The sequence below is a fragment of the Zalophus californianus genome, chromosome 17 (assembly GCF_009762305.2).
Source record: "Zalophus californianus isolate mZalCal1 chromosome 17, mZalCal1.pri.v2, whole genome shotgun sequence".
NCBI classification, from domain to species: domain Eukaryota; kingdom Metazoa; phylum Chordata; class Mammalia; order Carnivora; family Otariidae; genus Zalophus; species Zalophus californianus.
In genome coordinates this window covers 37,753,475-37,825,563 of record NC_045611.1, presented here as the reverse complement: position 1 = coordinate 37,825,563, position 72,089 = coordinate 37,753,475, and positions in this window count along the sequence as shown.

Below are 72,089 nucleotides of genomic sequence, written 5' to 3'. Positions count from 1 at the left end.
TATAGTTAAGTAATGTTTTTTGATCCACTCTGACAATCTCTGTCTTTTAATCAGTGCATCTAGACCACTGATCTTCAAAATGATTATTGATTAGCTGGATTAATGTCTACCATATCTATTGCTGTTTTCTATTTGTTCCCCTTGTTCTTTGTTTCCATTTTTTTTCTACCTTTTGTGGTTGTTTTAACTGAGCATTTTATATAATTCTATTTTTTTCCTTTTTTAGCATACCTGTTGCACTTCTTTTTTAACTTTTTTAGTGTTTGCCCTAGATTTCACAATGCATTTATAACTAATCTATTTTTTTTAACAACTTTATACCATTTCACAGGTAGTGTGGGTATCTTATAATAATGAAGTGATTCTAATTCCCTCCTCCCATCCCTTTTATCATTGTCACTCCTTTCACTTAGACATATGTAAGCACACATACACACACATGATATGTACATAAGCATACATAATTGAATACAGTTTTGCTATTATTATTTTGAACAAACTGTTATGTGTTGGATCAATTAGAGATAAGAAAAATAAAAGTTTTTATTTTACTTTATTTCATTCTGATATTCTTTTTATGTAGATTCAAGTTTCTCATCTATATTAGTTTTCTTCTCTTTAAAGAACTTTTAACATTCTTTGCAAAGCAGGTCTAGTGTCAACAAATCTCCATTTTTATCTGTCTGAGAAAGCCTTTACTTCACTTTCACTTTTGAAGGATAATTTCACAAGGTACGGAATTCTAATTTAGTAGTTTTTTTTTCTCAACACTTTAAATACTTATTCACTCTCCTTGTTTGCATGGTTTCTGCATAGAAGTTAGATGTGACCTTTACTACTTTGTAGATAGGTAAGGTGTTTCTTTCCTTTGGTTTCTTTAAGGATTTTTTTCTTTACCCTTGGTTTTTTGTTTGTTTTTTTGTTTTTGGTAACTTCAAAATTATATGCCAAGGTGCAGAGTCTTTTTGAACACTTATTCTGCTTGAACTTCCAGGATCTGTTTGTTGTCTGATATTAATTTGGGGAAATTGTCATTATTATTTCAAATATTTCTTCTTTTTCTTTCTCTCTTTCTCCTCCTGGCATACCCATTATGAATTTGTTATACATTTTGCAGTTGTCTCACATTTCTTGGATGTTCTGTTCTCCCCCCCCATTTTTATTTTCTTTGGTTTTTGTTTTCAAAGAGTCTATTGATATATCCTCTAGCTCAGAGATTCTTTTGTCAGCTATGTCTAATCTACTAATAAACTAATCAAAGGCATACCTCGTTGCTGTTACAGGTTTGCTTTTCTTTAATCTCTAGTATTTCTTTTTGGTTACTTCTTAGGATTTTCATCTCTCTTATTGCACTGCCCATCTGTTTTTACAGCTGTCTGCTTTATCAATTAGATTTCTTAGCTTATCAACCATGGTTGTTTTAAATCCTCAGTCTGATAATTCCAACATCCCTGCCATGTCTGGTTCTGTTGCTTACTTTGCTCAAATTATGTTTCTTGCTTTTTTGGTAATATATATATATATATATATATTCTTGATAACCAGACATGATGTACTGGGGACAAGGAACTGCTGTACATAGGCCATTTAGTAATGTGGCTGTGAAGTATGGTAGGAGAAGGAACATTCTATAGTCTTATGATTAGGTCTCAGTCTTTTAGGGAGCGTGTGCCTCTGGACTGTGACTTCACAAGTTTTCTCAGGTACCCCCCGCCACCTCCCTATAGGTGGGACAGGATGGCTAGAGAGAACTGAAGTTGAGTATTTCCCTTTTCCCAAGTGGAATGCTAGAGCCAGCTGGACCTGGGCATTTTCTTTCATCAGGTCAGTTTGGTTCTGATAATACCTTAATGGTGTTGTTGTTCTTATTGTTATGATTATTATTATGATTTATCATTATTATTTTGTATAGTATGTCCCCTAAAAGCAAGGCAACAATTTCCTCAGGTGTTTAATGGAAGAACACTGGTAATTTTTTTTAAAGATTTTTTAAAATTTATTTATTTGAGAGAGAGAATGAGAGAGCACAAGAAGGGGGAGGGTCAGAGGGAGAAGCAGGCTCCCCGCTGAGCAGGAAGGCCGATGTGGGACTCCATCCTAGGACTCCAGGATCAGACCTGAGCTGAAGGCAGTCGCTTAACCAACTGAGCCACCCAGGCACTGAACACTGGTAATTCTGAGGCTGGAGAAATACTGGGCTGGGCTAGTGGATGGAACAGTGATGGGTGGGTCTTCTCTATGGTACCTTCCTTTGGGGGAATTCTGACTGTGTATGATTCTTGCCTTATGTGCTGACATTAGAATCTAACTCTTTGTCAGATGTGACCCTGCTGAGTTTTGTTTGTTTTCTGCTTCTCATGGGCAAGGATGTGAGAACTTATTGCAAACCTTAGCATTAGAGACACCTGCAAGAGCTTTTCAGTAGGGCAGTTGGCATTATGGGGCTGGAACCCTTCTTCCTTGGATATTGCCTGTCTTTGATTTCACAGAATGTCTGATTGATAGGGAATCTAAACCTCTGGTTGTTCAGGTGGGAAATTCTGAGGCCCAGAGCTGGGAAATGCTTTTTCGTAGCACCCAGGGTGAGTTTCTAAGAGAGATGGGATGAAACACCAATCTTTTATTTTTTAAATTTTTTATTGTTATGTTAATCACCATACATCATTAGTTTTTGATGTAGTGTTCCGTGATTCATTGTTTGTGCATAACACCCAGTGCTCCACGCAGAACGTGCCCTCTTTAATACCCATCACCAGGCTAACCCATCCCCCCAACCCACTCCCCTCTAGAAACCTCAGTTTGTTTTTCAGAGTCCATCGTCTCTCGTGGTTCGTCTCCCCCTCTGACTTACTCCCCTTCATTCTTCCCCTCCTGCTATCTTCTTCTTTTTTTTTTCTTAACATATATTGCATTATTTGAAACACCAATCTTAATTCATCCTTTTCAGCCAAATTCACATTCATTTTCCCTCTGACATTTTTGACTGGAGGTTCCTACTAAAAATAGTGACCCAGGTACAAGCAGTCACTGGGAATCTCAACCTCAGGCATTGGTAGCTGTATTTTTTTTTTTGGCCTTACTCTGAAGGTGTCATTAACATATACATCACTCTCCAGCTGCCTCGGCAGTGTCAGGATGATTGAAAACAAAAGAAGATAGCACTGAGGCATGCTAGGCTTTATCAAAGGATTCAAACAGTATTCCTCCAGCCTGGTGGTTAATTGCTAGATTATCAGCAGCTCTGAAGACTTAAGCCTAAGAGCCTTCTCAGGAGTGGACAGCCACTGCCTGAACCAGTCGTGAATGTGAAGGTTCTGAGAGGTGCTCCCACATGTGGGGTCCTGGGTGAAATATAAAGCACAGGAGAAAGGAGGCAAAGTGGGGCATTGTAGTGAACCAGCCTGGTCAAGACTTACTATTTGTTGGACATCTGGCCAGTTTAGAAAAATCACTGGGCACACAGAGCTGGGTTTTTCTTTTTTCTTTTTTTTTTAAGTTTTTATTTTAATTGCAGTTAGTTAACATAAAGTGTTATATTAGTTTGAGGTGTACAATGCAGTGATTCAACAATTCCATATATCACCGGGTGCTTATCACAATAGGTGCACTCCTTAATCTCCATTGCCTATTTAACCCATTCCCCTATCCCCCTCCCCTCTGGTAACCATCAGTTTGTTCTCTATAATTAAAAGTCTGTTTCTTGGTTTCTCTCTTTTTCCCCTTAGCTTGTTTTGTTTGTTAAATGCCACATGTGATCAAAATCATATGGCATTTGCCTTTTCCTGACTGACTTATTTCGCTTAGCATTAAACTCTCTAGCTCTACCCATGTCCTTGCAAATGGCAACATTTCGTTCTTCTCTATGCCTGAATAATATTCAATTACACACACACACACACACACACACACACCCCACATCTTCTTTATCCATACATCTATTTTTTTTTCTTAGAGTTTGCATAAGGTGGTTTATTTTTTATTTTTTATTGTTATGTTAATCACCATATATTACATAATTTGTTTTGGTGTACTGTTCCATGATTCATTGTTTGTTCATAACACCCAGTGCTCCATGCAGAATGTGCCCTCCTCAATACCCATCACCAGGCTAACCCATCCCCCCACCCTCCTCCCCTCCAGAAACCTCAGTTTGTTTTTCAGAGTCCACCATCTCTCCTGGTTCGTCTCCCCCTCTGACTTACTCCCCTTCATTCTTCCTCTCCTGATATCTTCTTCTTTTTCTTTTTTCTTAAAATAAGTTGCGTTATTTCAGAAGTACAGATCTGTGATTCAACAGTCTTACACAATTCACAGTGCTACCATAGCACATATCTTCCCCAATGTCCATCACCCAGCCACCCCATCCCTCCCACCCCCAACCACTCCAGCAACACTCAGTTTGTTCCTGAGATTAAGAATTCCTCATATCAGTGAGGTCATATGATACATGTCTTTCTCTGATTGACTTATTTCACTCAACATAACAGCTTCCAGTTCCATCCACGTCGGTGCAAATGGCAAGATCTCATTCCTTTTGATGGCTGCATAATATTCCATTGTGTATATATACCACCTCTTCTTTATCCATTCATCCATCGGTGGACATCTTGGCTCTTTCCACAGTTTGGCTATTGTGGACATTGCTGCTATAAACATTGGGGTGCACGTACCCCTTCTGGTCCCTACATTTGTATCTTTGGGGTAAATACCCAGTAGTGCAATTGCTGGATCGAATGGTAGCTCTAATTTCAACTGTTTGAGGAACCTCCATACTGTTTTCCAAAGGGGTTGCACCAGCTTGCATTCCCACCAACAGTGGAGGAGGGTGCCCCTTTCTCCACATCCCCGCCAACATCTGTTGTTCCCTGACTTGTTAATTTTAGCCATTCTGACGGGTGTGAGGTGGTATCTCATTGAGGTTTTGATTTGGATTTCCCTGATGCCGAGCGATGTTGAGCACTTTTTCATGTGCCTGTTGGCCATTTGGATGTCTTCTTTGGAAAAATGTCTGTTCATGTCTTCTGCCCATTTCTTGATTGGATTATTTGTTCTTTGGGTGTTGAGTTGGATAAGTTCTTTATAGATTTTGGATACTAGCCCTTTATCTGATATGTCATTTGCAAATATTTTCTCCCATTCTGTCGGTTGTCTTTTGGTTTTGTGGACTGTTTCTTTTGCTGTGCAAAAGCTTTTTATCTTGATGAAATCCCAATAGTTCATTTTTGCTCTGGCTTCCCGTGCCTTTGGCGATGTTTCTAGGAAGAAGTTGCTGCGGCTGAGGTCGAAGAGGTTGCTACCTGTGTTCTCCTTTAGGATTTTGATGGACTCCTGTCTCACGTTTAGGTCTTTCAACCATTTGGAGTCTATTTTTGTGTGTGGTGTAAGGAAATGGTCCAGTTTCATTCTTCTGCATGTGGCTGTCCAATTTTCCCAACACCATTTGTTGAAGAGACTGTCTTTTTTCCACTGGACATTCTTTCCTGCTTTGTCAAAGATAAGTTGACCATAGAGTTGAGGGTCCATTTCTGGGCTCTCGATTCTGTTCTATTGATCTATGTGTCTGTTTTTGTGCCAGTACCATACTGTCTTGATGATGACAGCTTGGTAATAGAGCTGGAAGTCCGGAATTGTGATGCTGCCAGCTTTGCTTTTCTTTTTCAATATTCCTCTGGCTATTCGGGGTCTTTTCTGGTTCCATACAAATTTTAGGATTATTTGTTCCATTTCTTTGAAAAAAGTGGATGGTATTTTGATGGGGATTGCATTGAATGTGTAGATTGCTCTAGGTAGCATTGACATCTTCACAATGTTCGTTCTCCCAATCCATGAGCATGGAACGTTTTTCCATTTCTTTGTGTCTTCTTCAATTTCCTTCCTGAGTATTTTATAGTTTTCTGAGTACAGATCCTTTACCTCTTTGGTTAAATTTATTCCTAGGTATTTTATGGTTTTGGGTGCAATTGTGAATGTGATCGACTCCTTGATTTGTCTCTCTTCTGTCTTGTTGTTGGTGTATAGGAATGCCACTGATTTCTGTGCATTGATTTTATAGCCTGCTACTTTACTGAATTCCTGTATGAGTTCTAGCAGTTTTGGGGTGGAGTCTTTTGGGTTTTCCACATAAAGTATCATATCATCTGCAAAGAGTGAGAGTTTGACTTCCTCTTTGCCGATTTGGATGCGTTTGATTTCTTTTTGTTGTCTGATTGCTGTGGCTAGGACTTCTCATACGATGTTGAATAGGAGTGGTGAGTGGACATCCCTGCCGCGTTCCTGACCTTAGGGGAAAAGCTCTCAGCTTTTCCCCATTGAGAATGATATTCGCTGTAGGTTTTTCATAGATGGCTTTTATGATATTGAGGTATGTACCCTCTATCCCTATACTCTGAAGAGTTTTGATCAAGAAAGGATAGTGTACTTTGTCAAATGCTTTTTCTGCATCTATTGAGAGGATCATATGATTCTTGTTCTTTCTTTTGTTAATGGCTTGTATCACGTTGATTGATTTGCGGATGTTGAACCAGCCTTGGAGCCCAGGGATAAATCCCACTTGGTCCTGGTGAATAATCCTTTTAATGTACTATTGGATCCTATTGGCTAGTATTTTGGTGAGAATTTTTGCATCCATGTTCATCAAGGATATTGGTCTGTAATTCTCCTTTTTGATGGGGTCTTTGTCTGGTTTTGGGATCAAGGTAATGGTGGCCTCATAAAATGAATTTGGAAGTTTTCCTTCCATTTCTATTTTTTGGAACAGTTTCAGAAGAATAGGTATTAATTCTTCTTTAAATGTCTGATAGAAATTCCCTGGGAAGCCATCTTGCCCTGGGCTTTTGTTTCTTGGGAGCTTTTTGATGACTGCTTCAATTTCCTTAGTGGTTATAGGTCTGTTCAGGTTTTCTATTTCTTCCTGGTTCAATTTTGGTAGTTGATACATCTCTAGGAATGCACCCATTTCTTCCAGGTTATCTAATTTGCTGGCATAGAGTTGCTCGTAATATGTTCTTATAATTGTTTGTATTTCTTTGGTGTTGGTTGTGATCTCTCCTCTTTCATTCATGATTTTGTTGATTTGGGTCATTTCTCTTTTCTTTTTGATCAGTCTGGCCAGGGGTTTATCAATCTTGTTAATTCTTTCAAAGAACCAGCTCCTAGTTTCGTTGATCTGTTCTACTGTTCTTTTGGTTTCTAGTTCATTGATTTCTGCTCTGATCTTTATGATTTCTCTTCTCCTGCTGGGTTTAGGCTTGATTTGCTGTTCTTTCTCCAGCTCCTTTAGGTGTAGGGTTAGATCGTGTATTTGAGACCTTTCTTGTTTCTTGAGAAAGGCTTGTATTGCTATATACTTTCCTCTCAGGACTGCCTTTGCTGTATCCCAAAGATTTTGGACAGTTGTGTTTTCATTTTCATTGGTTTCCATGAATTTTTTTAATTCTTCTTTAATTTCCTGGTTGACCCATTCATTCTTTAGTAGGATGCTCTTTAGCCTCCATGTATTTGAGTTCTTTCCGACTTTCCCCTTGTGATTGAGTTCTAGTTTCAAAACATTGTGGTCTGAAAATATGCAGGAAATGATCCCAATCTTTTGGTACCGGTTGAGACCTGATTTGTGACCTAGGATGTGATCAATTCTGGAGAATGTTCCATGGGCACTAGAGAAGAATGTGTATTCCCTTGCTTTGGGATGGAATGTTCTGAATATGTCTGTGAAGTCCATTTGGTCCAGGGTGTCATTTAAAGTCTTTATTTCCTTGTTGATCTTTTGCTTAGATGATCTGTCCATTTCAGTCAGGGGGGTGTCAAAGTCCCCCACTATTATTGTATTGTTGTCAATGTGTTTCTTTGCTTTTGTTATTAATTGCCTTATAGAATTGGCTGCTCCCATGTTCGGGGCATTGATATTTACAATTGTTAGATCTTCTTGTTGGATAGACCCTTTAAGTAGGATATAGTGTCCTTCCTCATCTCTTATTACAGTCTTTGTTTAAAAATCTAGTTTGTCTGATATAAGGATTGCCACCCCAGCTTTCTTTTGGTGTCCATTAGCATGGTAAATTGTTTTCCACCCCCTCACTTTCAATCTGGGGGTGTCTTTCGGTCTAAAATGAATCTCTTGCAGACAGCATATGGATGGGTCTTGTTTTTTAATCCAATCTGATAGCCTGTGTCTTTTGATTGGGGCATTGAGCCCATTTACATTCAGGGTAACTATTGAAAGGTATGAATTTAGTGCCATTGTATTGCCTGTAAGGTGACTGTTACTGTATATTGTCTGTGTTCCTTTCCGATCTTTGCTGCTTTTAGGCTCTCTCTTTGCTTAGAGGACCCCTTTCAATATTTCTTGGAGGGCTGGTTTCGTGTTTGCAAATTCCTTTAGTTTTTGTTTGTTCTGGAAGCTTTTTATCTCTCCTTCTATTTTCAATGACAGCCTAGCTGGATATAGTATTCTTGGCTGCATATTTTTCTCGTTTATTGCGCTGAAGATATCTTGCCAGTCCTTTCTGGCCTGCCAGGTCTCTGTGGATAGGTCTGTTGCCAATCTAATATTTGTACCATTGTAGGTTACATATCTCTTCTCCCGAGCTGCTTTCAGGATTTTCTCTTTGTCTCTGAGACTCGTAAGTTTTAATATTAGATGTCGGGGTATTGACCTATTTTTAGTGATTTTGAAAGGGGTTCTCTGTGTCTCCTGGATTTTGATGCCTGTTTCCTTCCTCACATTAGGGAAGTTCTCTGCTATTATTTGCTCCAATATATCTTCTGCCCCTCTCTCTCTTTCTTCTTCTTCTGGGATCCCAATTATTCTAATGTTGTTTCGTCTTATCAAATCACCTATCTCTAGAATTCTGCCCTCGTGATCCTGTAGTTGTTTCTCCCTCTTTTTCTCAGCCTCTTTACTTTCCATCATTTGGTCTTCTATATCACTGATTCTCTCTTCTGCCTCATTTATCCTAGCATTTAGTGCCCCCATTTTTTATTGCACCTCATCAATAGCCTTTTTGATTTCGACTTGGTTAGATTTTAGTTCTTTTATTTCTCCAGAAAGGGTTTCTCTAATAACTTCCACGCTTTTTTCAAGCCCAGCTAGTATCTTTAAAGTCAAGATTCTGAACTCTAGGTCCGACATCGTACTAATGTCCGTATGGAGTAGGTCCCTGGCTGACGGTACTACCTCTTGTTCTTTTTGCTGAGGTGATTTTTTTCGTCTTGTCATTTTGTCCATAGGAGAATAGATGAATGAGAGAACAAAATGCTAACAGGTTTACAACGTCCCCAGCAAATATACTGTATACAAATCAGAAAAGACCTGAAACCAGGGGAAAAGAAAGGGAAAGAAAGAAAAAGGAAAGAGAAAAAAAATGAAAAAAAAAGAAAAAAGATAAAAACAAAAACAGAATAATACAAAAAAAAGCAGAATGTGATCAAATATGATCAGGCTAGTGCATAGATCAGTGCCACACACTAGATTTTGGGTGTATTTTGGTCTGTTAGAAAAAGTGCCTCCTAAAATTTTAAAGGAAGAAAGACATATATGTACAAAATAAGGGTTGATACAATGAAGGGATAGAAGATGACTGTAAACATGAAAATTATAAAAGATTTTATAAAAGGACTTGATAAGATAAGAAGTTGTTTAAAAAAAAGATTAAAAAAAAAAGAAAAAAAGAAAAAAGGGAGAGAATGTGATCAGGCAGGAAGACTAGAACAGAACCATACACTAGTGATTTAGGGTATATTTTTATCTGTTAGAAGAAACTGTATCTCAAAATTTTAAAGAGAGAACAACATATATATATATATATATATATATATATATATATATATATATATATATATATATATATATATGCCAAAAATAAGGGTAACTACTATGAAGGGATAAAATATGACTCTAAAAATGAAAAAGAAAAAATGTCTTTTTTTTTTTAAAAGAGATTGATGAGATGTTGAAAAAGGGAAAAAGAAAAAGAAAAAAAAAAACAGTTAACAAAAATTAACTTTGATGAACTAATGAATCATGGTAGAAAAAAGCCATGAATTCTATCTGCAGTATTCCCCTAGCGCTGGAGTTCTCCCGTTCTCCTTGATCGGTAAACTTGGTCTTGGCTTGCTGGCTGTTCGTGCTGATCTTCTGGGGGAGAGGCCTGTTGATGTGGTTTCCAAATGTCTTTGCTGGAGGCTGAATTGCCCCACCCTTGTCAGTCCGGGCTAAGCAAGCCGCTCGGGTTTGATCTCAGGAGCTTTTGTTCCCTGCAAGCTCTCCGTACAGCCTTGGAGGACCAGGGCAGAAATGGTGGCCTCCCAATCTCCACCCGGAGGAGCTGAGAACTTGGGGCCCTGCTCCTCAGTGTGCCCCCAGAGAAAAGCAGTCACTCCCTTGTCCCCGGTCTCCGGCCGCACTCCGTGCTCATCCAGCCTGTGACCGAGCGTTTGTATCTCTGGCACCTGACCCCGTGTGGAGTCTCCAAACCCAGCAGATCCCTGCGGTGCGTTCCCGCGCCGCTCCTCCCCGGGAAGGAAGGGGAGTCTCCCCGGATCTGCCGCCTGTTGAGTCCCTGCTGCAGGAGCAGTGGCCCGACTGGGCCGCGGATCACAGTTTATGGCCACCCCGAGCTGAGAGCCCGCGCCTCGGCTCCGTCTCTGCAGCCGGCTTCCCTGCTCCGATACCTGGGAGCTCTGGCGCACTCAGGCTCCCCCAGTCTTTCTGTGACCCCAAGGGTCCTGAGACCCCACTGTCCCGCGAGGGTTCCACCCCCGCTTAGCCACTGGAGCGACGTCCCTCAGCGGAGCCGACTTCTAAAATTTCCGATTTTGTGCTCCGCGGCTCTATCACTTGCCAGAAGCGGCCGGCGGAGGCCCCTCCCCCGCCGTCTATCCTCCCGAATATCGCCTCGGATTCACTTCTCCGCACGCCCTACCTTCCAGTAAGTGGTCGCTTCTCTGTTCAGAGAGTTGTTGCTACTCTCCTCTTTGATCTCCTGTTGAGTTCGTAGGTGTTCAGAATGGTTTGATCCCTATTCAGCTGAATTCCTGAGACCAGATGAAATCTAGGTCTCCTACTCCTCCGCCATCTTGCTCCGCCCCCCCATCCATACATCTATTGATGGACACAAGCTGCTTCCCTACTTTGGCTATAATAAGTAGTGCTGCTATAAATATCAGTGTGCATGTATCCTTTTGAATTAGTGCTTTTGCCTTATTTGAATAAATACCTAGTAGTGTCATTACTGGATCATAGAGTAGTTCTATTTTTAGCTTTTTCAGGAACCTCCATTCGTTTTCCAGAGTGTTTGTACCAGTTTGCATTCCCACCAACAGTGCGTGAGTGTTCCTTTTTCTCCACATCCTCGCCAATACCTGTTGTTTCTTGTGTTGTTGATTTTAGTCATTTTGACAGGTGTGAGGTGATATCTCATTGTAGTTTTGATTTGCATTTCCCTGGTGGTAAGTAATAATGAACATCTTTTCATGTGTCTGTTGGCCATCTAAATGTCTCCTTTGGAGAAATGTCTGTTCATGTCTTCTAACCATTTTTAATTGGATTTTTTGGATTTTGGGTATTGAATTTTATAAGTTCTTCGTATATTTTGGATACTAACTCTTTATCAGATATGTCATTTGCAAATATCTTCTCCTTTTCCATAAGTTGCCTTTTAGTTTTGTTGATAAGCTTCTGCACAGCAAAGGAAATATATATATATATTTTTTTATGTAGTCCCAATAGTTTATTTTTGCTTTTGTTTCCCTTGCCTCAGGAGATGTTTCTAAAAAAAAGTTGACGATTGAGGTTACTGCCTGTGTTCTCTTGCAGGATTTTTATGGTTTCAGGTCTCACACTTAGGTCTTTTTTTTTTTAAATTTATTTATTTGACAGAGAGAGAGACAGCGAGAGAGGGAATACAAGCAGGGGTAGTGGGAGAGGGAGAAGCAGGCTTCCTGTGGAGCAGGGAGCCTGATACGGGGCTCGATCCCAGGACCCCGGGATCACAACCCAGGCCAAAAGCAGATCCTCAACAGACTGAGCCACACAGGTGCCTCTCACACTTAGGTCTTTAATCCATTTTGAATTTACTTTTGTGTATGGTGTAAGAAAGTGGTGAGCTGGGAACAAAATGTCCCATTAGGGACCTGGGGCACTCAAAGTATTAGATATTCCCCTGGAAGGAAGCAAGAAGACCTTGCAACCTGTATTCCCTGAGCACATCTGACCAATACCTTTAGGTACACATCTTAGGCGTTCTTGAGGCGCAGGACCTTGGTCCAGTGTTACAGGGCTTGTGTTCCCCCTCTTTTCCCCCAGGGCCAGCACAGGATCTCACATCTAAGCCACATACTTTAGTACATTACAGTTGATTTTTCTATCTTACAGGAGAGGCTGCTGCCCACTTTCCTACTCACATCCTTGAGTACCCTCCTGAGGTCATCCTAGACCTTGCTTAAAATATGGGCCTGAGTAAAAGAAAGGTAAGCAATGAGTGTAGAACTCATTTGCTTGGGAATTCTCTTTGTCCATTTCTTTCGGTGAGTGGAACACTTATTTAAATTTAAATGTTATTTAAAATAACATTTATTATCCTTGTTTAGCAAACATTTGCTTCCTGAAAAGTGCATTTTCCTTGGAGATTTTCATTCCTAGGTTTGGTCACCTGGAAAAGATCTTTCCTCCTTTTTCACCAGTTAAGCAGAAACAAGAATGCATTCTGCAAGGAATAAAGAATTCTCCTGGAGGCTGGAACTCCAGAGGAAGTCAGTCCACGTGTTCATTTGCATATCTGAGCTTTTTGCATTTTCTTCCTCTCCGCATGCTAGAAACTGGAAAGAAGTACTGACTCAGTGTTCTTAGCACTGCCTTTTATGAAACCCAAGCCAAGCTGATTAGTAAATCCATCACCCAAGAATGTTTCCTACCAGAGATTCATCTCTCAATTCTGGGAGCTAACCTTGAGCTAAGAAGAAAGGATGAGAAAGGAGAGTTACTAAATCTGCCTCTGCCATTTGCTAGCTGTTATTCTGAGCAATTTTCTTCTCTGAGTCTTATCTTCCTCATCTGTAAAATGGGTGCACCTTGTTTTCTTGATGTGAAGACACATTTTTAATTTTAGCCGTGTTTTCACCTTTTTGAAGCTGGCCACTTCTCTCCCAGTGTGCCAAGCATTCCCTTAATTTGTTTTTCACGCAAGATTGCTTCTGTGGAAAGAGATAGCTGCGTCTACATTTGGCAGGAGGAGAGCTGGGAGATGGGAGGCTGGAGCAGTGGTTGCTTCCAACTTCTTGCTCTCTGTCTGGTGATGCCAGAATCTGCTGCTTGAGAGTCCCAGGGCATAGTAATATTATCTCCCCACCTATGGGTCCTAGTGTGGATTGTGGGTATACTTCCAGACACTTGGGCATTTCCAGGGCTCTATGATGTTCTATACACTTATGTTAGGGGCATGATCCCCCAACTGTTCTCAGAAATACTTATGTGATTTTTAACATGAAGAATCACTCTATCCTCAAAATTTGTATTCCTAGATTCTAAAGCAGATTCCAATGTAGTTTCCTCCAGATCTTCCCCAATTCTCTCTGCTCCTTCTTATTGTGGGATGTGTGTAAATCACAGTTTCCGAGGCCCTGGGCTCAGGTTCCATGCCAGGGACCTGTTTCTTTAGTTCTTGGGCAGCCTTCTCCATCCCCCAGCCCCTACTCTTCCTTGTATGCTAACAAGGATGAAGTGGGTGAAAGGATATAATATTGGCAATTTGTCTTAACAAATGTATGTGTATGAGACAGATGAAAAAAGAATGGCAAAATGGTAATAATTGTTGAAAATGAGGGCTTATCATACTATTTTCTCTACTTTTGAGAGTGTTTGAACATTTCCCTAATAAAAAGAAAAGAAAGAAAGAAAGAATTGAAGGGTCGAAGGGCTACGCTTAGATGTGCACCCCCACTGACATTAATAAACAGCTCTTGCTCAGAGCCAGGGGTGAGGGGGTGGAGGGGTGGGGAGGGAGGCTGGAAAGTCATTTTACAGGCTTCCTAATTCAATTTACTCATAAACCTAATTGCTTGACTAATTGCAGTGTGCACAAAATTAGGAAAAGTGCTAGGCCAGGGGAGAATTTTACAGGAAGTAAGTTAGCATTCCTGTTTTGCCTTCTCTGATTGGGGTCTCACAGCTCCCTGGGGAGTCCCAGGACAGAGATGTCAAGATAGCTGTGCTGACAGGTGATCTTGTCCACATTCACCTTCTGCAATTTTGGAGCTAGAGCCTCTAAGCCGGGATGGTGATGGTGAAAATGGTGATGCTAATGAGCGTGGCCCACCCACTGTGAACACCTGCTGTGTGCAAACCTCTGGGTATCTTATCTACACAGCAGTCCTGCAAGGTATCACTACCACCAGGGGTTGCAGGGGAGGAGTCTGAGCCTCAGAGGGACGGAGCGGTGGTCCTTGGCAGTGTTTGCATCCAGCTCTTTCCCATCACTCCTCCTGCCTGGGGACCTGCCTGAGGTCATCCAGATGGCTAGAGTCTGAGCTGGAACAAGAACCAGGTTTGGCAGTAGCAGTCTGGGCCTGTGTCTGGAGGGAGGAAGGCCTCGGCCTGAGGGAAGGTGGGGGGACTCTCCAGGAGGCATTGCTCCTCCCTGACAAGGTGACAAATTATCTTAAAAGCTACCCTGAAGCTTAATGGTGCTGGTGAAGGCCTCAGGTGGAGCTCCCTCAGCTCACCAGTGGGTCCCTGGGGAGACAAGCACCTTCTGTATGTACCTGCCTGGGGGGCTGGTGTTCAGAAAGCCCTGACAGCTTAGGTTTGAACATGTGCCAAGAGCCCCTGGTGGTGTCTGCGATGTATGCCTGCCTCGAGCAAGACTGATAAGCTCCCACATTACAGGGTATTACATCTGACCTGACATACATTAAGAGATAGTCATAAAAATCTCTGCACCTTCAACTGTCTAGCCAAGTCCTGATCACCTGCCAATGCCGAGGGCTGTTATTATTCAGCTGTTACAAAGCACTTTATATTTGCATAGCCCAGACAGGAAAGGTTATTGTGTTTTCTCTGTCTTATTAGGCTGTCAGTACCTGCCCTAAAAGAGCGGTCAGCCAGACCTTAAGCTGCAGGGTGGTGGTGTAGAAGGATGCCGAGGTGTGGGGTTGAGCCCACCCAAGTTCAAGTTCTTTTTTTTCTCTTTTGTTAAAGATTTATTTATTTATTTGAGGGGGGGGTGAGAGAGCATGGGGGGTAGAGGCAGAGGGAGGAAATCTCAAGCAGATTCCATTCTGAGTGTGGAACCCCATGTGGGGCTCAATCTCTCAACCCTGAGATCATGACGTGAGCTGAAACCAACAGTCCAACACTCAACCAACTGAGCCACCCAGGTGTCCCCCAAAATCAAGTTCTTTTTTTTTATGTTATGTTAATCACCACACGTTACGTCATTAGTTTTTGATGCAGTGTTCCGTGATTCATTGTTTGCGTATAACACCCAGTGCTCCATGCAGAATGTGCCCTCTTTAATACCCATCGCCAGGCTAACCCATCCTCCCACCCCTCTCCCCTCTAGAACCCTCAGTTTGTTTTTCGGAGTCCATCGTCTCTCATGGTTCTTCTCCCCCCCCCCCCCCGATTTCCCCTCCTTCAATTCTTCCCTTCCTGCTATCTTTTTGTTTGTTTGCTTTTTAACATATATTGTATTATTTGTTTCAGAGGTACAGATCTGTGATTCAACAGTCTTGCACAATTCACAGCGCTCACCATAGCACATACCCTCTGAAGATCAAGTTCTAATTCTCACACTTACTGCCCATGAAATTGTGGCTAGTCACTTTCCTTCTATCCATAGAAGGGAAATGACCCTGGACTCTCCCAGCAGTTTTGTTGTGAAGACCAAATAACCTAACTTTCAAGCAATAATGTCCTAAAATCTTTGTATTATTTTAATGTTAGATCTGTCTAATGCTCTTTGTATAAATGGACTGATGCACACACATGTTCTGTCCTCTGGGTATAGAGTGCTATAGGAGAAATAAGACACAAACGTGATGGTTCCTATTAATTGCAAGGAATTTATATTTCAAGGTAGAATAAATTATCGACCCGAGAGTAATGGACCTCATGAGTCAAGGCTTAAATTACATGGAGGCAAGTGGTATAATTAGGGTGATGGTATAATTTATTATTCAAACTGAGATACTGCTAGGAGTGGAAGGGGGCACTCTTAGTCATCATTGCAGGGGCGAAGTGTTTACACTGGGACTGACCTGGGTGGCTGGGACACAGTGGCATTGTAAGGACAGCACATGTTGCTCCATCTATGCAATAGATGTGTGCATATTTAAACCATCTCCAGAGTGTCTGCCAGGCCAAAACACATACCTCTTCCTGCATGATCTAGGCCTTTATTAACATAAGTGTCCACGGAGAAGCTTGCACCTATATCAGGATTTCAGAAGTTGTTTCCTGGGAACTGTTCTCAGAGTCACAAGCTTCTCCTCTTACTTGGAATACCATCCAAATTCCTGACCATGGCCTACAAGGCCCTACCCTGATCTGGTCTCTGCCTCAAATGTTACATCTGTCTTCTTCCACTAGGCTCCAGCCATAGCATGCTCCCAATCTCAAGCCATTGAACTCGCCCTCCTTCCTGCCTGGGGATACTTTTCCCTCAGGTTTTCACACAGTGTCTTGGCTTCATAATTCATAGCTTGAATATCACTCCTCAGAGAGGGCTCCTATGGCCATCCAATCCCAACCGGCCTCCCCTACCTCTCTCTTACTTTTATCATTGTCTCCAAAACACTCAGCACAGACATTACACATTTAAAGAAAAAATAAAAATAAAATACTCCCTTGCTCGACGAGGCTACAAACAAGATAGAACCATGCTAGTTCTTTCTTCTCATGGCATGTCCATGCCTAAATTGGGCCTGGCCCACCAGAAAGCCTGATGAATAAGTGGTCTAGTGGCATATAGGAGAGACTTTAATTAGAATTATGATTTCATTCTGGAGAATCCATCATCAGTCACATTAGCAAGCCAAGAGAATAGTGACTGGGAGATAAAGGGAAACTGAGGCAGAGTTGTAAAAAGTGCAAGGGGCTCCTGGAAAGAAAGGCACAAGAATCAGAAGCATTGACATAAATTGCTCACTGGCTGAGGCGAGACACTTTCCATCTCAGTCAGTTTCACTATTTATAGAGCGGAAAGGGTGGAGTTGGACGGGAACGGGGCCCTATCAACCTTTACTGCAAGGGCCAGATCACAAATGCTTTGGGCTTGTGGGCCACACGGTCTCTTGGGTCCTGCAGGGCAAAGGTAGCCACAGATAGCCTGTAAATGATGGGTGTGTCTGTGCTCCAGTGAAACTTACTTACACAAATAGGCAGCCCATCGCATTTGGCCCATGGGTCTCAGTTGCCAAACCTGGCTCTAGAATAGCAATTTCCAAACTGTCTTCTTTCAAAAGAAGTTCAAAGAAATTTGGGAAAATTGAGTTAAACAGATTTTCTTATCTCAGGACTTCTCAGAACCTTCACTATGCCAGTGAACCCTAGACTTTCCAAGAAGGGATATAGAAGGTGGCGGGGGAGGGCTGTCCTTTATCTCCTTTGAGATATCTCCCTGAGTTAAGATGCAGTCACAGACACTGTCAGTGTCCTGCACCCAACCCTCAGTACTACCTGTCCCTGTGCATGCTTGGTGTCCCACTTACACATGTTCATGCTCTGCCTGAGGACCCTCCCTCCACCCACACAGAGGCAGACCACATGTGCTGGGCAGTCACTGTCCCTAGGAGCTGCCCTCAGCCAATGATGAAAGGCTGGTGGGTTATGAATACCCCAGCTTCGTGGGGATGGAGGTGGGGAGAAATCTCCAAGTCTGGTCCAGGGACCAGCAGCACAGTGTCACCTGGAAGCCCACTGAGTCAGGAACCCTGAGGCTTCAGCTCAAACTCTGTTCTAACAATCCATCTAGGTGATTCTGATCATGCTACAGTTTGAGGACAGCCTTATACTGTCAGAGGTCCTCAGTGCGTGGAGCCCCACTTGTTCATTAAACACCTTGTTTTGTGATTTCTTCCCTTCCGTCTCACTTCTCTGCTTCCTTACTGGTGCTTCCCAGAATTGTCTTCCTAATAAACCACTTGGCATGCAAATCTTCACCTCAGGATCTGCTTCTGAGAGCCTCCAATAAGATAGACCCTCATAATGTCTCCTGCGAGAGGAGTTGTATAAATTTTGATCTAGGAGCTCTTGGAGGTTCCTCTCAGCCATAGGTGTACAGTGATTATGGCTTTTGCATAGCCTGATCAGTGTGCTTCATCAAACAACCAGTGTGCATTGCTTGTTTAGCATTATAGAGGAAGAATCTGAGTAGATCTACAATTTCCCCTACAGCTGAGGTTTCCAAAGCAGCATTCATGGTGAGCATGTAGTCCTGTGCCACAGACAGCTTATTGGGTTTGTCTGAGTACTCTGTTGAGCGTGTGGCTCTTAATGGGTGAGCAAGTCATTTTGAAATGTTTTATTATCATTCACGTATGGTGAGGCCAACAGATCAGGAGATGACCGCCATTGAAAAGATGATTTGTTAGAGTTTCTGAGGAGGTGGTGCACCACACCCCAGAGGGCCTCACAGGGAAGCGCCAGGGTCAGTCTGGAGGCAGAGTTAGCCAAGGAAAAAAACACAGGCAGGAGCCTTTATTTTGGTTTCCACGGGAAAGGCAAGGCAGGGTAAGCAGATTTAGGATCGGCAGGTTTGAATAATTTTAGAAATCTCTGGGGCATAGGGGCTGTCTCTAGTTGTCTGGTATCTGGCTCTGTAGTGATTAGGGCAAATTAGTGGTCCAGAGTGGCAGAGCCTGATAAAGGAAGAGGCTGGGGGATTAGGGCTCTGGATTAGTTAGTTTGCATATGAAAGCCACCCTAATTTGTTATCTCTAAGAACGGGCTAGGCTTGGAAGGGGCCACAAGGCCCCAGATGTCAAAGCATCAGAAATACAGAAAACAGAAAGGCATGATTAATACATAAAGACATAACAGTTCCAGGAAAAAGGTGTGCTGGGCCCTGGCAGGCAGGCTACATGCAGATTAAAGCCACTAGAATATATAGGTGGGGCCTTTTCTTGGGTGTGAAGGGCACTGTAATACAGAAGATAAGTAATATTTAAAAGTTAGAAATCACTTTAGTTCTCTTTCTAAAATGTAATCCATGCCTAGTAGAGAGAAATCAGGGGATTTAGAGCATGAAATGGAAGTTATAAAACAACATCATGATTTTACCATCCAACGATAATCAGTAGGGAAACTTTGCATTATATAGTCCACTGTATGGATATACAGTTCTTTCAGTTGCAAGAAACAGAAAACCCAACCCAAACTGGCCTAAAAAATCAAACTAATATAAATAATAAATCCAGAAGTTGAGCTAGCTTTAGGTGTAATTTGATCTAGAGATTCAAAATGTTACTGATTTTTCTGAGATTCTCTCCTTTGGGTCCATTTGTCTTCACATCAGTTCCCTTTATGACTACAATAATGATTTTGATAGTCTCAAATTCCCATGGCACAAATGTCAGTGAAAAAGGGATTATGTCCCACCATTTCTGGAAAAAAGTCCTGGATTTCTTCTTACCAGACTAGGTTGGGTCATATGCTCATCTGTGAATCAAGAAGTGATAGCTGTTAGGGACCTCTGACATTGAGGGTGGTTTGTTTAAATCACATGGAAACCATGGTATCCAAATTATCTTTAAATTCTAGTCCTATTTTTTTTTTCCAGTTCTATTTTCTGAACAGGGGAATGGATCCTGGGCAGCCAGCAACAAGTGTGTGTTGCACATTATGATATCGTCTTAGTTATTTTCCTATTGTGAATAAACTTACAGCTAAATCTTCACACCCATGTTTGTTTAGGAACTATTCTATTTTCCCCCCTTTCAGTTCAAGTAGTGGGGTTATAAAGAAGTCTCTTGATGTCCACCAATGATAGAGGAAACCTTAAATGTCAGGTGGAAATTCCAGGAGAGTTCTTCCCACTGACAAACTCATGCTTTGGAGATGACCTAGCTGCAGGGCGTCAGGGAAAAGTGTGGTTTTCTGGGCATTGATGGACTAAGAGAAGCCCGCTTGTCAACTTTCTTTTCTAACATACTCCCTTTGGCATCCTAGTCAGCATGTGCATGGCTCTGCCTGGAAGCGACCAGCTGCTGCTGTCACCTAGTCCTGTGCCTGCAGTAAGAGTGACTGGGCTGGAAGGAGAGATCACAAACCATATGGCTGCCTAAGCAGCACAGGCAGAATGCAGGCCGATTTGTCACAATGATGGCTTTGCTTTCTACTGAATGAGGGACCCTCGTGTAGGTGACAGCCTGCAAGATGTCAGAGTTTTCTGGTGCTGTAGATGCTGCATGGGCCCTGCCAGCTTCCAATTTCTCTGGGCTCTGGCACAAGTGCCTAATACCCTAAAATGCTATCAAGGAAGCTCTGTATGTTAGGAGTCCACGTTGGCCTCAGTTTTAATTTGGGAGTTTGACCATAGAAACAAAGGCTGCTAGTCACAGGGTCTGGTTTAGTAGCCTTTTGACCTTGGATCTTGAGGGCACATAGGAGCAGAACTTCTAGCTAATCTCACTCTACTCTCTTCAGTGTCTGTCCCAGATTGGAAGAAAACACCTGATTTGAGACAGAGGAGCAAACACAGCATATAGCCCTCTTAGATTAGTAGGAGGCTTAGGGATAATTCCTCACTGGGCATTAACAGGAAGTGGCTAAGTACCACAATTTAAGGTAGATGGAAGGGAGGGAGAAGAGCTCTGGCGAAATATGGAGCCAGGTTGGTAAGGAAACTGGTGTAGCATGGCCTCATTCTTTCCTTGTCTTTCCTGGCTTTGAAATTTCTGAAATAAACAAGTAAATGGTTTTATAGAATGTCCATCCAGTTTGGATTTGTCTCATGTTTTTGTCTCATGTTTTCTACTTACTAGATTTAGGTTATGATTCATTGAGGAGGATCCCGTGGCAATGGTGTACCCTTCTCAGTGCATCACACGGAGTTCATGGCGGTGATGTCTATTATAATTGCTTATTTCTTCATCACCTCACTAAGGTGCTATGTTATTACTTCTACATTTATTAATTGGAATTCTACTGTAAGGAAAAGCTGCTGCTTCTCCTTCATTTATTGATTTACTCAGTTACTTTTTTAAGCAGTATAGACTCATGGATATTTATATTATTCTTTGGGTTATAATTCAATACTATAGTTATTTATTTTGCTCAGATTGTTCCAATGATGGCCATTGGGAGCTCTTTCAATTTGGCTCCTGTGTCCTTTGAAGTACACACACACACACACACACACACACACACACATTTATTTTTGTTGTTCTTTTTTGTTTGGTTTTTAACACTCTCTGCTATCTGGCCCTGCAAGATACTTTAGGCTCATCTTGTAATTTCTCTGCCCCATCCCTGAATCAACCAATCCTCCAGGGTCATAACCTTATTTTCATTTCCCTCATCGTATATGGTATCTGTATTGCTTCTTTGGAAGCAGGTCACAGGGTGTTTGGGGAATGGGAGATGCTGGAAGAACACAGACCCTTTGCCTTTGACCCAATATGAGAGATGTCTTGGTAAGGCCTTAGGCATGACCACCAAGGGGTTGTGGCCGAGCATTAGGGGACTGCAATTTCCAAATTCCAGACTTCTAGAAGAGACCTCAGAGAGTCAATCATGTATCTGCAGCTCAAGATCTGTTTTTCCACCTGGAAGATCCATCCAAGGGGACCTGACATGTTAACTCCCAGATAAGAGTGAGGCAGATGGCCTAGTTCCTGAGCTAACTCAACACTCCCACCTGTGACCACTCACAAAGGAGACAGGGCAGTAAAATTCTGGTCTTCCCATGAGTGGGGTAGGATTGCATGGGACAAGACTAGGTTACTGTTGATTGGCAAGTCTTTCTGTCTTAGAACTTTGATTCCTTCCAGAAAGCAAGGCCTGGGACAAGAGATTGTGTGCACTAAGTTGATTTTTGGAAGTGATTTCGGGGAACAGAAGTGGGGTACTGAGAAGAGTAGAAAAGGGAAGAAACATCAATATAAGGATGCCTTCCTGAGATAATTACCACTAATTGGGTTCAGTCCTGCTGGGACCCTTTGGGGAGCCATGTAGAATTCAGTTCAGAATTTCCTGCCCAAAGGGCAGAAGAGAGGCATATTTGTCCACTAGCTCCATCCCTCATTGGTCAAGGGCTGTCCTCATAAGGTGCTAGCTCCCTCACACTTTCAGATTACATGTGCATCACAAAGGCCAAATAGGTTCTTGCAAAAGCCCTGTGAAATGGTGACAGAGTAGCTCTTAAGGAGAGAAAAATGCCCAGCACAACTGATTCTGGGAGCCATCAGATCACACCTTCAGTACATTGGCCAAAACAAAAAAGTGGCCCATGAGTATATGGGGGTATGTGTCACAGAATGTGTCAGGGATAGCCTGCAAGAAGCAGGAGGTGGCAAAAGTCCAAATAGACTCTAGACCACCACATTTACTGCATGCCTGGTGAGAAGTGATAAAACACAGAGCAAGAGAATGACTGGGAGGAGGAACTCAAGGCAGCAGAGTAAGTAAAGAAATGGGCAACATCACAGGTTTGGCTAATTGGTCACTCTTCTTTGCTTCTAAACCATCTTATATCATCTATCAGCATCCCTCCTCAATCTGATATCCTCATCAATTGACATCAGGCTCCATGAACTCAACACGTTCTTCCAGTCCCATGTCAATGGGTACCACTTTCCAACATGGATTAGAGCCCAAACTATTCTCTCTAGGGTTTTACAAAACTTACCTCCACTTTTTTCCCTACTGGGCCCAGAATGTATTTCAGCCATTCTTTGTTACTGAGTCATTGCCAAGCCTTCCCTCCACCCAAATTCCTTGGAAAAGTGATCCTAGGTCTCTAAGACCAGGAGAAAAGTGGAACTCTGCCATTAAAGATTTCGGGTGAAATCTTTACTTCTCAGACTTGGTTTCTCAAGGACTCCTGAATGGTTATAGGGTTCTAAGCCCTGGCAGGTCAGGGGCTTTGATAGTTTAACCCCACTAACAGAAGCCTATAACCAAGGAGGAGGGTGTGGACTGAACGGTTGGGGCTGTCTCAAGTTTGTGCTCCTTGAGCGACCTCAGCTTGTGCACAATGCAGGATGCTTGCTTGCACTTGCTATCTGTCTGCTGTGATGCTCTCTGACCAGGTCTCTCCCAGGGGGCTCCCTCTCCTCCTTTAATTGCCTCTCTGGCCAGTCTTCCTTTATCAGCCAGCCTAAAGTACCTCCACCAGTTCCACCCAAGTCCTTCTCAGTCACTCTCCCTCTTTTGTTTGGTTGTTGTTGTTTTTCTCCAAGGAACTTATCACTCTGTGATGTTTTCTTGTTGATTTGTTTACTTGTTTATTGTTGTCTTCTTCAACTCTAAAGGACACTCCTGGAGGGCAAGGGTCTTTGCCTGTTTTGCTCCCAGTTGTGCAGAGGATGAAGTCTAGCACTTAGAGGATGCTCAGTAACTGTCTGCTACGTGACTGAGCAACCCTAGCATCACACAGGATCTTATTAGAAGCACAGAACCTTGGGCCCACATTAGATCTATTGAATCAGAATCTGCATTTTGGCAAGATACCAGGTGATTTGTAGGCATATTAAAGTTTAGGAAGTGCTATGTTGTGTATCCTTCAAGTCAGCCAAAGCAGCGTGCCCTGCTGTAATCACCATGGGACACATGTTCTATGGTTCTCTTGGGTACTGCACTCTGTCAGACTCCATCACCTTGTCCCTGATTCATCCTGCAACAGCTAGGGAAGTTCTCCATCCTATTCTAGCACCATAGGAGAATGTGTGGAGCATGCATATCGCTAAGCAAGGCCCTTGTCCTGGGTGGAGTCCCTGCACCAAATCTCCAAGAGGCACACATTCACACTGTGCCATCCTCTGAGGCCATTTTTTTCTCTGTTTCAGATGGAAAGGGCTAACCCATCTCAGATATAATCATATGAAGGAGAATTAGAAGAAACAGAGGCAGTTTTCTTGGTGAGTTTTCCAAGATAGCCTATTGGGGACAAAGTATTGTGGCTGGGGGGATGCTCCCAGGGCTCTTAGGAGCTACAGGCACAGTACTGATAATGAAGGGGTTTTTCATGTCCATGGCACGTAGATGTCCAGAGAAGGGCAGGAGCCACCCACTTACTGGGCTTCTGCTTCCTGTTCAGCCCTTCACTGAACTCTTGGGTGGGAAGATTCAGTGCATTTTTCAACTCACTTTCACATTTGACTACTTCCTTTTCCACATCTTCATACCCTCACCTGACTGACACCTACATTTTCTCTATCATTCATCTTAGGGGTCATCTGCTCAAGAAGCCTCAGGCCTCCTTAGCCTGGCTTGGAGGTCTCTGTGATGGCATTTCCAACTCTGTGTTGGGATGATTATTTTGTCTGTTCTGACTTGGTCTCATGCCCCAGTTGAAGCTGGCAGACCCAAATACGACAAGTATGTAAGGGGCTGCAGTTCAAGGGCCCATGATGCTCCTTGGGTCTGAAATGTCTTTTCCAATTGTCCTCATGGAAATCTTACTTATCCTTGAGAGCTGTGCAAAAGCCATCTCCTTTGGAGAGCTCCCTTCCTCTACTTTCTGCCTCTCCTTAATGATCTTGCCACTCTGGCCCATATCTTGTTTTATGATGCTTATCTGGAGGTGTCTTCTCCAGATGTCTCCGAGTTGCTTTTTTTTTTTTTTAAGATTTTATTTATTTATTTGACAGAGACAGACAGCGAGAGAGGGAACACAAGCAGGGGGAGTGGGAGAGGGAGAAGCAGGCTTCCCACAGAGCAGGGAGCTGGATGAGGGGCTCGATCCCAGGACCCTGGGATCATGACCTGAGCTGAAGGCAGATACTTAATGACTGAGCCACCCAGGTGCCCCTGTCTCTGAGTTTCTTGAGTGCTTTTCATCTTTGTATGCTGAGTGCTTCCCATTTACAGAATGTACTCCCAGAGACAGTTTGTATCATCACATTTAATCCCTTCAACCACCTTGCAGTGTAGATATTTTTAACTTCCATTTCACAGAAGAGGAAACTGAGGCTCAGAGAGTTAACAAATTGTCCAAAGTGATGGACCTAGTGGTTCACACTTAGGTCTGTGGGTGCCCTGGTGCCAAACAGGTTCACATAAGTGCTAGTCATATATCCACTCTAGTTCCTAAATGCCTGTAAACTCCAGGTGGTTTCTCCCAGCCTTGGGCTTGCAGAGTGCCATTTGCTCTATCTAGCAAAGTGAGCTTGGATTTCCCCTTCACAGTACACTCTGCAAAAGAGTGGCCCTTGTGCTCAGCACGACTCAGACTTTCAGCTAGCCATCTATCTCAGACCCCTTCAAAAGAAGAATGAAATGGGGTTTGCTGCTTCTAGCAACCTCATATCTACCCAACCCTTCGAAGGAACCACTCTCCCCTGACTCTTCAATGTGAGAAGCATGACAAGTGAGTACCTGACAGCCAAACCAGCCCTGCCTGGCACTCTCCATGGACTTCAGAACACACAGCAATAGATGCTGATATCCACTGGGTCCTGCTGTCTGAGCATTGCCTGAATTTCTTTGGAAAATGTCTGACTGCCCACGTTGACTTAGGAACCCTCCTGCACTGCTCCTTTTGATTGGGATATGGGGCAGCATAAGGAGTCAGATTGGGGAATATTTGTCACTATGGCCTCTCAGGGCTTTGGGCAGGATCATTCCCTGGTGGTGCCATTTGGGTGATCTGCCGAATGCTTGATCATAATCCCATTATTCTTCTCTGTCCCTTTACATCTCCAGGCTCCTCTGCTCAAAAGGCATATAGTTAACCTGGGAAGGGCAACACATACTCATACCTTATCATGCTTGTGTTGGTCAGACCTTACCTTTTTCATGGAAGAAAACTGCAGAAAGCCTGAAGGAGCTGGGCATCAAAGGTGCAGAGGCAGATGCCAAAGGGAAGCTCCATCAAAGTTCTCCCATGGAATTCCCTGCCTGGCTCTGCACTGTGGCCCCCATTTCCAGTGAGAGCTAGAGAGGCTTTCCCCTGTAGGGCTTCTGAATCCCTGCTGACCTGTGCTGAGGGCTTGCTCCTGCTCAGTTTCTGTTCTACTCCGGTGTCCTCCCAGGGGCCTGCAATGTGGGAGCCACCTGTCCTGGTAGCAGAGGCCTTGGCCCTGCAGCAACTGCTGTGTGAACTTAGGCAAGTCACTTCTCCTCTCTGGGCTCTATTTTCTACTCTGAACAAGGTGAAATGGGGCAAGGAACATGGCAGAGTCCAGAGGGCCTCTGTGGGCTTCCCTGGGGCTAAGGACCAGGTGCTAGAGATACAGGAAATGATCCTAACCTTCTATAACTACTGAAGGGAGGCAGAAGGACATCGGGATGAGCTGCCTTCCTACCCGCCTGTTCTGCTCCAATAACCACTGCGGCAATTGTCTCTGGAAAGAGGGCTTTATGCATATTCATGAATTCTATCATTCTGTACATACTACCGGGGGCGGCCTGTTTTTCTACCAAACAGTGTTTCATCAAAACAGCAAGCTCAGCTGTTCGGGTACTTTCCAAAGTCTTAACTGGCTAGCTTGGTGTTTTGGGATAATGACATTTAGGTATGTGACAGAGTACCTTCCAAATGGCCAGTTTCTGTGGCAACACGTGGCCAGGGGCTGCATCAGGGTCTGGAAACCAGAAACTTCACCCATCTATTCACAGACACAAATACCTGAGGCCTGACGGGCTGCACAGCTGTATACTATTCTTGGGCCATGACTTTCCTGGCCCTGCCCTGTCAGATCAGCTTTGGAAGCTTTCTTTACCTTCATAGGCTCTTCCTGTCCCCAGCAGGTGCTTCATCCCCATTTTCCTTCACACCCGTGGGCTGGTGGAGGGTCAGACACTGGCTCTGTAGAGTGGAGTGTGCCTCTATGACCCTCTTTCCTCTCCGTAGCCTGCATATACGTGCATAGCCTCATCTGCAAAGGGGAGTGGGGGAGACCATGTCACCACAGGACTCCAGCCCCACCCTCCCTCCTCCTCCTCATGCTGATGCTCCTCTCTCCTGGGCTTCCTCTCCGCCACTCCTCCTCCCCTCCTTCCCCTAATCCTCCCCCCAACCCTGCTCCTGAAGGTGCCCACCTGGCACAAAAGACCTCTGTGTTTCCAGGCTGAGGCTTATGTGGTTTTTACCTTTCAGCACAGGTCAGGGTCGTTGGTTGCCTGTCTGTGCACTGGATGAGGGCTGCATTTGTGTGGACGGCCAGTCATGAAGCACCGTCCAGCCTCACAGGGAATGGAGGACAGACTTGCGTTTGCTGCTTTCTCCCACTGCTTGTTTTCTGGCTTGTTCATTACAGGCCAGAGCCAATTCACCCATTAGTCTTTCATTCTTTCATTCACAGGTTTATTTGTCAAGTACCCACAGTGTGTTTCCTGTCCCAGTGGAGCAGTTTGAAAGTACCTTCTAGTCTTTAAGGGCTGCGATCCCTAGCGAGAATGCTGGGTAGCCCCTCATGCCAGAGCTGAGGCCAAGACTCCCCTTCCCCTGGGTCCATCTCCTGGTCCATCCTCAGCCCTGGAGCTCTTCCGCCCCCACCCTCCTGCCTCCTGGTCAGAGCTAGGCAGTCAGCAGGCCAGTCCCCTGCTGCCCCCCAGGCAGTAGGCTGCAATTTAAATGGCTTCTTACCTAAAACACATTTCTGGCAGGAATCCTTTTCTTCCTCACGTCATAGCATGTAATTAAAAAAAAAAAAAGTCCATGCAAGTTTCTTTAAATAAAATTTTAACAATTCAAAAGTGTACATAATAAAATAAAAAGTAACCTGTTATTCCACTGCACAGATACAAACAGTGTTACCGTTTTAGTGCATTTCTTTACTTCTAAATACTTTACTGGACAGAGAATTTCACAAAATTGAGACCACCAAAATCTATAATTTTGCATCTGGTTTTTGGTTTTTCACTTTACATTGTCTATATAACAGTGAAACTTTTCCTCTCTTCAGACTTTTTCTGAAAACATGATTTTAATGGCTTCGTAGCGATTTCCATACTTAAAAAGTAAAATGTGCTATTTTGGGACATTAAGGTAGGTTTTATTTTTTCACTACTTCTGTGAGAGCCAGTACCTTGGGCATAGGCAGCAATGGAAGATTGGGGAGGAAGGAACTATATTCAGGATTTACCTGGAAAGGAGCACACACAAGAGGACTCAATGAGACCTTTGGTCTAAAACTATTGGGTAAATGGCAGTACCATTTGCTGAGAAGGTAAGACATGGGAGAGGCAGGTTTGGGAGGGGGACCAGGAGTTTGATTTGGAACCTGTTAGGTTGGAGATGCTTATTAAATATTCAAGTAGAGAAGATTAGTAGGCAGTCAGATAAGGCAGCCTGGAGCTCAGAGGAGAAGCAGGGACTGGATACATAAATTTGGAAGTCATCAGGGTATAGACGGGTTTTGAAACTATGGGACAGTAATAGATCCCTTAGGGAGACAGTGAGGATGAAAAGTAGTGCTACGTTCTGATCCCTGGTCCCCCAGCATTTAGAGATCAGGTAGAGGAGGATGAGTCAGAAGGAGGATGGGAAGGCCCATGAGTTAGGAGGGGAACCTAAAGCTGTGCTAAGGAAGGACAGTTTCTATTCATTTTTTATCATTTCTTTAGAATAGATTCCCAACAGTAAAATTACTAGGTCAAAGAGGGTATAGACACATTTAAAATGCTTGCTAAATGTTGTCATGTCATTTCCAAAAATGTCGAATCAATTTATGTTTCCATCATCAGTGCATGGCTTTGCCCATGGCAGAGAACCATTGACATCTTCACCAATTTAACAGGCAAAAGTATGACATCCTGGGGCGCCTGGGTGGCTCAGTTGGTTAAGCAACTGCCTTCGGCTCAGGTCATGATTCTGGAGTCCCGGGATCGAGTCCCGCGTCGGGCTCCCTGCTCAGCAGGGAGTCTGCTTCTCCCTCTGACTTTCCTTCCTCTCATGCTCTCTCTCTACCATCCTCTCTCTCTCTCTCTCTCAATAAATAAATAAAAATCTTAAAAAAACATATGACATCCTGATTTTAATTTGCAATTCTTGCCTTCTAGTGAGTTTGAACCATGTTTTTAAACCTATGCTTGCTGCTTATTTGTGTTTCTTGTATGTGTTATCTCATAATTCCCCTTTCTATTATGGTTATATAAATATTTTTTAATTGTTAGAAACATTCTTTATATATTAAAAACTACTCCTTTGCTGTATTTTTCACAAATGTATTTTGGTTCGATATTACCCTTTTACTTTCATTATGGTGTTTTCTGATATGTTTTACATTTTTTACTTAAATACACTTATCCATTTTGCTTTTTATGATTCATTGTTTTTTTAAAATTTTTTTCTTGTTATATTAATCACCATACATTACATTATTAGTTCTTGAGGTAGTGTTCCATGATTCATTGTTTGTGCATGACACCCAGTGCTCCACGCAGAATGTGCCCTCTTTAATACCCATCACCAGGCTAACCCATCCCCCCACCCTCCTCTCTAGAACCCTCAGTTTGTTTTTCAGAGTCCATCGTCTCTCATGGTTTGTCTCCCCCTCCGATTTACTCCCCTTCATTCTTCCCCTCTTGCTATCTTCTTCTTTTTCTTTTTTCTTAACATATCTTGCATTATTTGTTTCAGAAGTACAGATCTGTGATTCAACAGTCTTGCACAATTCACAGCACTCACCATGGCACATACCCTCCCCAATGTCCATCACCCAGCCACCCCAGCCCTCCCAACCCCCACCACTCCAGCAACCCTCAGTTTGTTTCCTGAGATTAAGAATTCCTCATATCAGTGAGGTCATATGATACATGTCTTTCTCTGATTGACTTATTTCACTCAGCATAACACCCTCCAGTTCCATCCATGTCCAAGATCTCCCGGGGATTGTTTTTAAAAGCATTTTGCATGTTTACTGTTTTTGAAGGACTATGCTAAGAGCTTTGCATGTCTTCTTTCATTTAACACAGCAGCCTTATGAGGTAACGACTACTGTGAGCCCTATTTCATGCATGAGGGAGCTGTAGCACACAGAGCAGTGGAGTAGAGTAGGAAGATCACATAGCTGGCACACAGTGAAGCCAGGATTTAATCCTACCAGACATTTGGGCTTTGCTTTCAACTCTATGTTTTATTGCCCTTCTTAATAATTACTTTTGGTCTTAATATGCATTTTTCTGATTAATAATTGGTTGAGAATCTGTTCATAAATGTTCATATATTTATGACCCATTATGTGTCCTCTTCTGTGACCTATATTTTAAAACTTTTCCCCCCCTTATTGATTTTTCTTAGGATATTTTGACTAATAATCCTTTCCTTGTTTTGCATGTTACAAATATCTTCTCTAAGTTGATAGCTTGTCTTTCTACCTTATTGTGTCTCTTGATAAACAGAAGTTCTTAATTATAATGTCATAATAGTTATCCTTTTTTATGGTTAGCAGTTTTTGTGTCTTAGTTAAGAAATCCTTCCCTACTCTGAGGTCATAAGTATATTCTCCTAAATATGTCGAGCTTTGGCCTTTTACATTGACATCTTTAAGCCATTAAGAATTGATTTTTGTTTATGGCATGAGGTAGAATCCGATGTAACACTTCTTTCTGTGGTGATCTGTTGCCCCAGTGCTGTATTGGCTTGTCCATCTGTCTTATTTGAATTTCTCCAAAAGCAAAGCCTCATGTTGTTTCTTTGGGAGGTGAACACAGGAAGCAAGAGTAAGGGTGTGAGGGGCGCCTGGGTGGCTCAGTCGTTAGGCTCAGGTCATGATCCCGGGTCCTGGGATGGAGTCCCGCATCAGAGCCTGCTTCTCCCTCTGCCTGCTGCTCCCCCTGCTTGTGCTCTCTCTCTGTCAAATAAATAAATAAAATCTTTTTTTTTTTTTTTTTTTTCTAAAGAGTAAGGGTATGAGGAGAAGACAAGTTAGGGCAGAGTCACAGTTGCTACTATGGACAACAGGGTTCAAATCCATCTCTGCCAGCACGTGCATAGAGTATCTTCCAGAATCTTCCACCTGAAAGACAGGAAGCAGGATAATGTGTCTGCCATCTCCCATTTCTTCTTGTTTGGGGCCTGTCCCCGGGGGTGTTAGGCCCACACTCCTGAGCTGCCCCTTAGTGTGGACTTAGAGGTCTCAACAACTTAAACTGAGCCCTGGAGTGAAGGTAAAATATACCTGTAGTGGGACAACACCAGTGCCAGGGGATCAAGCACACAACCATGGAACTCCAAATGGGGGTGAGCTGAGGGGAGGGTGTGACCCAGGGCACCAGGGTGGTCTGCTATGCCCTCCCCACACTATTTTCTTCACCTTGCAGAGGAGTTTCAAGGGATCCTGCTCAGAGCTGGCCCATAGGAGCTTCTTCCCTTGCTCTGTACCTCAGGAAGCAACCTGAATGGCATTAACTGGCTTCCTATCCCTCTGCTTACTGAGAGCCCTTGGAAGGAGAACAGTGGAAGGGAGCCGGGGACTCAGAGCGTTTAGACCTCCTGCTTCCCTCTGTGGGATTGCCTCTGGCTGACTGGGTCCCTCCTTTCAAGGATGTATGTGTGTAGTATGTCTACAGAACTCCTCCTTCTGCGAACTGGGGATCACTTGTTCACTGTGTCCCTTCAGGCCTGTGGTCACAGCTCCACTCAGACCTTTGTGAAATGTTATATCATTAAACCTTCTGAATGTTGATGTGCTCCTGCTCCTTCAGGGTCTGTGACTGATAATGGCACTGTTGTCTTGTCTCATTGACATGATGGCACAGTGGGTGCCTGATTTCACGCTGCACTTCCTTGTGCCTGAGCAGTGCTCAGGGCTACAGGGGAACTGGGTGATTGACACAGCTCCTGTCCTTGGAAAGCTTCCTGTCTAGTGAGCCAGATGAAGGAAAGGGGAGCCAAGGAGCAAAGGACAGCAGAGAGTGCTCAGAGTAGATTTGGGGCCAAATCTGTCCAACATCAGAGTGAGCCTTGCCTCCCCTCCCATCGAGGTCTTTTAAAGCCAGACCCCTGCCCAGGCCTTTTGGGACAATGTCCCCCATCCAGCCCATCTCCCTGTTCCCTCTCTCCTGGCTCGAGTTGGGCTTTTCCCTTATTCTCTTTCATGGTTGCTGTTCCAGAGGTTTCTGCTGACTGACTGATGTCTCTTTTATAGATATTCATATGACTAAAAAACAGGCTTCAGATGCATAAATATCATATTGACAAGAATGAATGAGGAGAATGGGGAGATTCATGGTCTTTTAACCAAGCACAGGGATTTTGTGGTAGTGCTTTTTTTTTTTTCCTTTTCCTCCTGAAATCTGCAGAAGCTGTTATATACTAATAGCTGTGATTTGCATAATTTCTGGAGTGCAGCAGAATAAGAAACCAGGATGCAGCAGACAGTCTGACTCTGCTGGTATAGGGCAGGGCCTTGTGTTATTAGGAAGAAGCCACATTAATATGTCAGTCCGTCACAGTCCCCTGTGAGGGTGAGGCAAGGTGGATGGAACTAGTACAGTGAGCCAGTGGCTTCTAAGCCACTGCCCATGACAGAGTACCTAAATCAAGGACTAGAAGGGGTGGGGGAGAGACAGCTCCCACCCTGCTCCTTAGGGACTGCTCCTTAGGGACCCCACGGCCAGGCTAGCCCTTTATAAGTAGCTGGTGCTCCGTGTGGAGTTGCACAGACATTGGCTGTTCTGGTTGAGGGCAAGGTTTCTCTGAGTTAGGTTCTACTGATGGAGGACTTTGGAGAAACTGATCATTGTCAAGTCTATGCTGTAAATCATGCCAGGCTCACAGTGCGAAAAAAGTCTTTGCCTTAAATGGGTTAAATGTTTACCTTGTTGCACCACCAAAGGGGATCTCTGTGTGGTATGGAGGAAAATAAATGGGCCTGGAGTGGGAAAGAGCAGGCTCCCCATGCCCTAGGCTAAGCAGGTCACTCTGCTTAAGAATAAAGGTAATGTGGAGTTGTTGAATCGCTATATTGTACACCTGAAACTAATATAACACTGTGTGTTAACTATACTGGAATTAAAGTAAAAACTTAACCAAAAAACCCCCACAAAGCTAATGTGGCTTTGTAAGATTCTTGTGACAATATGAGATCATAAAGGAAATGAATGGGGGCTCAGTGTGTGTGCTCACTAAATAGTGCTATTGTTAAATTTCATTCAAATTAGGCTCCTTTGCCAAACCCTTCATTCAGAGTCTGTGATGAGGGGTCTGGGTTTGGGTAAAATTTATCAGTGTCTTCTGAAAGACAGGAGTCACTGTTACAGATGTTTTTTGACAATCCAAATGTTATGAATTCCCCTCTAGAAAGTCTTATTATTTGCACCACCTGCTGCCTCTCTCTTTTGAAGATTAAAGGCCTCTTATTGGAGGCAGGCTGATTGTAACAGGTTGGTCTGCAGGAGATCTCAAAGCCACAGCCACAGAGGCCCAGAGGAGAAACCTAGGACCTTGCAAGATGCAGTGGCCAGAGAGTTCTCGGGAGTAATTAAGCAGGACAGCAGATGTTGAAGTGTGGGCAGGCTGAGTACTGGTGTCAAAGGACATTCTCCGCTTTCCCTCACCCTCTGTTGGCGTGTCTCTTATTCCTCCCTGGGCTACAACTGTTATCAACGTTCAGATTTTGGAGATAATGGTTTTAATTAAACTACTTTGCTGTTTACTACTGTTTTGGGAATTTGCTAATTAATCTTTATGTAATTGTTTTGCAATGGTTGCACAGCAAAAGTTCTTAAATTATAAGTTGAAGCTCTCACAGAGAATCTAATTTCTAATCAGATTCCCATGTTAATAAGCAACAATGGAGGGGAAAAATTAACTATTTAAAGTCACTCCCTTCATAGAGGTTGTCTGTCTTCAACCTGGCAAGTTGACCACGCTGTGGAGAGTCCCACATTGGTCTCTGCATGTTGATGGTTCTGATGGAACTGCTGATGTCCACGTAGTAAGCTACTAGTCTTCCTTCTCTCTTAATTAACATTAAGATACTAATTCTGGCCCTATATTTGTAGAGAATATTTCTCTGAAAGGGTTACTCCTTAGAGAATAACCTTTCTAAGATAGAGGACTATTTCTCTGAAAGGGTTACTCCTTAGAGAATAACCTTTCTAAGATAGAGGACATGTTAACCGTTATCAAACCCTAGACTCTTCCTCTTTACTAAGGCCACTGCATGTCTGTGGCAATCACATCTATTGAACTTTGGAAATGGGTAATAAAGTGCTGAAGTTATATCTCAGAGTACCCCACAATATGTGAGGTAGAAAGAGTAGAGGAGCATTTCTAATGGATATTGGAGATAATCGTTCTTTAATTTCTAAAATAAGAACAGTCCTCCACAACTCCTATAGCTTGTTTCCCTACCTTGTCAGTTTCTGCCTCTCTGACTCTGAGTTCTGATCCTGAGTCTTCTAAGGGACAAGCTACAGAAAGGGCTAATCTCCCTCCTTGTTATTAGCCTCTGGGAATAGGGATATTATCTCAATGATGCTTGTGTCTGCTTGGGAGTCAAGCCCTCTCTGCTAGCAGAGAGCTCTATTGAGCAGCACAGTGCTCCAGTTAGGGGCATGGACCCTGGACCCAGACTACTTGGGCCCAAAGCCTACCTCTGCCTTCTTAGCTGTGCAACCTTAGACTAGTTGCTTAACCTCTCTGGGTCTGTAATAGGAGGTTTTATGAATCTATGCCTTATAGTACTGAGATGATGACTAAATGAGATGGCGTGTGAAGATCTTACTACTGTGCCTGGCACACAGTAACTGAGTATACTATTATTATCCATCTTTTCCATGGTTTGTTTTTCAGCCTCTACCATAGTGCATGCTGAATGACATGGAGGGATTGCCTAATTTGCTCTTAGCTATGATATTCCCAGGATCACATGTTTCTTTCCTATTTTACTTTTCCAGTTTGGAGGCAAGTTGAATTGTACCTTCTCTGTGTTCCCAAGTGTGTTTAGGGACTGTTGATGTTAAGCAGGTATTAACCATAGAAGGAGCTAGTTAAGGGATAACGGATGCTGTTCACCTCTTCTTTCACCTGTGGTAGACCTTGCTCTTGTTCATTAGATCTAGGCTTAGCTCAGATTCCTCTCAACACAAGAAAGAGAACACTCAGCAAAGCCAGCATGCTAATGCTTTATTAGGAGGTTCAGGTCCAGCAAGCAAAGTGAGGGTAAAGGAAATGGAGCAAGGAAGGAGAGAAAGCAAATACAGGTGACATGTTACCAAGCTGACTAGTTTCTCAAGAACTCCAGCTGGTTGCTCAGTCACATGGGATAGCTTCAGGGAGAACATATGAAAACAGCATATCCAGACAGTCCATCTCAGGGGAAGAGCTCAAGGAGTTTATCTTCTGACTTATTTCCATTTCCTGCCTCTCAATGGTCAAAGTCCACTTTGTGGGTCTTCAATGCCTATTCACCTCCAGGTTGTAATAATTGACCTCCCCTCCCCCAGGTAGCCACCAAGGAAATCAGAGCCTCCATGAATCCATTGGGCTGAACTAGGGCACTAGCACCACAGGTTTCATCACAGCAAGTGTGGTGGGCCCAGGCACAGCCCAGGACATTCCCCACGGGAGGCTGAGCCCATCTGGATGTTAGAAGATGAGGTGGCAGGCAGTGGAAGTTGGAGCTTTACATCTGTGGGAATGGAGATTTGGCAGGTGACCAAAGCTCAGGAAGCTAGAATTGCTGAGTGCATCTGAGTGGCTCATAGACTGGCTCCAGTGCAGTTGGCATGTGACATAAAAACCCATTTGGCATCCAGGGTTTGGTTGAGAAACATCCCAGGGGCTTTGGTCTCAAAGTCTTTGTCCCATTTCTTCCTCATTTTCATTGCCCTCCCCTAGTCCCACAACTATCTGCTGCAGTGCAGAGATCACACTTGACCAGGTACACTATGCACCTTAACCCCTCACCCCAGGCCCTGCACATCCATGATGAGTCCACATGAGAGAAGAACACAGTGTAGCCAGTGGTTCCAGAATTTAGGCACCTGATGTCAGCTTCCATGTTCTGTCTGCTACACCACATTCCTCTTCTCATCTGTCACTACCCTCTGGCTCAGCCACTTTCAGATCTTATCTCAGGTCATCTCCTTGTCACCTCATGGTCTCTGGCCACACTGTCCTCTTTTCAGCTCCCCCCCAAAATCAGTGTGTATAAAAACCCACTTGAAAGACACATCTACCTCTGTTGGCCAGCCAACTCCTGTTCATCCTGCTAGTCTGAGCTTCAAAAAGCCCTTCCTGGGCCCCATGATATAAAATAGATCTTTACTGTACATCACATCTCATTGCTCCATCTGTAGCAGTATATTTACAGTGTAAGTATTTAATTGACTTCTGTGTCTTCCACTAAGCTATAAGCCCCATGAAGGCAGGGAGTAAGATTGTTCTCCACTATGTCTTTAGCTCCTACTCTCTGGCTCATAATAGATTTTACACATGGTAAAAAAAAAAAAATGAATGAATTGGTGAAAAACTGAATTCCTCTATCTTTTTGATCCTTTGTCTCCATGAGCCTTGAGGCTGACAAGCTAATAATTCCCACAGCATGAGTGGGGCCTGCTATCATTTTCTGTAATGGTTGTCATGATGGTCTTTCAGAAAGTAATTGGCTTAATTATGCCCTAAACTGACCCTTTGGATGGAACTGTAGAATAACTGAACAGAGAGAAATGATTTGGAGTGGCCCTGTTGGGTCCAATTATCAGTAAAGAAAGTGATTGAGGATTAGGTCTAGTTTATCCAGGACTCCCCAACATGAACCACACTGTTCATTATAGCTGCCCTGTGGCTTTTCCAGGGTTTTGGGAAACTGGTCTGCCCACTATTCATTCCCATTTATTTTCCCTGAAAGGGGTGGTAGGAATAGGCTCCAAGTTGTGGGAACATAATGGGAACTCTGGAATCCCAAGATCAAGTGTCAATAAGAGCTTTTAACACTTCATCAGTTTTCAGAGTACACAGGTTGCTTAAGTGGCCCTAATTTCAGGGCCGGAGATCAAAGAAGCAGTTGTCAAAGTTCTCCTCTGCCTCTGATCTAATGATATAAATGTGGTCTACATAGAAAGAATGGAAAACTGGTCATAGTGGTTCTAGAGTCACACAAGGGACAAAACCAAATATGTAAGCAGTATTGTTTCCTTGGCTGTTAGATGGCGATGAGAGTCCTTATGGGGTAGGGTTATAATTATTAGTGCCTGGAGTAGGAGACACATATGCCTCTGGGTGAATCAATAGCCCCAGCCAACTGACTTGGGGTACAAATGTTTATGGGGGGCATCAGATCTGTATCTACAAAGAGCAATGCGGTGTCTGAGGTTTCAGATTGGTGGTCTCTGTGTTCCCTGACCATCAGGGCTCCATGCACCCAGCTCTGTTTTGCAAAGAGCACTCTGTTCTTTCTCTCAAAACTTCTGGGGACACCTGGGTGGCTCAGTGGGGCACCTGGGTGGCTCAGTCAGTTAAGCATCTGCCTTCAGCTCTGGTTGAGATACCAAGGTCCTGGGATCGAGTCCTACGTCGGGCTCCCTGTGTAGGGTGTCAGCTTCTCCTTCTGCCCCTCCTCCTTGCTCATGATCTCTCCCCCAGCCCCAATAAATTAATACAATTTTTTAAAAGATTTTATTTATTTGACAGAGAGAGACACAGCAAGAGAGGGAACACAAGCAAGGGGAGTGGGAGAGGAAGAGGGAGAAGCAGGCTTCCTGTGGAGCAGGGAGCCTGATGCAGGGCTCGATCCCAGGACCCTGGGATCATGATCCAAGCTGAAGGCAGATGCTTAACGACTGAGCCACCCAGGCACCCCTAAATAAATAAAATCTTTAAAAAAATAGATATCTGGGACTTTATGGCAAACTTGGCATATCATCACTTTGTCCCTCTGTTCAAAGAAGCCTCAACAGTTGACTCAAATGATGACTCTGTGAGCATCAGAAGAGCCAGGAAGATCTACTCTCCCTGTTTCTTTCTCTAAATAGTCTCCCTGTTTCTTTCTCTAAATCCTGACTTCCGTCTGAACTCGAGAAATCTGGGAGCTGTGTGCATCCCCTTGTACAATCCCCATGGGTGTGCAGAGTTTTGTTTTGTTTTTTGTTTTTTAAATGCTGGGGAAGATTGATACATTTATTTTTAGTCTCCAGTTAGGTGGGCTGACCCTTGCTGCTTGCATTCGTTATTTAGGAAAAATCCCTTTACAACAAACCCCCAAGGGACAGTCCTAAATCTCTAGTCATATTTGAAAGTTTTGAAGAGGTAAGTGGCTAATAGGACTGTACAGAAATATATGATTTTATACAGGCCTTGTCAATCATATCTTATTTCACATTAACTGGAAGTTTTTATTATTTAGGATAAATAACATATGGGGCATAATGTATCCCCCTCTGCTTATGAGGAAGGATTTCTTGCATACTGAAGGTTCTATGCCCAATACCATCTCCAATGAGACAAGGGTGAAGAGACTCACAAATGTGTCCAGGATTCTGGGGGCAGGGAGACGTACCATGTCATTTTCATGCTGTGCACAATAAATTCTAGGGACTGCCAACATGAGATATTATTCTAGCAGAGACCAAATCGGGTATATTGGATTATTTAATTTTTTTAAATGTTTTTTTTAAATTTTTTTATTATGTTATGTTAATCCCTATACATTACATCATTAGTTTTTGTTGTAGTGTTCCATGATTCATTGTTTGATATAACATCCAGTGCTCCATGCAGAACATGCCCTCTTTAATACCCATCACCAGGCTAACCCATCCTCCCACCCCCTCCCCTCTAGAACCCTCAGTTTGTTTTTCAGAGCCCACAGACTCTCATGATTCGTCTCCCCTTCTGATTTCCCACCTTCATTCTTCCCCTTCTGCTATCTTCTTCTTCTTCTTTTTTTTTAACATATAATGTATTATTTGCTTCAGAGGTACAGATCTGTGATTCAACAGTCTTGCACACTTCACAGTGCTCACCATAGCACATACTCTCCCCAATGTCTATCACACAGTCACCCCATCCCTCCCACCCCCCATCACTCCAGCAACCCTCTGTTTGTTTCCTGAGATTAAGAATTCCTCATGTCAGTGAGGTCATATGATACATATCTTTCTCTGATTGACTTATTTCGTTCACCATAATACCCACCAGTTCCATCCAAGTCGTTGCAAATGGCAAGATTTCATTCTTTTTGATGGCTCCATAATATTCCATGGTATATATATATACCACCTCTTCTTTATCCATTCATCTGTGGATGGACATCTTGGCTCTTTCCACAGTTTGGCTATTGTGGACATTGCTGCTATAAACATCAGGATGCACGTACCCCTTCGGATCCCTACCTTTGTATCTTTGGGGTAAATACCCAGTAGTACAATTCCTGGATCATATGGTAGCTCTATTTTCAACTTTTTGAAGAACCTCCCTACTGTTTTCCAGAGTGGCTGCACCAGCTTGCATTCCCACCAACAGTGTAGGAGGGTTCCCCTTTCTCCGCATCCCCGCCAACATCTGTCATTTCCTGACTTCTTAATTTTAGCCATTCTGACTGGTGTGAGGTGATATCTCACTGAGGTTTTGATTTGGATTTCCCTGATACCGAGCGATGTTGAGCATTTTTCATGTGTCTGTTGGCCATTTGGATGTCTTCTTTGGAAGAATGTCTGTTCATGTCTTCTGCCCATTTCTTAGTTGGATCATATGTTCTTTGGGTGTTGAGTTTAAGAAGTTCTTTATAGATTTTGGATACTAGCTCTTCATCTGATATGTCATTTGCAACTATTTTCTCCCATTTTGTCAGTTGTCTTTTGGTTTTGTTGACTGTTTCTTTTGCTGTGCAAAAGCTTTTTATCTTGATGAAATCCCAATAGTTCATTTTTGCCCTTGCTTCCCTTGCCTTTGACAATGTTTCTAGGAAGAAGTTGCTGCAGCTGAGGTTGAAGAGGTGGCTGCCTGTGTTCTCCTCTAGGACTTTGATGGATTCCTGTCTCACACTGAGGTCTTTCATCCATTTTGAGTCTATTTTGTGTGTGGTGTAAGGAAATGGTCCAGTTTCATTCTTCTGCATGTCACTGTCCAATTTTCCCAACACGATTTGTTGTAGAGACTGTCTTTTTTCCATTGGACATTCTTTTCTGCTTTGTCAAAGATGAGTTGACCATAGAGTTGAGGGTCCATTTCTGGGTGCTCTATTCTGTTCCATTGATGTATGTGTCTGTTTTTGTGCCAGTACCATACTGTCTTGATGATGACAGCTTTGTAATAGAGCTTGAAGTCTGGAATTGTGATGCCGCCAGCTTTGCCTTTCTTTTTCAACATTCCTCTGGCTATTCGGGGTCTTTTCCAGTTCCATACAAATTTTAGGCTTATTTGTTCCATTTCTTTGAAAAAAATGGATGGTATTTTGATGGGGTTAGCATTGAATGTGTAGATTGCTCTAGGTAGCATGGACATCTTCACAATATTTGTTCTTCCAATCCATGAGCATGGAATGTTTTTCCATTTCGTTGTGTCTTCCTCAATTTCTTTCATGAATATTTTATAGTTTTCTGAGTACAGATTCTTTGCCTCTTTGGTTAGATTTATTCCTAGGTAACGATGGTTTTGGGTGCAATTGTAAATGGGATCGATTCCTTGATTTGACTCTCTTCTGTCTTGTTGTTGGTGTATAGGAATGCCACTGATTTCTGTGCATTGATTTTTATATCCTGTCACTTTACTGAATTCCTGTATGAGTTCTAGCAGTTTTGGGGTGGAGTCTTTTGGGTTTTCCATATAAAGTATCAGATCATCTGTGTTGGGAGCCATGAGCAACAAAGGGGTTAATCAGGTAGAGCAAAGGCTCCCTGATCCCTTTGAACCATGGCCACCTGACTGCCCCCATACAAAAACATGTTATACTGGCTAGCCCGAGTTGTATTTAGGCTAAGAAAACCACAGTGTTATTGATAAGCCCTGAAAAATAGCGCACCGGGCCCTTTGAAGGCATGGGAAGAAACTATGCGCTTGAGGAACCTGGCCTTGAACCAGAAACTCGGGACGGAGCCAGGAGAGGGCAGGGAGGAACCTGTGGAACTTGTTTATGTCCTATTGTTATATAACCTGAACTTATATAAAGTGTGTAAGTAAGAGAGAATAAAGTTGTTGCTCGCGGCATCCCCGTGGGCAACCCTCCTGTTCCCATACTTTTATGTTTCATTCTCTTACCCTCATCCCTGTTCGACCTTGCACGCGGGCCGTGACAAGTGGCGCCCGAACAGGGACCTGAGCACATGAAAGAGGATCCTGGACACTGACGTCGCACGCAATCAGGTAAGAGAACCGGTCCTTTAACCGGCACGACAGGAGTAAGAAATTATGGGACAAAGTCAGTCCGCTAGTCATGCATATTTTCTGCGGACCCTGCGGGTTCTATTGGCAGAGAGAGGGCATAAGGTGTCTTCCTCTACCCTGCAGGAATTTTTCAGGAACATAGAAGACTTGTGCCCTTGGTTCCCACTAGAAGGGACGGCAAACCCAGAGGATTGGAGACGGGTGGGCCAAGAGATGAAAAATCAAATAAATATTCCTTATAATTCTCAAGGTCAGGCCATAGTCGAAAGAGCCCATTCCACCCTCAAAATGTACCTCAAAAAACTAAAAGAGGGGGAAATACTGCAGGGGAAAATAAAATATTCACCTCATTTACACCTTTCATTGGTACTCTTTGTTTTAAATTTTTTGAATGTTGACTCGGTTGGCCGCACTGCCGCCGAGCGTTTTTGGCAGCCTGAACGGGCTCCCCTCCTCTATGCGAAGTGGCGTGACCCCGCCACCGCGGAATGGAGGGGACCCGACCCGGTCCTACGCCGGGGCCGAGGACGCGCTTGTATCTTTCCCCAGGATGAGGGGACGCCACGCTGGCTCCCGCTCCGATGCGTCCGCATTGTCCGTGATGGTTTGCAGAATGAGGCGGCTTCAGATCCGCTCCAGGAGGAAGAGGAGACGCCCCGCCTCGGATCAGAGGAAAATAACATGGGGAGACATCAAAGCCCTGACCGCTCGAGCTGAGGCCACCGTGCGTGAGTCGGGCCAGCCAGTCACGGCTGTTGCCCTTTTTCTTGCCATGATATCACTTTTAACCCTTGACTCTGCCCAGGCCTCTTCTTCCTGGGCTTTTGTCCCGGATCCTCCTACCGCGAGGGCAGTCACCTGGAAGGATCCCTCACCCAAGGTGTTTACTAACTTCACAGACATTTTTGATGGGCCTGAGATTTCCGGCCTCACTCATGCCGTGGCGTCTTTTAACTGGACCAGCCTGGCTTCTGCCCCCCCCCATTTGTTTCCAGGCCATCGATGACCCTGAGGCGCCCCATCATGGATGCGTGGTCACTTCACCAGTCTCCCGAAGAATCCGCTCTTGGTATGGAACTGAGCCACCTAGAGGAGACACTTTGACACCTCATGTAATGGTGGAGAATTGGGACATCAACGAGGTTGTCCTTCAACATCGACGGCCCCTGCCTGTTGGCCGTTTCGGACCCGCTTCCAGATCCCTTGAGACCCCATACCTTGACTATCCCCTCTGCAAATCTGACTTAACGTGGAAAACCTAAGAACCCTCTTGGAAAACCTGCATTCATCACAACCCAGAGATTGTGACTCCCCATGGCATACCTGATACTTATATAATTGACTGGTCAAAAGACGGGGATCTCCCTTTGCGCCGCTCCCCCCCGCCTTCAGAATATGGGCCATATGACCACAATAATTCTGCTCCCGGGGGACTGCTGTCACTGGGGAGTATGAGACACCCGGACTTGTGGAAAATTGTTGCGGCCATGAGAGATGTCAAAGCTAATTCATCTCTTTTCCCTGGCTTCCCCTCGGGCCCATTGACATTTCAAATTCAGGCATGTCTTTCCCCACCGTTCCTGTTTGTAGTGGGGGACGGATCTGTAGTACCCGAGGCTAAGGCCAATAGAACCCTTTACAAAATAACTTGTGAGGAATGTTATCTCACCAACTGTTTGCCTTTACCCGGCGCCCCAAATCCAACAAAGATGGTTTTTCTAGCCATGCAGCCCCCTTATCTAATGATGCCTGTAGAGGTGGGGGGGCCCTGGCATAGAGATTATGGCTACCAATTTGCGCAAGAATTGGAGGGCCTGCTTAGCCGGGGGCGACGTTTCCTAGGCCTCCTAATAGCTGGCATCACTGTCTTGGTGTCTTTGATAGCATCAGCTACTGTTTCCACGGTGGCACTGTCCCAGGGCATACATACTGCCGCTCATGTAAATAGCTTGGCTCATAATGTCTCCCAGACCCTTGCCACGCAGGGAAGTATAGATAGAAAAATTTTGGCTCGCCTAGATAGTCTAGAGCAGGCCGTCAAGTACCTGGGCACCCAATATTCACTGTTACACACTCGTCTGTCCTTTGTATGCCACGGCGGGTATGGTTCCATTTGTGTAACCCCCTTGAAGGCTGACAATGTCTCCTGGGAAACGGTGCAGAGGCACTTGCAAGGTATCTGGCATGAGACAAATGTAAGCCTGGATCTGCTTCAATTGCAAGAACAAATAAACAATATAGCCTCCTCCCATCTGCATGTAGTCACCCCCGGAGACATGGCACAATCCTTTCTACAAAAGCTACAGTGGTTTAACCCCTTTAATATCCTCCAACATTCCTTCTGGATTATGTGTGCTCTGGTTGTAGGAGTAACCTTATTACTCTGCTTATGGTGTGCTTGGAGTCGCTGTCTGTTTGCTTTCATGGCTAGTACCCAAGCAAATGTACACATGTTGCGTTTAAAGATAAAAGGGGGAAATGTCGGGAGCCATGAGCAACAAAGGGGTTAATCAGGTAGAGCAAAGGCTCCCTGATCCCTTTGAACCATGGCCACCTGACTGCCCCCATACAAAAACATGTTATACTGGCTAGCCCGAGTTGTATTTAGGCTAAGAAAACCACAGTGTTATTGATAAGCCCTGAAAAATAGCGCACCGGGCCCTTTGAAGGCATGGGAAGAAACTATGCGCTTGAAGAACCTGGCCTTGAACCAGAAACTCGGGACGGAGCCAGAAGAGGGCAGGGAGGAACCTGTGGAACTTGTTTATGTCCTATTGTTATATAACCTGAACTTATATAAAGTGTGTAAGTAAGAGAATAAAGTTGTTGCTCGCGGCATCCCCGTGGGCAACCCTCCTGTTCCCATACTTTTATGTTTCATTCTCTTACCCTCATCCCTGTTCGACCTTGCACGCGGGCCGTGACACATCTGCAAAGAGTGAGAGTTTGACTTCTTTGTCAATTTGGATGCCTTTTATTTCTTTTTGTTGTCTGATTGCTGTGGCTAGGACTTCTAATACTATGTTGAATAACAGTGGTGAGAGTGGACATCCCTGTCGCGTTCCTGACCTTAGGGGGAAAGCTCTCAGCTTTTCCCCATTGCGAATGATATTTGCTGTAGGTTTTTCATAGATGGCTTTTATGATATTGAGGTATGTACCCTCTATCCCTATACTCTGAAGAGTTTTGATCAAGAAAGGATGCTGTACTTTGTCACATGTTTTTTCTGCATCTATTGAGAGGATCATATGATTCTTGTTCTTTCTTTTGTTAATGTATTGTATCACGTTGATTGATTTGCGGATGTTGAACCAACCTTGCATCCCAGGGATAAATCCCGCTTGGTCATGGTGAATAATCCTTTTAATGTACTGTTGGATCCTATTGGCTAGTATTTTGGTGAGAATTTTTGCATCCGTGTTCATCAAGGTTATTGGTCTCTAATTTGCCTTTTAGATGGGGTCTTTGTCTTGTTTGGGGATCAAGGGATTGTTGGCCTCATAAAACGAGTTTGGAAGTTTCCTTCCATTTCTATTTTTTGGAACAGTTTCAGAAGAATAGGTATTAATTCTTCTTTAAATGTTTGGTAGAATTCCCCTGGGAGGCCACCTGGGCCTGGGCTTTTGTTTGTTGGGAGATTTTTGATGACTTCTTCAATTTCCTTAGTGGTTATAGGTCTGTTCAGGTTTTCTATTTCTTCCTGGTTCAGTTTTGGTAGTTGATACATCTCTAGGAATGCATCCATTTCTTCCAGGTTATCTAATTTGCTGGCATAGAGTTGCTCATCATATGTTCTTATAATTGTTTGTATTTCTTTGGTGTTGGTTGTGATCTCTCCTCTTTCATTCATGATTTTGTTGATTTGGGTCATTTCTCTTTTCTTTTTGACAAGTCTGGCCAGGGGTTTATCAATCTTGTTAATTCTTTCAGTTTCATTGATCTGTTCTACTGTTCTTTTGGCTGGTTTCTATTGCATTTATTTCTGCTCTGATCTTTATTATTTCTCTTCTCCTGCTGGGCTTAGGCTTTCTTTGCTGTTCTTTCTCCAGCTCCTTTAGGTGTAGGTTTAGGTTGTATATTTGAGGCCTTTCTTGTTCCTTGAGAAAGGCTTGTATTGCTATATACTTTCCTCTCAGGAATGCCTTTGCTGCATCCCAAAGATTTTGAACTGTTGTGTTTTCATTTTCTTCGTTTTCCATGAATATTTTAAGTTCTTCTTTAATTTCCTGGTTGACCCATTCATTCCTTAGTAGGATGCTCTTTAGCCTCCATGTATTTGAGTTCTTTCCAACATTCCTCTTGTGACTGAGTTCTAGGTTCAAAGCAGTTTGGTCTGAAAATATGCCGGGAATGATCCCAGTCTTTTGGTACCGGTTGAGACCTGATTTGTGACCTAGGATGTGATCAATTCTGGAGAATGTTCCATGGGCACTAGAGAAGAATGTGTATTCCGTTGCTTTGGGATGGAATGTTCTGAATATGTCTGTGAAGTCCACTTGGTCCAGTGTGTCATTTAAAGTCTTTATTTCCTTGTTGACTTTTTGCCTAGATGATCTGTCCATTTCAGGTAAGGGGGTGTTAAAGTCCCCCATTATTATTGTATTGTTGTCGATGTGTTTCTTTGCTTTTATTATTAATTGCCTTATATAATTTGCTGCTCCCATGTTCGGGGCATAGATATTTACAATTGTTAGATCTTCTTGTTGGGTAGATGCTTTAAGTAGGATATAGTGTCCTTCCTCATCTCTTATTACAGTCTTTGGTTTAAAATCTAATTTGTCTGATATAAGGATTGCCACCCCAGCTTTCTTTTGGTGTCCATTAGCATGGTAAATGGTTTTCCACCCCTTCAGTTTCAATCTGGGGGTGTCTTTGGGTCTAAAATGAGTCTCTTGCAGACACCATATTGATGGATCTTGTTTTTTTATCCACTCTCATAGCCTGTGTCTTTTGATTGGGGCTTTTAACCCATTTACATTCAAGGTAACTATTAAAAGAGGAATTTAGTGCCATTGTGTTGCCTGTAAGGTGACTGCTACTGTATATTTTCTGTGTTCCTTTCTGGTCTACGTTGCTTTTAGGCTCTCTTTTGATTATTTAATTTTTATTCTAAAAAGTTGTATTGCAGATTTGAAACATATACACAAGTAGAGAGATTAGTATAGTTAACCTCTCATGTACCAATTACCCAGCTTCAGCAATTACTGATAAATGCACCCTCTTATTTCATTTCTGTTCCAACCTATTCCCACATCCTGTCGCACATTATTTTGAAACATCTCTCAGATTTCTGTCACTGCATTTATAAATATTTCAGTCTGTATCTGTAGGATAAAAGACTTTAAAATGTAATTATAACCACACTACAACTTTCACACCTAAAAATATCAAAAATAATTCCTTCATAACATCAAACATCAAGTCAGTATTTATGTTTCCTCAATTGTCATACAAATGCTTTAAACGTTTAAACAAGAAGGGTGGGGAGGGGCAAGGGGAAGAGGGCGGGGCCCGGGGCACTGAGAAGTCTACCCCTAGGAGGAACCAACAGAACCTGGAGCCCCGTAGAAAGTCACTCCAAGTGCATACCACTCCCTGGAGCCAAGATTATTTCCCATTCAGGGCTTCGCCTCAGTGTCACCTCCTGCCAGGCAGGTCTCCCCTGCCTGCCTTGGCTCACATAGGCCCTCAGTACTGTCCAGTGACACCATTTTAATTCTCTCCCATAGTGTGAGATATTTTTCTCGTCTGGTCGTTTTCCTTTCCCCCCAGTGCAGAACTGTATAAAATTTCTAGACAAGAAGCTCCATTTTTCTTTTTAAAATAAATAGCTAATGAACTCTTGAATGGGGCAAAAAGACCTTTGAACTGGGCCAGAGACAGCATTTGTTTTAGGAACAGTTGCTCCTAGAGTCAACAGGGGGACTGGCATCTGGCCTGTAACACTGTCAGTGGGGGCTTTCCAAAGACAGAGGAATTAATGCTTATCAGGAGTAGTTTCCTTCATTAGCAACCACAGATCAGGTCATCAAAGTGTAATCAAAAGCTGTTCAGCCTGGTAGTACTAATCGACAATTTTTTTTTCTTTTATTCAAGTCACATAATTGCCCCTCTTCCCCTTTCTCATAAAAACCCCCAGCTTTCCCCACACAGGTGACATATTTTTTGGTTGCGGCTGTAATCTGTGCTGCCTGAACTGCAATTCAGAGACCCCAAATAAAGGCCTTTGCTCTTTTTCTAAATAAATAAATAAATAATAAATAAATGTTTAAACTGCTTGAATATGAATCCAAAACTGCATTGTGATTGGCTGACATCTTTTACACTTCCTTTAATTTACCTTCTCCCTCTCCCTGTGTTTTTTATTTCTTGCAATGTTTTCTCTTTGGTTGTTGATGTTATTACTCATGCTGTTTTTCATTGGAAAAACTGGATATTTTGTCCTGGAGAGCTTCCAACAATCTGGATTTTGTGATTGTACCCCTATGGTGTCATTTAACATGCTCATTTGTTCCCTGCGTTTTCTATATATTGGTAATTAAATCTAGATGCTTGGTCAGGTTCAGGTTTGATGTTTTTTGGCAAGACTGTTTCAGAGATTGTATTGCTAGGAGGCCCATAATACCTTATTGTCTCCCTTCATGTGTTGTTAGCAGCCATTGATGATCATGGAAAGATCTTCTCCTTCATAGGAGGTTACAGTTGGGTATTCTAATCCATCATGCCTCCTTTATTCATTAGCTAGAATGTATCTAAAAATTTTCCTTATCGACTCTGCTTATGCTGAGAAGCCACACATATATAAAAAAAGGTAAAATGAAAGAGATCTTATACACTATATGGAGTGATCTCCAGGATATATTTAAGAGATTTAAAATAAAAGCAGTAACATGCATGGTATGTTACCATTTACTTTAAAAAATGGAAATGAATACATATATATAGTGTAATATATGGTGTACAATTTCCTTGTATTACAGAGATAACTGCAACTCTCTTAATACCTGCTTCTTCCTTTGTATTCTCTCTTGAAACCAATGACCTAAACATGATTTCTCTTCCTTCCTAGTTCAGTTATGGACTAAGCAGGACCACCATCTTTATCTTTTCCGATATGTTGGGTATATTTCTGAAGTTTTAATTCTGTGATTGGATTTTTTTTTTAATTTTCATGGAGCTAAGACATACTGCAATAAATCTGAGTCCTTATCACAATGAGGACTTCCTTTGATTATCCAAAGGAAGCAAAATAAATCAGACATGCTCAAAGTTACTAATCAAAGTCTTGGGCTAATACACTGCCACGTATGTTTAACTAATATAGAATTGCCTAGTAGTGACATCACTTGTACAAAAGAGGTCTGGAAGTTGAAAGAAAACTTCTTTGAATGGTATCTCTAGCTGATGGGCCAGGAAGATGCTACGATGTTGTGGCAGTTGTTATCTTTTGAAATCCTCTATATAATACTCAGCACCCAAACTATGCAATTGAGGAAAATTGGATAAAAAGATTATTGCAAGATTTGGGCAAAATTTAAAGGGATAGTGGAATACTTCAGGGCAGGCAAGAGCAGTGAGCTATGTCCACTTCAGGCCCTAAGAGAGTAGATGAATGGAGAAGGCTTTCCTGACAGGAGCTATGATTTTTTGTTTGTTTGTTTGTTTAAGATTTTGTTTATTTATTTGACAGAAAGACACAGTGAGAGAGGGAACACAAGCAGGGGGAGTGGGAGAGGGAGAAGCAGGCTTCCCGCCAAGCAGGGAGCCTGATGTGGGGCTCGATCCCAGGACCCCGGGATCATGACCTGAGCCAAAGGCAGATGCTTAATGAGTGAACCACCCAGGCACCCAGAAGCTATGGTCTTGATAGAGAGACACAGCCAATACTCAATTATCTGTCAGGGAGCATGCTGTGGAGATAAATATCTTGACTCCATTCTCCTTCTCCTTGTCAATCTCCTGCTGGTGCCTCTTATTGTTAAAACCCAACTAAAAGCCAGAGAGCAAAGTAGCCCATAGACGTTGGCCTCTAGGGGGCACAGGGCATTATGCCTCTGTCTTCTTATGCCTAGTAGTGCCAATGAAAGATTTATGTGCCAGTCTGAATTTTTTAGTTCATTTCTGGAAGTTTTGGTAACTTCTCTTGACACTTGGTGTTTTAAAATTTCTTGGGGAGAAGTTTTTGTGTTTGTCATTTTGTATTCGTGTTACCAAGAAATCAGTGGACACTTTAAATCTGAAAACTCCAGATATCCTTCAGTTTTGTGAAATGGTCTTCTTTTTACTCTTGTATATCTTCTCTAGCCACTTCTATTCTCTTTCTAGAACATTTATTGATGCCTGTTGCCCTCTAGATGGATTGATTGTATTTTTAGCCTTCTTGGGCTTTCTTTTTCTTTTCTACCTCTTTGCTTTTTGCTTTATATTTTGGGACATTTGTTGACTTTTCAGACTTTTAACTATATTTTTATTTTAGCCATCATATTTTTAGCTCTCAATGATTTGTTTTTGTTTTCATATTATTTCTTACATATAGAAATTTGCTCTCTCTCTTTTTTTTTACATAAATGTGACATCTTAAATTTCTCTGAGGAAATTATTTGAAGTCCTTTTATTTTTTTCAGCTGTATTAAGATACAGTAGACAAATAAATATTGTGTATATTTAAGGTATACAGTGTGATGGTTTAGATATGTATATATAGTGAGATGATTGCCAAAATCAAGTTAATTCACACATCCATCAACTCATTTATTTATTTATGTAGTGAGAACACATTTTTAAATCTTTTTTAGAGAGAGAGCACGTGTGTGCATGAGCTGAGCAGGGTGTGGGGGTGGAGAGGGGCAGAGGGAGAGAGAATCTTAAGCAGGCTCCACACCCAGTGTGGTGCCCCACATGGGGCTTGATCTCACAACTCTGAGATCATGACCTGTGCCGAAATCAAGAGTCAGACACTTAACTGACTCAGCTGCCCAGGTGCCCCAAGAACACATTAGATCTAAATTTACCTCCCTTCAATTTGCTCTGTCCTCTCCAAAGTCACAATGTTTCATTGATCATGAGAGGAAACTATAGTGATTAAGAACCTGGGTGTGCATTATAGCATTTACTAGTTTTTTTGATCTGGGGCAAGGTACCTGCCTTTGTACCTTGGTTTCCTCACTTGTAAAAAACCACCTCAAGGAGTTAAGACGGCGGAGAAGTAGAGAGACCCTAGGCTTTCCTCATCCTTCAAACACAGCTGTGTTGAGGTCAGATCACTTGGAAACTCAGGAAATTGATTTGAGGATTGAAAGAAGGATTTCCACAGTTGGTGGGAGACAGCGTGATAGGTATGATGTGCATGTAAGTGATTGGCGGAGAGAAAACCTGCCATGCTGTGTAGGGGAGGGAACCCTTTCTATGGGGAGATAAAAGGGAGAGAGGGAGAGTGGGACAGAGGGGTTGAGAGAGAGTGGTGTCTGTTCGCATAGGAAGAAAAACCCCTTGGACCACAGACTGGGTAGCTGTGGGAATTGAATCATTCAGATTTTTTGCAAGCAGTGAGTGGAGTTCAAGCTCAGAGAATTTGAAAATGCTCAACTTTCAGTGGAGGGGAGCTGTTGCCTGTGCTCTTGGAGAAAAGGAGGGTTCTGGCCCTGGAATGCACAAAAAATGGTGTAGGGATCTCTGAGGTCACACTGGGAAAGATCATTCCCCTTCCTGGAGTACACTGAGAATAGGGTATATTGCCTCTCCAAGGACAAAAGACTGCAGGTGCCAGCAAACAGTCTTTCATCGACAATGAACAAAGGTGTGCACAGAGGCTGGACAGCACAGAATCCGGACACCACACAGGCATGGGACTATTTTTCTGGGACAAAGGACACTAAGTCAGACCACAGCAAGCCTCAAACCTGGAAGAGGGCAGATCTGAGTGGGCCAACTATTTTATAAAGATTTGGAGCTTTGAATCCCAGTCACACCAGAAATAAAACACAGGAGAGCTGGGTGTCAGGCACACTGATGGCCCTCACTTTTCTGTGAGGGCTTCCTGAACAACAAAGTGTGTGAGACCTCCCCCATCTGGGGTCTAGAGAGTGGGGAGTCGCCATTTTACCTCTGCAACCAACATGGCTGGACATCAGAGAGCAACATAGTGGCTCCCAGTGAAGGTGGGAGCCATTTACACCAACCCTGACCCCTGTGCTTGGCAAGTGCATTTTTTGCTGGGGCAGGATTGACTGAGCCAGTGGAGTGGGTCCCCTCCCCCAGAAGACCAAAATAGGCAGCATGCCACATGCACCAAATCTACTGATCATACAGTGCTTCAAAGTGTCCCCTTCAATTCAATTATGACCAGACTGTATTTTTTTTTCTTTTTCCCTTGGAATCAGGCTTACAATTTTTTGTTTGTTAGTTTGCTTTTTCATTACCTTCTCTCTCTCTTTCTTTGATCAGCCTTTTTTCTTTTATTTTTTTTTTCCTTTTTGTTTGGAATCAGTCTTATAGGTTTGTTTTTGCTTTTGTTTTTTGATGGTCTGGGTTTTTTGTTGTTATTTGTTCCTTTCCCTTTTCTCTTTTTTTCTTTCATTCCTTTTTTTCCCAGACTTTTTTCAACAAACAAATCAAAGCACACCTAGATAAAGGTCCAAGCACTCCCCACTGCAAGCAAGAAGGAACTTTGCAGAGGACTGACCAGTAGGGAAAAATCAGCCAAAATGCAAAAGCAGAGTACACACAGCATACACCAGAAACACTTCATGAAGTGCCAGGCCCTGGACAGTGTATGACCTATATTTTTAAGATTTTATTTATTTATTTGATAGAGACACAGCGAGAGAAGGAACACAAGCAGGGGGAGTGGGAAAAGGAGAATCAGGCGTCCACTGAGCAGGGAGCCTGATGTGAGGCTTGATCACAGGACCCCAGGATCATGACCCGAGCCGAAGGCAGAGACCCAATGACTGAGCCACCCAGGTGCCCCTGACCTATTTTTAATATAGCATTACTGTGAGGTGCAGGAAATATAACAAGCTTTCATAACAGGCAAAAGATAGAAACTTATCCAAAATGACAAGATGGAAGAATTCTCGCCAAAAGAAAGGTCAGGAAGATATCACAGCCAGACACTTGCTGAAAGCAGATGCAAACAATATATCTGAAAAAGAATTTAGATCAACAGTCATAAGACTACTAGATAGACTTGCAAAAAGCATAGAAGATAGCAAACCCTTGCTGCAGAGATAAAAGACCTAAAAATTTGTCAGATGGAAATAAAAAAAATGCTATAACTGAAATGCAAAACAGTTTGGATATAATCACAATGAAGAGGCAGAGAAGACAGTAGGTGATCTAGAAGATAAAATTATGGAAAATAATGAAGCTGAAAAGAAAAGGGAAAGAAAACTGTTAGATCATGAAAGTAGACTTAGGGAACTCAGTGATTCCATAAAGCAAAATAATATCCATATCATAGGAGTCCCAGAAGAAGAACAGGGGGAAAAGAGCAGAAGGTTTATTTGAACAAATTCTACCTGAGAACTTCCCTAATCTGGGGGAAGGAATAGGCATTCAAGGCCAAAAGGCACAGAGAACTCAACTCAAAATCAACAAAAACAGGTCAACACCAAGATATATCATAGTGAAATTTGCAAAATACTAAGATAAAGAGAGAATTCTGAAAGTAGCTAGGGAAAAAAATTGTCCTTAACTTCTAAAGGTAGACACATAAGGTTAGGCAACAGTCCCATCCACAGAGACCTGGCAGGCCAGAAATGAGTGGCATGATATATACAACACGCTAAATGGGAAAAATAAAGGAACTTGTGAATATAAAACCAGCCCTGCAAGAGATATTAAAGGGGCAGGAAAGAGAGACCAAAGGTAACAAAGAATAGAAAGGAACAGAGACAATCTACAGGAACAGCGACTTTACAGGTAATATAATGGCACTAAATTCATATCTTTCAATAATTACTGTGAATGTAAATGGACTAATTTATAATGATAATTCTGCTGCTTATAAGAGACTCCCATTTTAGACCCAAAGACCCCTCCACATTAAAAGTAAGGGAGGGGAGAACTATTTATCAAGCTAATGGACATCAAAAGAATGCTGAAGTAGCCATACTTATATCAGATGAACTAGATTTTAAAACAAAGACTGTAAATAAGAGATGAAGAAGGACACTATATCATAATGATGGGGTCTATCCAACAAGAAGATTTAACAATTGTACATATTTTTACCCCTAACTTGGGAGTAGCCAATAATGTAAATCAATTAATAACAAACTTAAAGAAACTCATTAATACTAATACAATAATAGTAGGGGGACTTTAACACCCCACTCATAGCAATGGACAGATCATGTAAGCGAAAGATCAACAAGGAAACAGGGCTTTAAATGACTCACTGGACCAGATGGACTTAACAGATATATACAAAGCATTTCATCCTAAAGCAGCAGAATACACATTCTTTTTGATTGCACATGGATAATTCTCCAGAATAGTTCACATACTGGGTCACAAATCAGGCCTCAATTGGTACAAAAGGATTGAGATAATACCATACATATTTTCAGATAACAATGCTATGAAACCTGAAGTCAACCACAAGAAAAAATTTGGATCACAAATACATGGAGTTAAAGAACATCCTACTAAAGAATGAATGGGCCAACCAGGAAATACAAGAAGAATTTAAAAAATACATGGAAACAAATGAAAATGAAAAACACAACAGTTCAGAACCTATGGGATGCAGCAAATGCTAAGAGGAAGTGTATTGCAATACAGGTCTTCCTCAAGAAGCAAGAAAGCTCTCAAATACACAACCTAATCTTACACCTAAAGTAGCTGGAAAAATAACAGCAAATAAAACCTAAATCCAGCAGAAGAAGATAAATAATAAAGATTAGAGCAGAAATCAATGATAAAGGAATAAAAAAAAAAAGCAGTAGAACAGATCAACAAAACTAGGAGCTAGTTCTTTGAAAGAATTAATGAGATTGATAAAACCCTAACCAGACTTATCAAAAAGGAACAAAAAGGGACCTAAATAAAATCACTAACGAAAGAAGAGAGATCACAAACAACACTGCCAACCACAAACAATTTATAAGAGAATACTATGAGCAATTGTATGCCAACAAATTAGGCAATCTGGAAGAAATGGATAATTTGCTAGAAAATATAAACTACCAAAATTGTAACAGAAATAGAAAACCTGAACAGACCCATAACCAGTAAAGAAGTTGACTCAATTATCAAAAATCTCCCAACAAACACGAATCCAGGGTTGGAGGGCTTCCCAGGGGAATTCTACCAAACATTTAAAGAAGAATTAATACCTATTCTTCTGAAGCTGTTCCAAAAAATAGCAAAGGAAAACTTTCAAACTCATTCTATGAGGCTAATATTACCTTAATCCCAAAACCAGACAAAGATCCCACTAAAAAGGAGAACAATAGACCAATATCCCTGATGAACATGGATGCAAAAATTCTCAACAATATACTAGCTAATTGGATCCAACAGTACATTAAAAGGATTATTCAGCACCACTAAGTGGGATTAATTCCTGGGCTGCAAGCGTGGTTCAACATTTGCAAATCAATAAATGTGACACATCACATTAGTACAAGAAAGGATAAGAACCATATGGTCCTCTCAATAGATGCAGAAAAAGCATTTGACAAAATACAGCCTCTCCTTTTTTGATAAAAACTCTCAACAAAGTAGGGATAGAAGGAACATACCTCAACATCAGCTATTATAATCCTCAATGGGGAAAAACAGAGCTTTTCCTCTAAGGTCAGGAACAGGACGGGGATGGCCAGTCTCACCACTGTTGTTCAACATATTACTGGAGGTCCTAGCCTCAGCAATCAAACAAGAAAAAGAAATAAAAGGCGTCCCAGATAGGCAAGGACAAAGTCAAAGTTTCATTCTTCCCAAATGACATGATACTCTATGTAGAAAACCTGAAAGACTCCACCAAATAACTGCTAGAGCTGATACAGGAATTCAGCAAAATTGCAGGATATAAAATCAATGCACAGAAGTCTGTGGAATTTCTATACACCAATAATGAAGCAGCAGAAAGAGAAATCAAGAAATGGATTCCATTTACAATTGCATCAAAAACCATAAGATACTTACGAATAAAACTAAAAAAGAGGCAAAATATCTGTATTCTGAAAACTATAGAACACTTGTGAAAGAAATCAAGAGAGACACAAAGAAATGGAAAAACATTCCATGCTCTCAGATTGGAAGAACAAATATTGTTAAAATGTCTATATTACTCAAAGCAATCTACCCATTCAATACAATCCCTATCAAAACAACACCAGTATTTTTCACAGAGCTGGAACAAATAATCCTAAAATTTGTATGGAACCAGAAAAGACCCTGAATAGCCAAAGGAATGTTGAAAAAGAAAACCAAAGCTGGTGGCATCATAATTCCAGACTTCAAGCTCTATTACAAAGCTGTAATCATCAAGACTGTGTGGTACTGTCTTGACACATAGATCAATGGAAAAACATAGAGAACCCAGAAGTGGAGCCTCAACTTTATGGTCAACTAATCTTTGACAAAGCAGGAAAGAATATCCAATGGAAAAAAAGACCATCTCTTCAACAAATGATGTTGGCAAAACTGGACAGTCACATGCAGAAGAATGAAACTGGACCACTTTCTTACACCGTACACAAAAATAAATTTAAAATGGATGCAAGACCTGAATGTGAGACAGGAATCCATCAAAATCCTAGAGGAGAACACAGGCAGGAACCTCTTCAACCTTATTGGTAGCAACTTTTTACTAGACACATCTCCAGAGGCAACAGAAACAAAAGCAACAATGAACTATTGGGACTTCATTAAGATAAGCTTCTGCACAGCAAAGGAAACAGTCAACCAACGTGAAAGGCAACCTACAGAATGGGAGAAGATATTTGCAAATGACATATCAGATAAAGGGCTATATCCCAAATCTATAAACAACTTTTCAAACTCAACACCCAAAAAACAAAAAAATCCAATCAAGAATGGGCAGAAGACATGAACAGACATTTCTCCAAGGAAGACATACAAATGGCCAACAGACACATGAACAAATACTCAACACCACTAATCATCAGGGAAATACAAATCAAAATCACAATGAGATACCACCGCACACTGGTCTGAATGGCTAAAATTAACCAATCAGGAAACAACAGATGTTGGCGAGGATGTGGACAAAGGGGTATCTCATTACACTGTTGGGAATGCAAGCTGGTGTGGCCACTGTGGAGAATAGTATGAAGGTTCACAAAAAGTTAATGATATGTCTTTTGCAAAATGTTAAAAATAGAACTACCCTAAATCTAGGAATAGCACTATTAGGTACTTACCCAAAGGATACAAAAATGGTGATTCAAAAGGGTACATGCACCCAATATTTATAGCAGCAATATCCACAATAGCCAAAATGTGGAAAGAAACCAAATGTCCATCAACTGATGAATGGATAAAGAAGATGTGCTGTGTATATATAATGGAATATTACTCTCAACCCTAAAAAGGAATGAAACCTTGCCATTTACAACAATGTGGATGAGACTGGAGTATATTGTGCTAAGCGAAATAAGTCAGTTAGAGAAAAATAAATACTATGATTTCACTCATGTGGAATTTAAGAAAGAAATCAGATGAACATAGAGGAAGGGAAGGAAATATAAAATAAGATAAAGCAGAGAGGGAGGAAAACCATAAGAAGCTCTTAACTATAGGGAACAAACTGAGCATAGGGAGGTGGGTGGGGGGAAGGGGTAATTGGGTGGTGGACATTAAGGAGTGCACTTGATGTAATGAGCACTGGGTGTTATATGCAACTGACAAATCACTAAATACTACCCCTGAAACTAATAATGCACTATTGTTAACTAACTTGAATTTTAAATAAAATCTAAAAAAAAAAAAACCCAAAAAACAAAAAGTGGGTGTGAAAATTATATAAGTTAATATCTGCAAAATCTTTAGAAAAGTGCTCAATGTTAGCTAGAACCTCTATTCATTTTGGGCTCTCCTCTGTGCTGTTGTTTACCCTTGAGTAGCTGCTGATTCTTAATCACCTAAAACTATTTATAAATAGAGTACTGTGGATTTTCTATATTATTACTGGACTTTGAGCTCTGTGTGGGTAGGTAGGTATATCTTGTCCACTAGCAGGTTTACCTGGAGGGATGGGGATGGGCAGGCCTGAGGCTGTGCTGACTTCATCCTACAAGCCCATATAAGGGGGCACAAGAGGATTCTATTCAGAAGGGCTAGCTGCCACTTACAAGCAGATAATTCAATATCTTTATGGGAACTCCCTTGCTATATGTGTGCATACCAGGGAGAACAACTTGCTTAGACATTAACTAGGCATTTCTTTAGGTAAATATTTCTATTTTGGCCCATTCTTTTTAAAATTGCTGTACCTGCCAATTATGGAGTGGCATTTCCCCCTAGTCTTCAAATGGGAGCTCCTGCCTTCCCCAGAGCCTTCTCCTGTGTCAGCTCTGAGCTGTGTACCCCCATCATCAGCACACTATCCACATTCAACATTGGAAATTTCTCACAACTCTTCCTCCTCTGATATCCCTCCATTCTACCCCAATTCCTATAGGATTTTTTTAAAAAGATTTTATTTATTTATTTGACAGAGAGGGACTCAGCTAGAGAGGGAACACAAGCAGGGGGAGTGGGAGAGAGAGAAGCAGGCTTCCTGCAGAGCAGGGAGTCCTATGCAGGGCCTGATCCCAGGACACTGGGATCATGACCTGAGCTGAAGGCAGATGCTCAATGACTGAGTCACCCAGGCGCCCCCCTTACAGGATTTTATTTCCTCATATGCCTCTTTTCTGTCATCTTCTAGAGGAAGAGGAAATGAATGCATACTCTATCCGCTGAACTAAACACTCCAAACTCAGCTTACACATTTTACTCTTTAGGGATGCTGTGAATTTTGCTACCTATGAACACTGGCTATTTGCAAGTTCATAACCTCCTCCTAGGTTTCCAGGGCACCTGTACATTCATGTGCTTTAGATGTAGTCTCACTGTACACTGATTATCTACTTGTCCTCCTCTCCTAGGACAGATGGGAGAGTAATATCTTCCAGTAATCACAGTCCCTGACATAGTGCCTGATATGTGCTCAGCATTTTATCTGGCCTCCCTGTGTCCCCCTACTCCCCACCTCACTTCTGAACACTAGAATTTGACACAGGTTACAAATTCATACTCAACAAGGGCAGTGGATATTTTTAAAAAATCTGGGACAAAGAAAACGTTCAATAGAGTGGGGGATATAATGCCAGTTTACAGAATGTGCAGTGGAGAAAAGATTACATTCAGGTCCTCTGTGCCTACATAGTTACAAGCACTGGGCTACAAATCTGGCATTTAGCCTCTGGGGCAAAACACATTAGAAATATCTATTTTATGTAAATAATATGTTCTTGAAAACATGCATAAAAACATTTATAAATAAACAAGAGTATTACAGTTTTGGTTGTGGTGGTGGTTGGGTGGTTGTGTGTTTCATGCCAGAGATTGAAAAATACTATAATATCTCTAAATACATTGTGCCTTTTGGGCACAATATATTTAAAACATTACATTTAATCTTGTCCTTTTTCTTTGTAATTCAACCATATTTGAAAGTCCATTTGAGATGGAGATTCACACCATTTGAGAAGTGATCACACTTGATCAATTCTAGCTTGGCCATAATTATATTACATTTATGGGACCAATATTTTTGTTAGTATCAGCACTTTTATTTTCCTGTTCTAATTTATTTTTAAAGCATAAAATAACAAACACATAAAGAGTTCCATAAACACTGTGGTTTATCAAATGAAACTACTACACCCATGAGAGCCCCTGATGCTGTCAACCCATGTATGAGAGTCCATCCAAATTCAGATGGTTAAGATTTAATTCTGTCACTATATAATTTATGAAAATCAAACATATGAAAGTTAAAGAAGTCTTCAATCATGAAATTCACATTTTTTTTTCCCAGAATACAAAGTTGCTCTGGGGGGTTCAACTTAATGCAAATGAGTAATCCAGGCCCTGGAGTTCTGTACCTTGGAAAATGGAATACCCTCAGACGCATACATTTTTAACACACACGTACCATTGTGTAGTTTAAATGTGTATGCTTTCACTATGACTTTCCTTCACCTGGGTAAGTTATCACATACAGTGAAATATCTTGTGATAGATAATATACTCTCAGCCTAAGTGAAATTATTATTTAAATTCATATTTTCTTAATGCAAGGCCTTCTCATAGATGAAAAGATATTAAAATTTAGGTACATTTTTTTTAAGATTTTTCATTTATTTGACAGAGAGAGACACAGCGAGAGAGGGAACACAAGCAGGGAGAGTGGGAGGGGGAGAAGCAGGCCTCCTGCAGAGCAGGGAGCCTGACACGGGGCTCGATTCCAGGACCCTGGGATCACAACCCGAGCCGAAGGCAGATGCTTAATGACTGAGCCACCCAGGTGCCCCAAAATTTAGGTACATTTTTAAAAATGGTATTCTTTCTGTTTCAGTTTTGGTGGGAACCACAACACAATTGGTACAAATCATTCCCACATTCCATAACAAGATGTGAGACCACCTGTTTTAGTTAGGGTAGCAACTACTGCTTTGACAAATAAATCTCTACATGTAGGAACTTAACAAAATAGAACTTTATGTTTCATCCACATAGTGGTCTACTATAGCTTTCCTCCACCCAGGTTTTTTCCATTGTGTCTCCATAATCCTTCAGGGCCTCAGAATGCTCTCCATCCCCTCAGAGGGAATGAAGAGGAAATGTGGAGGAGGCACACACACTTCTCACATACCTGGTCCTTGGTACTTCTGTTTCCATTCCCTTCATGAGATTTCATAATTGGCTTGGCCTACATGCAAAGAAGCCTGGGATATGTGGCACCTCTCTGGAAAGTCACTTTCCAGAAAAAATGCAGTGCAATGAAAGGAGAAACTAGAACTTTGAGCTTTGGTTGATAGCCGGCCATTTCCCCATCCAAAACAAATAATGGGAGATGGGCTAGAACTAGATAAAAATGTCCCCAGAGGTAAGAACGTACAGGGAAGGGAAATGGGAGGTCTGGTGAATGAATCTGCTGGGCTAGCTGCCTGCCTTTCCACCCCATCCACTCCAACCCCAAATATTACATTTTAAAAACTGAACTTAAAAAAAATATATGCATTTTATCCTCAGACATGAACCATTTCCTATCTCCAAACCTCTCCAACTTCAGTGTCAGGCCCTGCACAATTAGGGACAATATTATCAACCACATGGCAATGTTGTGAGGATAAAGGGACATAACAAATATAAAATAACTTTCTAAATTGTGGAGTGCTATGTGCCTAAATCTGAAGTTAATGACAAACTGTTGGCCCTCATGGACCTTCATTCTTCACTGTTGTTTGCAGGTCTGCCCTGGTTACTATTTTGTGTGGTGTAGATGAAACACTCCTCATTTTCTTAGTATCCTGACTACAGGGGAAAATTATAGTCATTAATGTGCACTATTAAATTATGTCAAATACTAGACTCAAAATTTCTGCTGAATACCAAATAGGTTTTGGCTAAAAGGAAAATCTGATGTAGATTTAGGGTTGTATTTGGGATTTTCTTTCTAGCCTCCCCTCTGTTCTCCCCCTTCTCCAAAGTGGCAGTGTATGTTGATACAGTTCAAAGAGAATGAGAGTAAATAACTTCATAAAGATTTGGGTAAGTTGTAAAGTATGACCCAGTATCTGGCAGTGTCAGACTATAGACTCAAGTCAAGGTGTATAAGATCTCATACCTGCCATGGAAAGAAAGGAGTGTTCTTTTGCGATACATCCCAGAATATGGCAGGTCTCCCATGGGCATCCTGAGATCTAACTTCAGACCAGCTGTGAAACCCCCAAATGCAAGCCCTTTTCACAAAGCAGTAGCAAGCTATGTGTTTACTGGAAGTTTCACAGGGAGACCCAGAAGAGGGCCCATAACCTTACCACCATATTAGAAAACTTCATAACCCATCCCATAGACAGTGTAGCCACCATCACCTCCCCCTTCCCACTATCCATTCACCCACTGTTAAATTTCCCCTGGCCCCACCCCTATCCCAATATTCTCCACTATGTTATTTTTCATTTTTCTCTTGTAGAGCAATCCAACTCTGTCCCAAGTCCTCCACCACTGCATCTCCTTACCTATCACCTTCCATGACACAGTCACCTTCTTAGGGAGGCAGTTGGGGAGGGTAACTTACAAATTTGCATGGGTTTTCCTTTCTCTTTACTATGCTATATGTGTCACAGTCTGAGGCACTAGGACCCCAGTGGTGATTAAGGATCAGACCTTGTCTGCAAAGTGCTCCCTCTCTACTGGGTTCAGCAGCTAACTTTCTGTGGTGGCTTAGTTTTCATAATGCTTTTAACATTCATCTTCATTTTGTTCATCAAAAACCCCTCCATGAAGACCGGCTTTATCACGTGCATTTATCAACAGAGGACTCAGAGTTAGTGAAATGTGACTTTTATAATGTCACACAGTGATCTTGAGCAGAAGAGAATCCACAACTCCTTATGTCTTAAGAAAAGTATTTTTGCTTTTGCAACAGAAAACTCACTGGCCATCAGGAGAATTCCAAGGGACAAAAAGAAAACATTTTTATAGCTGAATTGAGCCCCTTCTCCTTGCTAGAGTCATCTGGAACTTAGTAAGTACTTAGGTGTCCCCCTGCCCATCAGGAAGAACCATATCAGTAAAACTTCCTGCAAATGCCAGGCTTCAGAGTACAAAAACAACTGTTCTTTCCCAGTGAATCTTGTCTTCCCCATGGTCTCACCCACAACCAGCCATATCTTTGAGGAAAAATAAAGTTTCTGCTCTTGAGTCTGGAATTTGGATCCAGCTATGGTGAAGGGAAGAGGGAGTCAGCCCACTGAACGTCCAGCCGAGTGTACTGGGCCCACTTGATAATTTCCATGGTGCCTCTTCCCTTCTGGCAGAGTTGCTGACAGGAGCTAAACAGGGCCATCCATCCAGGCAGCTGTGCAGGTTTAATCAAGGGTCTGCATGACAGCTCTGGGGCTCAGCAAAGCAGCTCCCCCTGCTGTGATAAAGAGCTGATCAATGTTCCATTGTTCTTTCATTTATTGGTGGCTCTCCTCTCTCCCCCTTCTCCCCCTCCTGCCTAGTACTTCCCATCACAGCATCAGAGCCTCAGTGAGAGAGATTGCTCCTGCCACAGGTCTTCTTGCTTATTCCACAACCAGGATACAGTCACCAGTTGGGTACTTGGAGAGGCCAGAGGCACAGCCACTAGGCTGTCTAGTGGGAAAGGGAGGAGGGCAAGGCCTGGCCCCAGAGAGAGGCTTGCATCATCCAAGCCTTCTCGGTCTGCAGGGACTCTCCTGTCCTCCTTTGGTGCAGGTTCCTAAGCAGTTTAAGACAGTGGTTGAAAGGGTTGTGTCATGTAGTCAGTTAATGGAAGTTTCAGTCTCTCACTTCTAGTATTTAGATTTCCCATCTTCCTAGACCAGGGTTTCTTAACCTTAGCACTAGGTTTTAGGCTGGAGAAGTCTTTTTTTTGTTTGTTTAACAAAAAATCACATATTGTACATATGTAATGTGTAACTTTTTCTAGAAGACATTTTTTTTCAGTGCAGTTTTTAGGTTCACAGCAAAATTCAGAGGAAGGTACAGAGATTTTCTCTGTACTCCCTGCCCTCACACACCCATCACCCTCCCCATATCAATGTCCCTGACCAGGGAGTTACATCTGTTACAATTGGTGAACTATGCTGACACATCATCATCACCAGAGTCCATTGTTTACCTCAGGGGTCATTTGGTGTTACATTTTACAGGTTTAGACAAATCTATAATGACATGTGTACATCATTATGGTATCACAGAGAGCATTTTCACTGCTCTAAAAATTCTCTGTGTTTTACCTATTCCTCCCTCCCCCCCACCCAAACCCTAATAATCATTGATCTTTTTACAGTCTCCATAGTTAGCCTTTTCCAGAATGTCACATAGTTGGAATAGTACATTATATGGCCTTTTCAGATTGGCATCTTTCCTTAAGTAATATGGATTTAAGGTTCCTGTATATCTTTTCAGGGCTTGATAACTCATTTCTTTTTGTCACTGAATAATATTCCATTGTCTGGATGTACCACAGTTTATCCATTTACCTGCTGAAGAACATTTTGGTTGCTTCCAGTTTGGGGCAATTAGGAATAAAGCTGCCCTAAACATCTATGTGCAGATTTTTGTGTGGATATAAGTTTTCAACTCCTTTGAGTAAATGCCAAGAAGTGCCATTGTTGGATGATACGGTGAGGGTATGTTTAGTTTTGTAAGAAACTGCCAAATTTCTTCCAAAGTAACTGTACCATTTTGTATATCCAGCAATGAATAATAGTTTCCACTGCTCCATATCCTTGTCAATATTTGATGTTGCTAGTGTTCCAGATTTTGGCCATTCTAATAGATGTGTAATGGTATTAATATATACATTGTGATGATTTTGGATATATGCATATGTCCATGATAGCATCACCACAATCAAGATACTAGACACATCCATCACCTCTAAAATTTTCCTTATTTCTTTTGTAGTTTTTTGGTGTGGTACGTACACTTAACATAAGATATATCCTCTAAATATATTTTATTTTATTTTATTTTTTTTAAGATTTTTATTTATTTATCTGGCAGAAAGAGACACAGCGAGAGAGGGAACACAAGCAGGGGGAGCGGGAGAGGGAGAAGCAGGCCTCCTGCGGAGCAGGGAGCCTGATGCGGGGCTCAATCCCAGGACTCTGGGATCACGACCTGAGCTGAAGGCAGATGCCCAATGACTGAGCCACCCAGGTGCCCCTATATTTTATTTTAAGATTTTATTTATTTATTTTAGAGAGGGATAGAGAGAGAGCACAAGCAGGGGGAGGGCAGAGGGAGAAGGAGAGAGAGAGAATCTCCAGCAGACTCTACTGAGCACAGAGCCCCAGATGGGGCTCAATCTCATGACCCTGAGATCATGACCTGAGATGAAATCAAGAGTCAGACACTCAGCTGACTGAGCAACCCAGGCACCCCTAAACATATTTTAAAGTGTGCAATAACTGTATTAGTTATAGGCACCATGTTGGGCAGCAGATCTCTAGAACTTATTCATCTTGAAAAACTGAAACTTTAAGTGCATTGAGCAACAACTCCTCCTTTCCCCTCAGCTCCTGGCAACTACTATTTTATTCTCTGCCTCTATGAGTTTGACTACTTTGGGGGCCTCATACAGGTGGAATCATGAAGTATTTTTCTGTCATTGGTTTATTTCATTTAGCATAATGTCCTCTAGGTTCATCCATGCTGTCTTAAATGGTAGGATTTCCTTTTCATTTTTAAGGCTGAAAAATATTCCATTACATGCATGTATCCTATTTTCTTTATCCATTCATCTGTTGATGGGCATTTGAGTTGTTTCCACATAGTGGTTATTGTGAATAATATTGTAGAAGATGGGGTGGGAGATGTGTGTGTGAAAATATCTCTTCAAGATCCTGATTTCAGTTCTTTTGGATATTTACCCAGAAGTGGGATTGTTGAATTATATGGTAGTTCTATTTTTAGTTTTTCTTGGAACCTCCATAATGTTTTCCACAGAGGGTGTGCCATTCTATATTCCCCCCAATAGTGTATAAGGGTTCCAATTTCTCCACATTCTTGCCAACACTAATTTTTTCATTTTTGTGAAAATAACCATCCTAACAATTGTGAGGTGACATCTTACCTTGTGGTTTTGACCTTCACTTCCCTGCTGATGATTGATGTTGAGCACATTTTCACATACCTGATGGCTATTTGTAGGTCTTCTTTGGGTTTGATAATTCTTTAACTGTGGGGGCTGTGCTGTGCATTGTATGGTGTTTAACAGCATCCCTGGCCCCCACCCTCTACATGTCAGTAGCACCCTCTCTTCACAGTTGTGCCAATCAAAACTGTCTCTAGGTATTGGCACATATCCCCTGGGAAAAACCTCCTCCAGTTAGGAGCCACTGACTTTCGTGGCCAGCCCCTAACCCATCAGAAGCATGTCCTCCTGCTTCATTGCTACCATCATGCCAGCAGCAGTAACAGTAGCAGTGACATCACCACCACTGCTTTTATCACTCCCATCATCACCATTACCATTAGCATTAGCAACTACAGATCTTCATTAGTCATCACTACCACTGGTATTCATGATGACTAAAGGTCTCATTGATGAGCATTTCTGATTCCTGGGTGCCTGGCATGCTCCAGAAAATGTGAATGGACCAACCCATGATTTCTCACAACCCTAAGAACTAGGTACTATTTAAAAAGAAGAAGGAGAAGGAGAAAGAAGAAGGAGAAAAGAAGAAAGAAGAAAGGAGAAGAAGAAAGGTACTATTTTATCCCTGTTTTAAAGATGAGAAAACTTATGGTCAAGGAGTTTAAGGAAGTTTTCTCAATGAGGCAGAACACAACCTTGCATTTGTCTGACATAAGCAGGAGCTTTTATTCACTATGCTAGTCTGCCATCTGCTTCCTTTGCCCCACTATCTGCATCTCCTCAGCTCCTGGCATAGGTCAGGCACAAGCTTGGCACTCAAATCTTTGTAAAGTACAGGAATCAAATCACTCAGCTTAATTCAAATTAATTTGCACCTTGTCAATCTAGGCAATAAAGAATTGTTTTGTAACACAGGACTAAATCTAGAAATCTGGCTCCAAACTTGACCAACTGTGTGAGCTCAAACAGGCCACTTGACATTTCTAAGCCTCGGAGACTTCATTTGTAAATGAGCTAATACGTGTAAAGAGATAAGAACTACACCTGGATACAGCCAGCACTCAAAAGTAGGATATTGCTTTTAGTAATAGACACTGTTAAGCCCCCTGTTCTTTGGGTCCTCTGGTCCTGTCACTCATCAACTCAGGGTATATTACATATTTCTCCTTTTTCTCTTTGCATGAGTGATTGGGAAGCTGTTGTGTGTATTTAGAAGAGATGAGAACCAAAGTGTTCTAGGTCAGACAGGAAGATGACTGGCTTCTTCTCTCAACTTCTCTCCTGACAAATTGCAGCCTATCTTGGACAGAGCCTATCTGGGTGTCCAAGGCCCTGAAGTCCAGTCTCCAAACTGCAATGGAGCAGCTGCATGAAAACTGAGCAAGTCATGTACACTTTCAGGGTCCTGATTTTCTTATTTACATGTCAGTCTAGACAATGTCAAAGCTCCTAGAGAGGCAGGTTATATAATAGATAATTGTATAACCTATTATTATAATTTATATATTGGGGGCATCTGTTCCAGGTTTAAGTGAGTTTCTTCTCTTATGCTGCCTGGGGGCTGGTGCACTCTCTCTCTCTCTCTATAGATAGATAGATAAATAGCTAGCTAGCTAGCTAGCTAGATAGATAGATGATAGATAATATAGATAATTTCCTCTTTTTGTCTCTCTCTTTTCTTCTTATGCAGTGAATTCTTCAGGCAAGCTGTAATCCCCATGTGTTCCTCTGTCAGGCATGCTTTTCTTAGGCAGTAAGCAGGATATGTAATTAGAATTCACAAACAGCTCATGAGACTTCATGAACACATCTGAAAGGCTGATTAGCTGGACATGTTTTTAAATACATGTCCTCTTGACCAGTAACCTGAAGATTGATCCTGCTGCGAGAAAGGGCTGAATTGTAGGTCAATATCTCTTTCTAAGAACCTTCTGACTTTAATTAGTTATCCTCACAAAGTCCTAGATTAGAGCTGAGGGACAGGTGATAAGGAATTAATGCAAGTGCAGATACCAGGGAAGAGGTAAACCATGACAAGATAATAGAACTGTGGGGAGCAAAAGGATTTGGGAAGTGCACTGAGAGGAAATGTCAACATCTTGGGTGGAAGCAAAGGAAAAATGGTCTTTTTGTCTGTCCCTGTATCTACCCATCTGACAGTGCTGCCTTTTCCCAGCAATGCTAGAAGCAGCTTGAATCATCACCTTCATTTATAAAGGACAATGCTATTGGAAAGAGCATAGGCTTCACAATCACATACTACCTTTGCGAGTCTTCCCATCTCTTTTTTGTCTGCTTCTCTGGTAAATGGGGATAAGAATTCTTGCCTCATAAGGAAGCTGTCTAACTATATTCCAAGCAAGAGTTGTGGAGGGGCAAGGTGGGGAAGGCTGAGCAACATCCCAGGGACACACTAAAGCCCAAAGTATTATCCCGCCTTGTCTCTGAGCTCCCTGTGGCATTGTGCTTCCCCTCTGGGTCAGGAGGGATAAACACAGGACAAAAGTCATTATGGTCTCCCAAGTCAGCTGGCTTTGCACCTCATGCATTTACATTTCTTTTGCTTCCATTCCTTCTGGAAGATGGGGATGGTAAAGTGGTGAGAGTAGGGGTCTTGGAAATTAGACAGCCACAGTCAAGTTCTGCCTGCCTTCTTGGAACTTATGATGTATATATATGTCACTTATATATCTATCATAAACACACATATACACACACACATATGTGTGTGTGTATTTTTTTAGAGAGAAAGTGTGCACAAGCAGGGGGAGGGGCAGAGGGAGAGGGAGAGAGAGAGAGAGAGAGAGAGAGAGAGAATCCATGCTGAGCATACAGCCTGATGCAGGGCTCCATCTCATGACCCTGAGATCATGTCCTGAGCCTAAATCAAGAGTCAGATGCTTAACCGACTGAGCCACCGAGGTGCCCCTGAGAGATGTATATGAAACAGATGAGCACACACATGAAGGCATGGTTATGAAAGTTTTGATAAATGCCATACAGGAAAATTAGAGTATTCATTAGCAGTAAGTGGACTGGAAGGTCAAGTAAGTTTTCTCTGAGGAAGTGATCTTCAAGCAAAGACCTAAAAGATAGATGGGAATTAATCTGGACAAGCATGGAAGGGGTGGGAGATAGAGAAGACTTCTAAGGAGAGGGGAGAGCAAATGCAAGTCTCCATGTAGGGAACAGGTTTGTGGTTAGCATGCCAGGGAACTTGACAAGCTGGGGGGAGAGGTGAAGTGGCAAGAAATGAGGTCAGGGACTAAGGAAAGAGAATGGACATGCTGGGTGATTATAAAGTGAGTAAGAAGTTGGTATCTTAACTAAACTCAAGGAGAACCTCTTCAAGGGTACATTCAGGGATGATGATAAAATGCTCTGACTCCCCCTTTAAAGGACGTCATTCTAGTCACTGCATAAATGACTAGAATGTCAGAAGTGCACTTGGTATTACATTTCATTCACCTAGTTCTTTTCTTTATAAATACATGTCTTTTTAAATACTATTTAATACCTGGCTATTCTGGCCAAGGCTGAGTCCTTATTGTTCCCCTTAGCTGAGGTCACCCTTCCTCAGAGGAGGTAGTGAGTAATAAATAAACTGGTGTGTGTGAGATTTTTTCAATGAACACTTTTCTGAACGTTTATGGTCTATGATCATTCCAGCTCCCCAGCCACTACCTGAAATGTTCTCCCAGTAACCTGGCCACATCTGTTTTTATTGTCAATAAAACTTGTCCTACCTCTGTCAATCCTAGTTGGTCTCCTCATATTCGTGTTCCATACCAGAATGTGGACTAACTGGGATATTCTCTGTACACATGAACTCCATATCACAATCTTTGACAAGCCTATTTTCCCCAACACATGATCTTCTACATGCCCAAAGAGAGGTGAAAGACCCAAACAGATATGCTAGGTGTGGGTGGTCAAGCCACAGACACAGGACTGAATTGGCTGAGTGGGAGAAGCTGACAAAAATCTGCTACATGCTTCTTCTTCTTTTTTTTTTTCCTTCAGATTTTATTTATTTATTTTGACAGCGAGAGAGGGAACACAAGCAGGGGGAGTGAGAGAAGGAGAAGCAGGCTTCCCGTTGAGCAGGGAGTCCAACATGGGGCTCGATCCCAGGACCCTGGGACCATGACCTGAGCTGAAGGCAGACGCTTAATGGCTGAGCCACCCAAGTGCCCCTGCATGATGCTTCTCATTGACAATCAGCCTCTCCAATATCTGCTGTAGCCCACCTGCATTTCCCAAACACAGTAGAGTTGTTCATACAATACAGCTTGGACAGGTATGAAGGAAGTCTTGGGGGCATGGATAAGTGTCATTTCTGCTAGATAATCCACAATAGCAAAGGGTCTGCCCATCCATTGCCTGTCCTCCTTAAATAACAGTGCCTAGAAAGAAAGCAAGAAGCCTGCACAACACTGTATGAGCTGGGTTGGATGGTGCCTGGAGGGTCTTCAGGCCCTGCATGTCCCTACAGGACACTGTGACAAGGTTGAGGGGTACCCTTTGTGGGGGGGCATGGATGTGGAGAGTCTGTTAGCACTAACTTTTCTGTCCATATGGTCCTCAGTCCTTCCCTCCAAGACCTTACCAACTGCTCCTCTTTACCATCTCCCTCCTCTTACCACATATCCTCTCCACATACAAGAACATTATTTTGTCTGAAATCCTAGCTCTTGTTTGATTTTTCTTAATCTACCTCTCATGGGAGTAGAGGCTTATTATTATATTATTACTTACAAGTACTCATAAGTTCTTCAGACTTTAGAAACTCAAAAGTTCTGTTTCCTACAAATAAAGACTCTTGGTTTCCAAAGACTATTTTGAAGCTCAAAAGCTTGAATTGCCTTATTTTGTTCTGGTACATCTAGGCCCCTCTTCCCTTTGAAAGGTCCTTACTGCCTATGTTGGCAGATGCAGAGAATTCACAGGACCTAGGGAAATGTGTGGGTAGACAGTGAAAACATGGTGAGGGAGTCTCCAGAATACAGTCCTCATTGGTTTTCGAGAGTTTTTTTGTTAGCTGGACTCATGGTTTAAGTCTACAGAAAGTCTTCCTCCCACCAGGTCCCTAAAATTTTCTAGCAGTCTGAAAAATCTACTATTTAGCAGCTTAAAGTAGAAGAAAGTGTGCCTTTTGTTGCTACTCATGTCAAGGATTAGATCTATGATGGCTTTAGTCATCATTCCAACCACTCATTAAGAAATGTTTCATTCAAGTAGAAAGAAACATTCTGCTCATTTTAACAAGGAGGTAGAAAGTCCAAACAGTATTCCACATGCTTGCATGGATGGAATTCAGGCCACTGACCACCCAATTTGTCTCACTTTGCTAAGAAAAATGGTTTCTCCAGTACACTACTACACCAAATAAACAGTTTCAGGACCCTGGATTGAGTCCAGTGTGGGTAGGTGTATGTACCTTGAAGGCAGAGACCAGGTCTATTTTCCTCATCATTTTATCTCCAGTGCCTAGCATATGGCCTGGGATATACAAAGTGTGTAGAGTGCCCATCTGTGGACAGTACCAGCTGTACTTCCTGACTGGAGTTGGTGAGGGGGTGTACAGAGTGGCAGAAGGGAAAGACCTTGGCCTTGCAGTCAGAAGGCCTGGTTTCTAACTCAATTTAGTCTTTAATATGCTAGGTGAACTTTAGGAAATAATTTTCTCTCCATGGGTCTCATTTTCCTTATCTGAACTAGTTCATCTCTAAACTCTAAATGATCTTCCATTTCTAACATTCTTTTATTCTGACAGTCTGATCCCTTATAACTCAAGTAAAATGCACTGGGAGTGAGAGATCATTTGATAGGAAGATGGTGTCAGTCCTAAGATGCTTGTAGGGAGAGATTCAGGTGCAAAGCCAATAAGCTCATGCTTCACTTTCAGCTGACTTAAATGGCACAGGACCCAGGCTCTGATGATGTGGATCTAAAACCAGGTGCCAGCAGAGCAATGAAAGGGATTTCCTTGATGAAATGGGCCAAAGAATGGAATGGTTTGAATGGCATGTTTTGTTCTATGAGTTTTTCTATCATCTAGGTGATAATTTCTCAAAGAGTTATTATCTTTTCTCCTGACCTATAGTCCCAATAAAGGCTAAATAACAGCAGAAAGGGTAGGGGGACCAAGGGAATGTCCCATCTCTTATGAAACCTTACTCTTTTTTTTTTTTTTTATGCTTTTCCAAGTGTGTTCTGAGACCTTGGAGGGGGATGAACAGATTCACCCAATCCAACTAGGGAGGTAAAACCTAGGTGTGCATAAGAGAAATGTAGTTTTATTTTTCTGCAGTTGAACTTATTTTCGACCTTGACTTTCCATTCCCACTTTGGCTGACACTTAATTTTAGTCCACGTAAGAGTAACCTCAATCATTTCATGAGTTTTCCCCTCTCCTCCTCAGTGGGGTTGCAGTTAAATTTCAGGAAGCCAATGTAATGCACAGACTCTGGTTTTTGAGCAAAGTCATCTGTGAATATTGACATCCACTGAGATGATCTCTATGATCCCATTGGCCTCTGGTCTCAGAACGTCTGAGTCCAACCTCTCACATCCTCTTGGGATGTGTGCAAGTGAGGACACATGGAACTGCAAGGAGCTCTCTCCTGCACTGTGGACACTGCACTGTGCTCTTTGGCCTTGCAGTTAGACTATGCCCATGGCTGTGTAGCTCTAATGTTGCTGCACAGGCTTGTGCTGGAGATTCCAGGAGATTTGCTGCTTCCCCAGGCTCCGTTGGAAGTGTAGCACAGACCACCTAA